At 37.2% G+C, this 72,089-nt stretch overlaps 4 protein-coding genes across 4 annotated transcripts; 3 read left to right on the top strand and 1 right to left on the bottom strand.

Annotated features, from left to right (window-relative positions):
- Positions 1-36,737: 36,737 nt before the first annotated feature.
- On the bottom strand, positions 36,738-37,607 carry LOC130466776 (uncharacterized). Its single transcript, XM_056835372.1, has 3 exons — positions 37,333-37,607; positions 37,123-37,221; positions 36,738-37,021 (listed from the first exon to the last, which is right to left on the bottom strand). Exons 1-3 carry the CDS (start codon positions 37,447-37,449, stop codon positions 36,923-36,925), a joined length of 315 nt encoding a protein of 104 aa, XP_056691350.1. The 5' UTR covers positions 37,450-37,607; the 3' UTR covers positions 36,738-36,922.
- Positions 37,608-41,764: 4,157 nt separating this feature from the next.
- On the top strand, positions 41,765-42,659 carry LOC110798513 (auxin-binding protein ABP19a-like). Its single transcript, XM_022003692.2, has one exon. It carries the CDS (start codon positions 41,860-41,862, stop codon positions 42,484-42,486), a length of 627 nt encoding a protein of 208 aa, XP_021859384.2. The 5' UTR covers positions 41,765-41,859; the 3' UTR covers positions 42,487-42,659.
- A 12,918-nt stretch (positions 42,660-55,577) lies between these two features.
- On the top strand, positions 55,578-56,475 carry LOC110798519 (auxin-binding protein ABP19a-like). Its single transcript, XM_022003698.2, has one exon. It carries the CDS (start codon positions 55,632-55,634, stop codon positions 56,256-56,258), a length of 627 nt encoding a protein of 208 aa, XP_021859390.1. The 5' UTR covers positions 55,578-55,631; the 3' UTR covers positions 56,259-56,475.
- Positions 56,476-70,117: 13,642 nt separating this feature from the next.
- Positions 70,118-71,040, top strand: LOC110798502 (auxin-binding protein ABP19a). Its single transcript, XM_022003681.2, has one exon. It carries the CDS (start codon positions 70,200-70,202, stop codon positions 70,824-70,826), a length of 627 nt encoding a protein of 208 aa, XP_021859373.1. The 5' UTR covers positions 70,118-70,199; the 3' UTR covers positions 70,827-71,040.
- The last annotated feature ends 1,049 nt before the right edge of the window (positions 71,041-72,089 follow it).

Raw genomic sequence — 72,089 nt, 5'->3', positions numbered from 1 at the left:
ATTTGATTTTCATAATTAATTGTAATTTAATTAGAAACCTATGATTAAAAACCACCATAAAAATTGTAAATTTACGATAAATTTTAAATTTTTATGACCTAGACTTGAATCCATAACAATCGGAAATCAATTGGATAATAAATTTTCGATTTTTCGCCCTAAAATTATGAAATTAATATTATTTATTAATTTGTCATTAATTTTGAATATAAATTTTAAATTTTTATGCGATTCGTTCATAAAACTTGCACGCACGAAGCAATGGACGCTTCGTGTTACCCTTAAGGGGTGTTGTATAATGCGGGCATGCGACGACGAGCAAGGGAGCTCGTCGCCCGTGCGGCACGAATGCAATGAGCAAGGGCGTAGTGCACGAGCACAAGGCAGCAGCCCTGCCTTGTGTCGTGTGCCACGACCAATGGACGAATGGGCATGGGCGTAGGGCGAGCCAAGGCAGTCGCGTGTGGGCAGCAAGCGAGCTGCGCCACAACGCGCGCTACCTCGCACAAGAGCGCGCAGCCTCGCGCGCAGCGAGCGCAAGCTCGCGTGCCACGAGCGCTGCGCCCAGCATTACTCGCGCGCACAGCGCGCGATGTCGCCCACCCAGCGAGCGATGTCGCGCCCCAGCGAGCGATGGCTCGCGCGCACAGCGAGCGATGTCGCGCGCCCAGCGAGCGATGTCGCGCGCCCAGCGAGCGATGGCTCGCGCGCCCAGCGAGCGATGTCGCGCGCCCAGCGAGCGATGTCGCGCGCGCGCACTGCGAGCGATAGCTCGCGTGCCCAGCGAGCGATGTCGCGCGCCCAGCGAGCGATGTCGCGCGCGCGCACTGCGAGCGATAGCTCGCGTGCGATGAGCGCTGGCGCGCGCAGCGAGCACCAATGCGTGCGGAGGCTTGCGATAGGGAAGCAGCAGCTATGCGACGAGCGCATGGGCTGCGCGCACATGGCCAGCAATGGCTGTGTGCGTACGGCCCATGGGCGTGCTACGCGTAGGGTGTTTGCGTTACGATTAGATCGTTTTTAATGTTTAATTTGAAAATTTCAGTTCACGTAATTTTAATTAATTTTAAAATTAATAATTTAAATTATTTTCTTGGATTTTAATTTTGAATATTATAATTATAATAAATGTTATTTATTCTAATTATTTTACTAAAATTAAGATCATGAATTAATTTAAATACGACTGAAATTAAATTAAATTTTTGGATTCAATTATAAATTGATATGAGCTTTAAATTTTAATTAAATTTGTATGTTTCCGGTTAGACTAGAAATACAATTTTATGTTTAAAATTAGTAAAGCATATGAATTTATTGGTTTAAGTGGGAGCGCTTTTTAGTCATAAACTCTTGATTAGGTCTACAAATCCTTAAGGTTAAAACAACTTGATTAGAATTAATAAGGACTGAATAATTGGTAGATTATTGGTGCCCTTGATTAATTGCTGCAAATGTTTACGTGATGCATAATGTGTTTTACTAACCAGCTATGTGGGCCATTCATGATAATGAATGGGTGAATGGTATATATTGTATATGTACTGTTTTGCAGGTTATGAAGTGACTAGTATGGCCCAAATAGGATAGAAAATATGGTCTGCGTACCATTAATTTGAATGTAATTGGTCTAAAGTACCAAAGTTATTTTTCAATTCAAATATGGTCTGCGAACCATCAAATAGTTGTAATTAGTTATAGCTTATCCTATTTGAAGAAAATGGTGCCTCCCACGGAGATTTTCAAGACGGACTTTGAAGTCAAAGCTTCAAGATGAAGTCGGGCCATACTAGATCACAAATATCTTATGCATGTTTTAAGTTATTTATTGTTTTAAATATGTCTTAAAATGCATGAGATCAAAAGCTTGATTATGTTGCATGATTAAGGATTTTAGTTCACTTAAAATCTAACCAACATAGTAAAAGCCTTAAGTTCCAAACTTAAAAATTGAGTTAAAAGGTGCCATGCCAAAATATACACTTGCTTGGATATCCTTTACATCAATCTAGTAATAGTTTTCGCTCAGCGAGGTGTTACTTATTGGTCCTAAAGGGGCAAGGTACACAAATAATTGTGAGTACATGTTAGTTTTGGTGAAACTCAACGATATAAGTAAGGAGTCCTTTTATGTCGTGGCAAAATCGATAGGTTTACCTAATAAGTTCTTAGACGTACCTATCAACCAAGAATAGTTTCTAGACTATTAGCAAAAGGCTTTTGCTTACCTAAGATGTTTTAGGATTAAGTCGACAAACTGTGCTTAGTTCTTCAATGATTTTAGGATCTTGGAATCATTTTATGCACACCTGCCGGAACAATAAAATCGAATAAAATGCTAATAACTTGTTTGAATTGCATGGTTGCTTTATTTTCAAGTTATTATTCATGATAAATGTTTAGACTTTGCATGCTTCAATGTATGTTTTAATTATTGTTTATAATTAAATATCTTGCACTGCAATAAATCCTTTTAGAAAGGTAACAGTAAATTTCCTCGATTGGTAGTGAATCCAAGAACGATTCACGGAAATGAGAGAAAGTGAGCAATTTAAAATGTACGTTTCTTATATCGACTTTTATGGTTGTTTTCGAGTATCAAAGTCGAATGGCAAACCGATTGGTGCTTGTGAATTCAAAATACAATGTGGTTTTGAGATCATAAAGCATTGAGTTTAAACGCTCAGCTTTACCAATGGTTAACAACCTAAAATCCTTTTTCCATTTAATTCTCGAATGAGTCTAGTTCCTAGACATTCGAATAGATCGATGCTTAGAGAACTTTAGAAGCTTCTGGTAAGATCATCTAGTTGAAACAAAATATTCAACATAAATTAAAATGGTAAAGAACCTTGTTGGTGACATTGGACATGTCTAACAAAGTATAAAAGTCAACACTAAAGAATTCAATTCTTAAGACTATAAGAAAGGGTACAAGAAATAGGAAAACAAGGAACAAATGAAAGGAATTTACGATTCCGTTTCTACCTATAAATTTATGTTTAAAGAGAAGTGACCTAGCAATCAAACTTCCTTGGTATCATATACCGCTTGAGGTTCTTACTTCGGTAATAACTCAAACAATGGAAGCTAGGATACACTAATGACCTACAAGTGGGAAATGAAGCATGGCATTGCTACATTAATTGTAGGGTCATCTAAGTTTGTTTTAAGTCCTTTCAAAGGCTGGAACTTAATGGCTATTTTGTTCCATAATCAGCATACCTAAATTTCTGCTTCAAACACAGAAAGACTCACATTCAAGAAAAACAAAGACAATGTTTGTTTGTTTATTTGAATGAAATGGTCAATTACAGGTTGAGTCAATATGCTTGATTAAAAACAAACAACTCTTTAAAGAACTTTACTAGGTTCAAATCAACCCCTTGATTTGAGTTCCACTAATCTTTGGCATTGTTGCTTAGACCATATCAACAAGTTAACATTCATAAGCTCTATTTTGATGGACTTTTGAAAGTTGATTGATTTCTAGATCATTTTAAGACAACTAGTCTTACTTGTTGAAAGTAACAAAAGATATGAACTATTGTTAGAATGCCTAGACAATAGAGTTCAAAGCTAAAGAAAGATTTTATGACTTTATTATTTCACATGGATTTGAGTGAATATAGGTTTATTTACTCAAATGTGATATAAGTTGAATCTGTTTGGCTAGTTCAAAGATTCAGAAGTATAAAATCCACTTGGCAAGAAATCATAAAGATCTAGGTTAGATCATGTTGATGATTACTTGAGACCAAATATGATCATCAATGATTGTGTGTTGTAATTTCACAATCTAGCTCCATAAGATATGGCATATCTACGTTGGAATGATCGAAGTCAATTAGTACTTGATTCGATCAATGATGAATCATAAAGACTTTTCCTATAATTTCTAAAACAAAATGCTCAACTACCACCAAACTAAACCAAATTCGTCAAAGCTATTGAAAAGTAATTTCAGGATATCTTTTCAATTATATATATCTAAAGAGTTGCTAAACTCAGTGGGAGCTTAGTGTTTGTTATTCAACAAACTAAGGCCCAAGTCTAGATATATGTTTCATTGTGATTTATTCAAATGAGACACAAGGGTATTGTTTCTACCACGAATTTTTGAGAACATAATGTTTGTTTGCTCGAAATAATGTCCTTTCGGAGATTCGTTTCCAAAATGACAAGTGGGAGAAAATAGACCTCGAAAGTCTTCGAGGCGAACAACAAACATAAACGGACATTCCGGAGGCTTTTCGAAGTGCTTCAGAAAATCCGAACTTATTCTTTAAGGACTTTAGAAGTGGCTTTAAAGAATAGACATCTCTTAGAAGACTTTACAAGTGCTTCAAGGAGAACAGAATATTCAAAGGACTTTCATGTGGCTATTGATATTCTATTGATGTTCTATACCCAAGTAGGCATAGAATTCAAGTCACTGAAACTATGAGATTCTTCTATTAGATAGTGAAGAAACATAGAGATCAGGTCAATGAAACTATGAGATTCTTCTATTAAATAGTGAAGAAACCTACAACTTGCAGTGAAACTATTATCATGTAGATTAATGAGTTTGTGACTTGTAAGAAAGCTATGACGAAACCCAGATTCCCTAAAATGGTTAGAGGCCATATATAGACTCAAATGTTTTAAATGGTTAGAGGCCATAAAACATACTCAATGTTTTGATGACAAAATTGAAATTTTGTTGATTTGCAAGAATAGTTTCACACCTATTGGTTGCAAGTTTGTTTTAAGGATAAAAACCATCAAACATGGAATTGTGTTCACACACAAAGCTAGATTAGTTGCTAAAGGTTACAAGCAAATTCATGGCATGGATTGTGTTGAAACCTCATGCAAAATCGTAATGCTTAAGTCTATAATTCAAGCAATGATTGCATATTGGTACATATGGCAATTGGATGACAAAACGTATTCCTCAATCAAATGTTGGAATAAACTATGTACATGGTATGTCATAGGATTTGTGGATCCAAATAAATTCTTGAAAAGGAAAGCTAGCTTATGAAATCTAAGTCCAGATTTAAGCAAGCAATTAGGAATTAGAACTGTATTTTAGTGAAGCTAATAAGTATTTTAGTTTCATAAAATATACATGATTCTTATAGATATATAAGAAGTTTAGTGGGAGTACTTAAAACTTAATTGGTCCTATGTGTATTACACACATATCTCTCTATTGTGAAATAACATTCAAATGCTAATGACTTAGATTTGAAATTATTCATCAATGATGGACCATGGCGAAACTTAGTACATACTGGGTATTAAGATCTATTTACAAAAATCTTATGATATTGTTTTGGATTAAGTAATGGCATTTACTAAATCAAACACGAAAGTCTCCATTGGAGATATTCGACCCATGTGAATAAATCTAAGTAAAGGATGTTTGAACTATGTATAAGCATTTACTAAGTTAAACATCAAAGAGTCTAAATGAGATTCTTAACCTATATTATATGTCAAAGAATTTAGCTGGATTCAGTATCTGCTGAAATTGAATAAGCTAAAGTTACATGAATAGAATTCAATTGGGAATTATTCTACAAAAGAATTTATCATGTATGATATAATATGAGGATCGCCAAAAACGTATCGTATGACTTTAGCCATGACGAACATATACCAATCTCTATTGATCTAAGTGAAGATCAACTAGATTGAGATCAAGAATACTTATGGTACTTGAAAAGGTACATAGGAATAGTTCTTGATTCAAGGAAATAAAGATATGCTAAATATTGATGCTACACGCAGAAACACTGGCAAAGGATCAAGCAAGACCCCTTTGGAGTTAACCATTGACAAGGACGAGCTATAGAGCATCGTGTTTTGAAATGGCAACATGGGTTGGAGACCATGAGTTGTTGCGTGGGAAATTAAAATAATGATTTCTATGTTCTAAGATATAGTTGAGAGTATTCCACATATCTGTAAACTGCTTGGATAAGTAATTCCAAACAAAGCATCACTAGCAACCTATAAAGTTGAAGTAAAAGTAATTATTGCCTAAGAAGCAATAAAACAGGGTTGTTTAAAGTTCTTCACTGAACTTGGGTAGATCACCTATCTGCTGGCTTGATGATTCTTCATTGAAAAATGCGTAGAACCACTCTTGAAGCAAGAAAAACGTCTGCTAACTTGATGGTTCTTCATTGCAAAATGAGTAAAACCACCATCGAAGTAAGAAAGACTAGATCACATAATAAACAAACTCGAAAAGATCTTATCATCATATCTCGAAGAACATTCGATGAAAAGGATATTAAGATTGGAAAAGCATGATAACTAAACCTATGCAACAAGTGAGAAGCAACACTCACATTGTAGCACTGGAAATCAAGCATAGCTTTGAATTCCATGAACTGTTTTAGAAGATGGGTTTGAGGCCCATGCTTGTAAAACATTGGGGTTGAACATTTATCATATATGAAATGTATTTTCATATTCCATTTAATCTTGGTTTAGTATTAAATGATGAGTCCCTTCAATTTGACGATATATTCAAGATAGACTGTCAGGACCAGTCCTGTGACTAAGAAATGTCTATCAAGTGAACTTGAATGTCAAAGGTTGAAAATGGTCCCTAGTCGGAGTTTTCTATAAAATTGGACGCATAGAAAACGTTAGACGATTAGAATGCAAGATGACTAGTAGTTCTGTTTCTTGAACTATGTGGACATGGCAATGTCATAATCATTTGCATAGATACTTACTTTGGGAAGACTAGTATCGGACGAGACCTATGAAACTTTACTGTAAGAGATGAAAGTCTGTCATAAGTAAATTTCATTAAATTATTAGACACTAAATCCTCAATCCGTAAAAGGAGGCTATAAAGGCAACGCTCAGGTAATCACCTATCAAACGAAGTCTAATCTCAAGATCGCAAGATTGGGATTGTCCTCCCATAAATCGGGATGAGATGCTTAAAAGTTGTACAAGGCCACTCGGAGAGCTAGAAACTGTGAAATGCATGGCCGTGCTCGGATGAATCATAGGCTATGATTATCTGTTTATTTGATCAGTTGAACTCTGAAACCGAGGAACACCTCTGGACATAATAAGGATGACAACTCTTACCTTATGTTCAAGAGCAAGCATCGAGCGACAAAGGAATTAGGAAATGCACACTTGTCCCTAAGGACAAGTGGGAGACTGAAGGAAATAATGCCCTTGGTCCAAGTATGCATTCTATGTTAAGTCTAATAAATGCGGTTCAGTATTAATTAACAAGTTAATAATTCAGTGAGATCAAGTGAGCTGAATGCCTAGCTAGAGGCCGCTTCAGTTCAAGTGGAATTAATGATATTAATCCACAGCTTACTCTTGACTGAACCCGTAGGGTCACACAAATAGTACGTAAACGGATCAAGTATCTAAATGGCATTAGATACTCTATCTATGAATATTCGGAACCGACGGATCTTGGTTTCAGTGGGAGCTAAGATCGTCACAGGCAAGAAATGAATACTCCGGAAACGATGATATTGCCGGAAACGGAAATATGGATCGTATCGGAAAAATAAATATTATCCAAAGTCGTAGATGTTGCCGGAAACGGAAACATGGTACGTATCGGAAAATATTATCGGAAATGGAAATATTGCCAGAATCGGAAATATTGCCGGAAACGGAAATATTGTCAGAATCGGAAATATTACCGGAATCGGAAAATAATTCCGGAAACGGAAATATTAAATATTTGTTCGAAACGGAAATTAATTCCGGAATCGGAAATGTTAAATATTGTTCGTATCGGAAATGAATTCCGGAATCGGAAATTTAATCGGAAGCGTATCGTACGAATAAGCATCGGACGAGGCCTGCCGGACGAGGCCCAGCACGAAGCCAGGCCATCGCCCAGCAAGCCAAGCGCGCCGCACAAACAGCCACGCCAGGCCCAGCGCAAGGCCAGGCCCAGCAGGCTGCGCAGCGCGCACAGCGCGCACAGCACGCGCAGCGCGCGCGGGCGCTGAGTAGGCTGCTGCTCGCACGCACGCATGAGGCCCATCGTGGCTGCCGTGCGTGTGTGTGCAAGTGTTTGTGTTCGTGCACGTTTCCTAAAACATGCAGAGTTCGGTTAATGATTAAATTCCTAATTCTATTTGATAAATTAATTAAATTAGAGTTCTTGTAGGATTCTAGGTTTGATTAATTTGTATCTGAATAGGATTACGATTCCCTTTCCATACCGCTATAAATATGAGGCTAGGGCTCACAATTTATAACACAGTTTCAAAGTATTCAAAAGTGAGTTTTTTGAGAGAAAATTAAAACACACATCTTGCTCCAAAAGTGCCGAAATTTTCTAGTACCTTAAGGGCGATTCTAGTTGGTCAATCTTAAGGCGGATCCGGACGTGCTGTGGACTATCTACGGAGGGACGACACTTGGAGTCCTAAAGACTTGTTCTTGTTCGGTTCGGGCGCAGCTAGGGAAGGCACGCAACAAAGAGTATGCATCTAATCTATGCTAAATGATTATGTGTAAATAATATGTTTTCCTGGGTATATGGTTTTTTCCGCATGATTTATGAATTGTCATATGTATCATAACCTAACATGGTTAACAACCTAAAATCTTTTTCCATTTAATTCTCGAATGAGTCTAGACCCTAGACATTCGAATAGATCGATGCTTAGAGAACTTTAGAAGCTTGTGGTAAGATCATCTAGTTGAAACAAAATATTCAACATAAATTAAATGATAAGAACCTTGTTGGAGTGACATTGGACATGTCTAACAAAGTATAAAAGTCAACACTAGAGAAGTCAATTCTTAAGACTATAAGAAAGGGTACAAGAAATAGGAAAACAAGGAACAAGTGAAAGAAATTTACAAATCCGTTTCTACCTAAAAGTTAATATTTAAAGAGAAGTGACCTAGCAATCAAACTTCCTAGGTATCATATACCGCTTGAGGTTCTTACTTCGGTAATAACACAAACAATGGAAGTTAGGCCACACTAATGACCTACAAGTGGGAAATGAAGCATGGCAATGCTACATTAGTTGTAGGGTCATCTAGTTTGTTTTAAGTCCTTTCAAATGATGGAACTTAATGGCTATTTTGTTCCATAATCAGCATACCTAAATTTCTGCTTCAAACACAGAAAGACTCACATTCAGAAGAACGAAAACAATGCTTGTTTGTTTGTTTGTTTATTTGAATGAAATGGTCATTTACGGGTTGAGTCAATATGCTTGATTAAAACAAACAACTCTTTAACAATAAAAACTTGACTAGGTTCAAATCAACCCCTTGATTTGAGTTCCACTAATCTTTGGCATTGTTGCTTAGACCATATCAACAAGTTAACATTCAAAAGCTCTATTTTAATGGACTTTTGAAAGTTGATTGATTTCTAGATCAATTTAAGACAACTAGTCTTACTTGTTTAAAGTAACAAAAGATATGAACTATTGTTAGAACGCCTAGACAATAGAATTCAAAGCTAAAGAAAGATTTTATAACTTTATTATTTCACATGGATTTGAGTGAATATAGGTTTATTTACTCAAATGTGATATAAGTTGAGTCCGTTTGGCTAGTTCAAAGATTCAGAAGTATAAAATCCACTTGGCAAGAAATCATAAAGATCTAGGTTAGATCATGTTGATGATTACTTGAGACCAAATATGATCATCAATGATTGTGTGTTGTAATTTCACAATCTAGGTCCATAAGATATGGCATATCTTAGTTGGAATAATCGAAGTCAATTAGTACTTGATTCGATTAATGATGAATCATAAAGACTTTTCCTATAATTTCTAAAACAAAATGCTCAACTACCACCAAACTAAACCAAGTTCGTCAAAGCTATTGAAAAGTAATTTCAGAATAACTTTTCATAAAATATATATAGAGAGTTGCAAAACTCAGTGGGAGCTTAGTGTTTGTCATTCGACAAACTAAGGCCCAAGTATAGATATATGTTTCATTGTGATTTATTCAAATGAGACACAAGGGTATTGTTTCTACCATGAATTTTTGAGAACATAATGTTTGTTTGCTCGAAATAATGTCCTTTTGGAGATTCGTTTCCAAAATGACAAGTGGGAGAAAATAGACCTCGAAAGTCTTCGAGGCGAACAACAAACATAAACAGAAAATTTTGAGGCTTTTCGAAGTTCTTTAGAAAATCCGAACACGTATTCTTTAAGGACTTTAGAAGTGGCTTTTAAAGAATAGACATCTCTTAGAAGACTTTACAAGTGCTTCAAGGAGAAGAGAATATTCAAATGACTTTTAAGTGACTATTGATATTCTATTGTTTGATGTTCTATACCCAAGTAGGCATAGAGTTCAAGTCACTGAAACTATGCGATTCTTCTATTAGATAGTGAAGAAACCTACAACTTGCAGTCAAACTATTATCACAAAGATTAATGAGTTTGTGACTTGTAAGAAAGCTATGACGAAATATAGATTCCCTAAAATGGTTAGAGGCCATATATAGACTATAAGTTTAATTGATTAAAGGCCATAAAACATAACCAATGTTTTGATGACAAAATTGAAATTTTGTTAATTTGCAAGAATAGGTTAACACCTGTTGGTTGAAAATTGGTTTTAAGGATAAAAACCATCAAACATGGAATTGTGTTCACACACAAAGCTAGATTAGTTTCTAAAGGTTACAAGAAAATTCATGGCATGGATTGTGTTGAAACCTCATGCATAATCGTAATGCTCAAATCTATAAATCAAGCAATGATTGCATATTGGTACATATGGCAATTGGATGACAAAACGTATTCCTCAATCAAATGTTCAAAAAAAAAACTATGTACATGGCATGTCATAGGTTTTGTGGATCCAAATAATTCTTGAAATGAATGCTAGCTTATGAAATCTAAGTATAGATTTAAGCAAGAAAATTGGGAATTAAAACTGTATTTTAGTGAAGCTAATAAGTATTTTAGTTTCATAAAATATACATGATTCTTATAGATATATAAGAAGTTTAGTGGGAGTACATAAAACTTAATTGGTCCTATGTGTGTCATTCTCTATTGTGAAATAACATTCAAATGCTAATGACTTAGATTTGAAAATTATTCATCAATGACGGACCAAGGCGAAACTTAGTGCATACTGGGTATTAAGATCCATTCACAAAGATCTTATAATATTGTTCTGGATTAAGTAATGGCATTTACTAAATCAAACACGAAAGACTCCATTGGAGATATTCGACCCATATGAATAAATCTAAGTAAAAGATGTTTGAACTATGTATAAGCATTTACTAAGTTAAACATCAAAGGATCTAAGTAAGATTCTTAACCTGTATTATATGTCAAAGAATTTAGCTGGATTTAGTATCAACCGAACCTAGAATGAGCTAAAGTTACATGAATAGAATTCAATTGGGAATTATTCTGCAAAAGAATTTATCATGTATGATATAATATGAGGATCGCCAAAACGTATCGTATGACTTTAGGCATGACGAACATATACCAATCTCTATTGATCTAAGTGAAGATCAACTAGATTGAGATCAAGAATACTTATGGTACTTGAAAAGGTACATAGGAATAGTCCTTGATTCAAGGAAATAAAGATATGCTAAATATTGATGTTACACGCATAAACACTGGCAAAGGATCAAGCAAGATTCCTTTGGAGTTAACCATTGACAAGGACGAGCTAAAAAGCATCGTGGTTTTGAAATGGCAACATGGATTGAAGACCATGAGTTGTTGCGTGAGAAATTAAAAAATAATAATTTGTATGTTCCAGATATAGTTGGAAAGTCTTCCGCATATCTGTGAACTGCTTGGATAAGTAAATCCAAACAGAGCATCACTAGCAACCTAAACAGTTGAAGTAAAAGTAATTATTGCCTAAAAGGCAATAAAACAGGGTTGTTTATGTTAAAGAGTTCTTCACTGAACTTGAGTAGATCACATGTCTTCTGGCTTGATGGTTCTTCATTGCAAAATGCGTAGAACCACTCTTGAAGCAAGAAAGATGTCTGCTGACTTGATGGTTCTTCATTGAAAAATGTGTAGAACCACTGATGTAGCAAGAAAGACTAGATCAACAAAATAAACATACTCAAAAGATCTTATCATCTATCTCGAAGAACATTCGATGAAAAGGATATTAAGATTGGCAAAGCATGATAACTAATCCTATGCAACAAGTGAGAAGCAACACTCACATTGTAGCACTGGAAATCAAGCATAGCTTTGAATTCCATGAACTGTTTTAAAGATGGGTTTAAGGCCCATGGTTATAAAACATTGGGGTTGAACATTTATCATATATGAAATGTATTTTCATATTCCATTTAATCTTGGTTTAGTATTAAATGATGAGTCCCTTCAAATTTGACGAAATATTCGAGATAGACTGTCAGGACCAGTCCTGTGACTAAGAAATTTCTATCAAGTGAACTTGAATGTCAAAAGTTGAAAATGGTCCTTGGTCGGAGTTTTCTATAAAATTGGACGCATAGAAAACGTTAGACGACTGGAATGCAAGATGACTAGTAGTTCTGTTTCTTGAACTATGTGGACATGGCAATGTCGTAATCATTTGCATAGATACTTACTTTGGGAAGACTAGTATCGGACAGACCTATGAAACTTTACTGTTAGAGATGAAAATCTGTCATAAGTAAATTTCATTAAAATTATTAGACACTAAATCCTCAATACCTGAGTGATTTGAGATTACTTGTTTGAGAACTGGTTACTTTGACGTTGACCAACCGTCGCACCGTAAAAGGAGGCTATAAAGGCAACGCTCAGGTAATCACCTATCAAACGAAGTCTAAACTCAAGATCGCAAGATTGCGAATGTCCTCCCATAAATCGGGATGAGATGCTTAAAAGTTGTACAAGGCCACTCGGAGAGCTAGAAACTGTAAAATGCATGGCCGTGCTCGGATGAATCATAGGCTATGATTCTCTGTTTATTTGATCAGTTGAACTCTGAAACCGAGAAACACCTCTGGACATAATAAGGATGAAAACTCTTACCTTATGTTCAAGAGCAAGCATCGAGCGACAAAGGAATTAGGTAATGCACACTTGTCCCTAAGGACAAGTGGGAGACTGAAGGAAATAATGCCCTTGGTCCAAGTATGCATTTAATGTTAAGTCTGAAAAATGCGGTTCAGTATTAATTAACAAGTTAATTAATAATTCAGTGAGATCAAGTGAGCCGAATGCCTAGCTAGAGGCCGCTTCAGTTCAAGTGGAATTAATGATATTAATCCACAGCTTACTCTTGACTGAACCCGTAGGGTCACACAAATAGTACGTAAACGGATCAAGTATTTAATGGCATTAAATACTCCATCTATGGATATTCGGTATCGACAGATCTTGGTTTCAGTGGGAGCTGAGATCATCACAAGCAAGAAATGAATACTCCGGAAACGATGATATTTCCGGAAACGGAAATATGGATCGTATCGGAAATATAAATATTATCCAAGTCGTAGATGTTGCCGGAAACGGAAACATGGTACGTATCGAAAAATATTATTGGAAATGGAAATATTATCGGAATCGAAAATATTTCCGGAAACGGAAATATTGTCAGAATCGGAAATATTATCGGAATCGGAAAATAATTCCGGAAACGGAAATATTAAATATTTGTTCGAAACGGAAATTAATTCCGGAATCGAAAATATTAAATATTTTTCGTATCGGAAATGAATTCCGGAACCGGGAATTTAATCGGAAGCGCATCGTACGAATTAGCATCGGACGAGGCTTGCTAGACGAAGGCCCAGGACGAAGCCAGGCCCGCGCCCAGCAAGCCAAGCGCCCAAACACGGAGCTACCACAGCCTCTCCAGGCCCAGCGCAAGGCCAGGCCCAGCAAGGCCTTGGCGCGCGCGCGCTGAGCGTGCTCATGGGCTGCGAGCAGCGACTGCTCGTGTGGGCCGCAAGGCCTGCGCGGGTGGTGCGATGCTCGTGGCCATACGACGCTCGTGTTCGTAACGAATCCTAATCCTATCGGAATTCGTGCATTGATTAAATCCTAATCCTAAAAGATTAAATTTATTATTTAGAGTTCTAATAGGATTCTAATTAATAAATCCATATCCTAGTAGGATTATAATTCCTTTCCATAAACTCTATAAATAGGTGCCTAGGGTCACATATTTACATCGAGATTTGAAGTATTCTAAAGGTAAGATTTTGAGCAAAAATATCAGCCAAACACTTCCAACCTATTAGCCGAAAATCCTAGTAACCTTAAGGGCGATTCTAGTTGGTCAAGCTTAAAGCGGATCCGGACGTGCTGTGGACTATCTACGGAGGGACGACACTTGGAGTCCTAAAGACTTGTTCTTGTTCGGTTCGGGCGCAACTAGGGAGGGCACGCTACAAAGTGTATGCATCTGAATTATGCTAAATGATTATGTGTAAATAATATGTTTCCTGGCTTTATGGTTTTTCCGCTTGATTTATGTTTTGTCATATGTATTATAACCTAACACATGGAAGACAACATCAACAAGGAATGGGCCGCTCGCGATTCCGGTGGGGCAGCCCTCCTAACCATTGATGATGACACACCACCACCTTCCCAACCTCATCGTGGCTCCCACAATCACAATGGTGGCAGAAACAATCATTATCGAGGAAAGAAAAATTTCAGGGGCAAAGGTAATAACAACCACCAGCACCGCGGCGGACATAACGGTGGTGGCAGTGGCGGGAACAACTCAGGCATCATCCACAACAATGGGGGAAATGCAGGTCGTGGCCGTGGTCAGTACAACAACAATAGTGGCAATTCATCTTCTGGCCCATATTGGCAATTCCCACAACTGTAATACCTCGTATTTTTCGTAATTTATAAATATATTTTATTGTATTTATAAAGATTTGGATTTTTTAGTATTTACTACCTTGAAAATACACCACTTTTGTATTTACTACCTTATGAAAATTTTATTTTAAATTACTACCTTAAAGTTCCAATTTATTTTTATTTACTACCACTTTACAATTTTCTCATTTTAAAATTGAGATATCTCTTTCGTTTCTTAATCATTTTAAGTGATTCAAAGCCCATTCTTCTCATTTATGTGTAAGGATTCCATAGAGATCTTGCTTTTAAAATTTTGCAAAAGGTTAAACGATTTAAATATTATATGTAAAAGTTTAAAATATATATGAATTATCGAACGAATTATTTTGAAATGTCGTTCTCAATGAAATCCCTATAGAGAAAGGAGAATAACGAACTTTGAATCACATTAAACGATTAAGAAATGAAAGAGATATCTTAATTTTAAAATGAGAAATCTGTAAAGTGGTTGTAAATAAAAAAAATGGAAGTTAAAGGTAGTAATTTAAAATAAAAATTACATAAGGTAGTAAATACAAAAGTGGTGTATTTTTAAGGTAGTAAATACCAAAATTTCCTAAAGATTTTTACAAATTTAATTGCATTTAATGAGAATTAAATGTATTTTATTTTAAGTAATTTAATTATTAATTATTTACGAAAACCGGATTTTTATTAAATAAATTAAACGAATTTATTTATTCGGGAATTTTTGGGTCGTATTTTGAAAACGAACTTAATTCTAATCTAAGCACGATCCAATTTCATTGACAAACCCAACAAGGCTTGAAAGAAACTAATTTTAATTAAGCTCGTATGCAAGCCCAACTCAAAACCCTAAAACCTACCCCACGAGGGAAGGAAAAGCTATAAATACAACCCTTTCCCTCATTAAATCCCTACATTAATTTCAGAATTTTCATTGTCTCTCTCCTCTTGCTCTCTTTCTTTGGCCGCAAGCAAGCAAGCCACAAGGGCCTTGCTCGCTGCCCAGCCCATGCATCCCGCGCCCATCCTCGTGCAGTGCCGCGCAACGCCCTGCGCACACCTGTGCCTCGCTGCCTGCCTGGCTTGCCCCGTGCCTCACGCACTCCCTCACACACTCCGCACACTGCTGTGCGTTGTTGCTGCGTCGTGCCGAGCAGCCCGCTCCCCACTCGCCCCTGCTCGCCCTCCTTGCAGCGCACCGCGCACCCCTGCTCGCCCCTGCTGAGTGCTCGTGCTGCTGTTGTTGCTCCGTGCCGCTGCCCCACACACAACACAACCGTGTTGTGTGTGTGTGTGTCGTTGTTGATCGATTTCCGTATACTTTTTAACTTTTCCAAATTCCGTTTTAAATTATTATTTTATTATTTTGGATTATTTAAATTGCTGGGAACGGTTATGAACACCGTATTTTAATATTGTCGTATTTAAAATTGATGAGATTGATTTTAATTATAAAAACTATTATTTTCAGATTTAATGATTAAACAAAGTGTCAATTTTTAAGGTCAAAACATGGTTTTATTGATGACCTATTGATAGGATTTTAATTCCAATTGTTCAAGCAATTGATTCACATAATTTAATGACGATTTAAATTATGGGAATCAACTTAAATTTTCAGATTTATTATAAAGCTTTAAAGTGTTGATTTTAATGATTTTAAAGCCAAAAAGTCAATGTTTTTATGCTAGGACTTGAGTTGACTATTTGAGACAATTAAATTAAGGAATAACGATTACCTTCTAAATAAACCAAAGGTTTTAGAATCTTAAATAGTTTCTGGAAATTAGTAAACATGGATAATAATTAAGTTTCTCCTTTGTGTTTATAGGAGTTGATTTCTAGCTTGAGTTGTGATTCTCATAGTGGCCCCCGTACTTAGGTATTACAGGTACGTACATGACTAGGGTGACCACCTATCCCATGAGGACTTTATGATGTGTATGGATTGTGAATCATGTGGACTTAAAGTGTTGAGAATTCATGTTTGATGTGTGAACAAGCATGTTGGAAATTATTATTGAGTCTATGTATTCTACGTGAATGAGCATGTTATGGATGGATTAATTCTTTATAGATTCTATTGAACAATCATGTTATGGACTTTTATAATCGTTGAATTATGTCAAGCATGTTGTTCAAATTGATATGAATGTATGAGTGTTTCGCATGCATTCAAGTTATTATGATTATGCTGTTGTACGGGATGTCTAGCATACTTTGAGCCTATTGAATATTTCCTCAGTGCATCGTTTATTCTACCGCCGTGTAGGATACATTTAAGAAGTCTATGTGAATTGAACTAAGGACTATTCGTGCTAAGGGCACACCCCGCTTGTTAACAGGCAATGTCGGGTTATCTCAAACAGTGTTTTTGAGAAGGAACAATGGAGTAATTTCACTTGAGTCCTATGTTTGATCACAAGTCCTAAAGGATTAAAATAAAGTGTCATTGTTTAATTATTTAATTGTGTAATTGTTGAATTGCTTGCACATTATGTCTTTGGGTTGAGTCTTGAACATAACATACTAATTAACGTAAAGTGTAACCCGAATGAGCTTCAAAACTCTTGGAACGTATATACCTTGAGTATGAACAATGGGGGGAGTCGCGTCGGAGAAACTTGTACTCCTTGAATGCTACAAGACGTTGTTTCATTCTTTTGGTTAATCGCTTATAAAATGCGCAAGAATTCCGTCGGTATGGTCCGACTGTCGGTAGAAAGCCCGACCTTAATTATTTGGTGCTTGGTGGGCTCCTAACACCCTCAGTTTCCCTCAGTGGTTTTTTTTATAATATTTTACCCGTTCGAAGCTAATTCTTATTAATATGTGAGTTAAGAGTCGTGTCAAGTATCGAGTCTGTCTCCATGATTAATTGTTTAATTAAATGGCTTTTGCATGTGGATTATCATTATCGTTGAGTGAAGCATGTTAGACTAAGATTTCATTCTAGCTTGTTCGTACTCAGCTTTTGCTGACTTCGTGCTTCATGTCTTTCGGTCATGGCCTTCGCCTTAATGACCCTATGATGATCCATCATTGCACTTGCATTGTTGGGGAGTAGTTTTTAATAAGCAGGTTTGTAGAGATAACTTGCGGGAGAAGTTATCATGGGAATAGTGTTGAGAGACTATTTCATCTTCCATAATTATTAACTCTATTTTGATTTTTAGTCATGACTACTACTATTATTTCTTAAACTATAGTTAATGGATTTTAAACTATTTTATGCTTTGGGTTGGGCCGTAATGGTTCCAGTTTGTTAAGTGACCATTAACTATTTAATATGTTTTGAAAGTTAGTTATTTCCGCTGCGTAATTCTGGTAAATAGCCTTAGCCGCTATGACGGTGTTGGTAATATCTTGGTAATTCATTTATATTAGTCGAAAAAGGGTAATTATAAAAATAAGGAATTATCAGGGTGTTTCAACAACAGTAGGCCTGGGCTCCTCCTCAATGGGCCGTTCCCTCCTGCCCATACCCCACTATTCATTGGCAGCAGACCCAACGACCCAACAACAATGCAGGGGTACTTGGTGCACGGCCCCAACAGTCATACAATGTGCAAACTGCCCCTTCAACTGGATACACTCCAACGGATATAGAAGCTGCTATGCACCCCCACTCGCTCCATCAACCGGATGCAAATTGGTATATGGATACTGGTGCTACGTCTTATATGACTGCAAACTCAGGTAGCCTCACGTCTTATTTTAAATTGAGAAAAAAGTAATGGTATTTTTGTTGGTAATGGTAGCACTATTTCTATTCATGGTTATGGTCATAAATCTCTCACTCCGTCCCAACCCTCCTTAATCCTTTCCAATGTCTTGATTTCTCCTAAATTCATTAAAAATCTTATTTCCGTTAGAAAATTCACTAATGATAATATGGTTTCAGTTGAGTTTGATCCTTTTGGGTTTTCTGTGAAGGATTTCCTGAGGGGGAGCCGCCTAATGAGATGTGAGAGCTCGGGGGAACTTTATCCTTTCACCACCGACAATTCAGCCATAAAAAATCACTCAACTTTTCTAGCTGCCGCCTCCTCAAACATTTGGCACTCTCCCCTAGGCCATCCGGGAGATGTCATACTTAATTCTCTTCGTAGTAATGTATCAAATGTAATAAATCTCGCAATTTTTGCAATTCTTGTCCTTTGGGGAAACACATTAAGCTACCTTTTTATGACTCTTTGAATGTTACTACTATGCCTTTTGATATAATTGATAGTGATTTGTGGACATCACCTATCTTGAGTTCTAACCGTCATCGTTATTACGTGTTGTTTTTGGATAATTTTAGTAATTTCTTGTGGACTTTTCCCATCTCCAAAAAGTCTCAAGTTTACTCTATTTTCCAATCCTTTAAGGCATTGATTCAGACTCAATTTGAACGTGACATCAAAAACATTCAATGTGACAATGGGAGGGAATTCGCAATGGCCCGTTTCAAAATTTTTGCAACACTAATGGCTTACAATTCCGCTTTTCTTGTCCACACACTTCCCCTCAAAATGGTAAAGCGGAAAGGAAAATAAAGTCAATCAACAACATTGTGAGAACATTGCTTGTTCACTCTTCCATGCCACCTTCTTTTTGGCACCATGCTCTACAAATGGCAACATATCTTCTTAACATTCTTCCTACCAAACTCCTAGAATACAAGTCCCCTACGCAAGCCTTGTATCACCGTGATCCATCCTATTCCCATCTCCGGGTTTTTGGTTGTCTTTGTTAGCCATTATTCCCCTCTACTACAATCAATAAGCTCCAAGCCCGCTCTACACCTTGCGTATTTTTGGGATACCCAACCAATCATAGGGGTTACAAATGTCTTGATTTATCGAACAATAAAATTATTGTTTCGAGGCATGTTATATTTGATGAGACACAATTTCCTTTTTCAAAGTTACGTAATTCCACTTCTCAAACTTATGAATTTCTTGACAATGAAATATCACCTCAAATTCTATATAACTTGCCACAAAGCCAACATATTTCCCCTGATGTCTCAACTACAGGCTAGTCCAGTGGGACACAACAGCCCACGACCTAATTGGATCCCATAACTCCAGCTTCCCTCTTTGGCTCACATGGCAGAACTATCTCAAACACTCAACAGATTGGGGCACCTCCTAGCCTAATCTAGTTGAGCCCAACTCAGCCGCCCCAATCCACAAACCCATCACCCTCTCCTTCTCCACCTCCTAGGACCACGGTACAGTAGCCCCCACCTTCCCGTATGGCTACAAAAAGCCAACACGGATTTTTCAAGCCTAAACGACCATTCAACTTGAGCACTTCTACTACCTCCTCCATCTCCCCTATTCCTCGGAATGCTATAAGTGCTCTAAATGACCATAACTGGAAAGCTGCTATGACTGACGAATATGATGCTTTAGCTCAAAATAAGACATGGGACTTGGTTCCACGCCCCCCGAATGTGAATTTAATTCGTTCTATGTGGATTTTTCGACATAAAAATAAATCTGATGGTTCTTTTTAGAGGCATAAAGCCCGTCTTGTAGGTGATGGAAGTGGTCAATAGGTTGGGGTAGACTGTGAAGAAACTTTCAGCCCGGTGGTAAAACCGGCTTCTATTCGGATTTTGTTAAGCATTGCATTGTCCAAATCTTGGCCCATTCATCAATTGGACATCAAAAATGCTTTTCTTTATGGTAATCTTAATGAAACCGTGTATATGAAGGAAATAGTGCCCTTTGTCCAAGTATGCATATAATATTAAGTCTAATAAATGCGGTTCAGTATTAATTAACAAGTTAATAATTCAGTGAGATCAAGTGAGCTAGCTATAGTGTCTAGCTAGAGGCCGCTTCAGTTCAAGGGGAATTAATTATATTAATCCACAGCTTACTCTTGACGGAACCCGTAGGGTCACACAAATAGTACGTAAACGGATCAAGTATTTAATGGCATTAAATAATCCATCTATGGATATTCGGAATCGACGGATCTTGGTTTCAGTGGGAGCTGAGATCGTCACAAGCAAGAAATGGATACTCCGGAAATGATGATATTGCCGGAAACGGAAATATGTATCGTATCGGAAATATAAATATTATCCAAGTCGTAGATGTTGTCGGAAACGGAAACATGGTACGTATCGGAAAATATTAATGGAAATGGAAATATTGCCGGAATCGGAAATATTGCCGGAAACGGAAATATTGTCTGAATCAGAAATATTATCGGAATCGGAAAATAATTCCGGAAACGGAAATATTAAATATTTGTTCGAAACGGAAATTAATTCCGGAATCGGAAATGTTAAATATTGTTCGTATCGGAAATGAAATCCGGAATCGGGAAATTAATCGGAAGCGCGTCGTACGAATTAGCATCGGACGAGCTTGCTAGACGAAGGCCCAGCGCGAAGCCAGACCCACGTCCAGCAAGAGAAACGCGCGCCACAACGCACCAGCCAAGGATGCGCCAGGCCCACCGCAAGGCAAGCCCAGCGCGCGCCCAAGGCTGCGGCAGCGTGTGGGCTTCGTGGCAGTGGGCTGCGCGCGCGCGCATGGCGCCCCTTGTGGGGTGCTGTGCGTGCGTGTGTGTGTTTGTGTTCACATACGAAACCTAAAGCGTATAGGATTCATTTAATGATTAAATTCCCAATCCTAAAAGATAAATTAATTAAATAAGAGTTCTACTAGGATTCTAATTTAATTAATTCGTATCCTAGTAGGATTCCAATTATCTTTCCATACCCCTATAAATATGTGGCCTGGGTTCACAATTTATAACGAGTTTTTTGAAGTATTCAAAGTGATTTTTGAGAGCAAAAATTCAGTCACATTCTTGCCCATAATTGCCGAAAATTATAGTACCTTAAGGGCGATTCTAGTTGGTCAATCTTAAGGCGGATCCGGACGTGCTGTGGACTATCTACGGAGGGACGACACTTGGAGTCCTAAAGACTTGTTCTTGTTCGGTTCGGGCGCAGCTAGGGAGGGCACGCTACAAAGTGTATGCATCTAAATTATGCTATATGATTATGTGTAAATAATATGTTTCCTGGCCTTATGGTTTTTCCGCATGGTTTATGTTTATTCATATGTATCATAACCTAACAGTGGTATCACGAGCCTCTTATTATTTTCATAATCTAAATTGCATGAACATGGTTAAATTTTAAAAATTTGCAAAGAATTAAAGGGGTGATTAATTTTCGTAATTAATTGCAAATTGCGTTTATTTAATTATATATACGCAGTTTTTCGGCAGTTTCTTCGTTACTCATCCAAATCGAGTGATTTTTGTGTCAATTCCGCATGTAAAAGGGATTCTAAAATTTTGACAAAATTAGTATTTTTCGGCCGAACCCAGAATTCCCAAATTCGAAGCCTAACTATGACTTTTCGGGGGTTTTAGTTTTTCGAACGCAAAAGTTTGTAAATTTAAGATGTTAAATTAAGTATTTGCGATTCTTGTTGATAAATCTTGAGTTTTTGATTGACCTACTGTATATGTTTAACAATTATGAATGCCTAGACTTGTTAATTATACAACCTAATTTGTAATTATGATTAATTTGTTGAAATTCGAATAATTTAGAATTGATTTGATTTTCATGATTAATTAATAATTTAATTAGGTACCAATGATTAAAATCTACCATAAAAATTGTTAATTTATGTTAAATTTTTAATTTTTATGACCTAGATTTGAATCCATGTTAATCGGAAATTAATTGATTAATAAATTTTCGATTTTTCGCCCTAAAATTATGAAATTAATATGTTTTATTAATTTGTCATTAATTTTGAATTAAAAAATTTTAAATTTTTTATGAAAACGCTCATGAATGTTGCACGCACAAAGCAATGGAAGCTACGTGTTACCCTTAAGGGGTGTTGTATAGTGCGGGCACGCGACGACGAGCAAGGGAGCTTTAAATTTTAAGTGGATTAAATAAGTGGATTCAATTATAAATTTATATGAGCTTTAAATTTTAATTAGATTTGTATGTTTCCGGTTAGACTAGAAATACATTTTTATGTTTAAAATTAGTAAAGCATATGAATTTATTGGTTTAAGTGGGAGCAATTTTAGTCATAAACTCCTGATTAGGTCTACAAATCCTTTAAGGTTAAACAACTTGATTAGAATTAATAAGGACTGAATAATTGGTAGATTATTGGTGCCCTTGATTAATTGCTGCAAATATTTATGTGATGCATAACGTGTTTTACTAACCAATTATGTGGGCCATGCATGATAATGAATGGGTGAATGGTATATATTGTATATGTACTGTTTTGCAGGTTATGAAGTGACTAGTATGGCCCAAATAGGATAGAAAATATGGTCTGCATACCATTAATTTGAATGTAATTGGTCTAAAGTACCAAATTTGTTTTTCAATTCAAATATGGTCTGCGTACCATCAAATATAATTAGTTTAGTTATAGCTTATCCTATTTGATAAAAATGACGCCTCCCACGGAGATTTTCAAGACGGACTTTGAAGTTGAAGCTTCAAGATGAAGTCAGGCCATACTAGATCACATTTATCTTATGCATGCTTTAATTTATTTATTGCTTTTAAATATGTCTTAAATATGCATGAGATCGAAGCTTGATTATGTTGCATGATTAAGGATTTTAGTTCACTTAAAATCTAACCAACATAGTAAGAGCCTTAAGGTCCAAACTTAAAAATTGAGTTAAAAGGTGCCATGCCAAAATAACACTTACTTGGATATCCTTTTTTCATCGATCTTAGTAATAGTTTTCCGCCATAGCGAGGTGTTACTTATCGATACTAAAGGGGTAAGGTACACAAATAATTGTGAGTACATATTAGTTTTGGTGAAACTCAACGATATAAGTAAGGAGTCCTTTTATGTCGTGGCAAAATCGATAGGTTTACCTAATAAGTTCTTAGACGTACCTATCAACCAAGAGTAGTTTCTAGACTATTAGCAAAAGGCTTTTGCTTACCTAAAAGATTTTAGAATTGAGTCTAAATACATAATGTGCTTAATTCTTCAATGGATTTTAGGATCTTGGAATCATTTTATTCACACCTGCCGGAACACATGACTTGAATAAAATGCTTAATGAACATTGAATTATGCATGTATGCTAGAATTTAAGTTTATTAAGAGAAACTGTGAATGATTATTTATTTGTTTATTCTTTTAATTGTAGTTTTACTATGGCAAACAACAATCAAAACATCATCATGGGTTCTGAGCTTATGGTCAAGCTGAACCTAACAAATTTTCTTGAATGGGAAGCTAAGCTAGTTGAAATAGTCAGACTCAATGGACTTGAGTATGTGCTGTTACATCCCATGCCAAGCTACTATGCCAGAGACATGACCCCTGAAAGATTTTCCGCCTGGGATGCGGATCTCAAAAAGGTTATGAGTCTCATGCTGAACAATATCCCTGATGAATGGGCTAGAAGGTTTGTAGCTTATGAACCTTTTACGCTCATCAAGAATCTGAGGGATATCTGACATGGAAGCACGGAGGACAGGGACCTGAACGTCCATGAGTTGATTGAATCAATGTCTGGTCTAAAGGTTAGTTCTCCCAACAGGTGTTATAGGATAGAGGTCCAAGAAACACATGTTCAGCTCCTTCGCACTAAACAAAGGGTAGGCGTCCCACTAAGGTTCCATGTGGATCTTATGCTTTCATATTTTGATCGTCTAAGTCTACTAGGAACACCAATAAGCGAAAGGATGGCAGTCTCTATCTTGCTCAATTCACTGCACAGTGGGTTTGGTCGCTTCAAGCAACTATACCTCAGTGAACCAAGAGAAGAAACAGTTGCAGAATTTGTTCACCTTGTCAGAAAGGCTGAGATAATACTGGACTGTGAATCCAACGATTTACTCAAGGCTAAAGGGAGACCGTTCAAGAAAGGTGGAAAGTCCAAGGGCAATGCTAAATCAAAGAAGGACAAGTCCACATCAAGCTGTCTTTATTGTGATGGAATAGGCCATTACAAAAGAGAATGTCCAAAGCTAAAGGAAGATCAGAAGAACGGAACAGTCGTTCCATCTTCAAGTATTTTCGTTATAGACTGTACACTTGTTAATTCAACTTCTTGGGTATTAGATACAGGTTGTGGCTCACACTTATGTTCCAATTCTCAGGGACTAAGAAGAAGTAGAAAGTTAAGCAAGAGTGAAGTCGACCTACGAGTGGGAAATGGAGCACGGATTGCTGCATTAGCTGTAGGAACTTTTTTTTTGTCGTTGCCCTCTGGGCTGGTTTTGGAACTGGAAGAATGTTTCCATGTTCCAAGTCTTACTAAAAACATCATTTCTGTTTCTTGCTTAGATGCTAAGGGATTTTCCTTTTTAATAAAAGACAATAGTTGTTCGTTTTATTTTAAAGAGATGTTTTATGGATCTGCTAGATTAGTCAATGGACTTTATTTATTAGATCACGACAAACAAGTTTATAACATAAATACCAAAAGGCCAAAAAGGATGATTCAGATCTCACCTATCCGTGGCATTGTCGATTAGGCCATATTAACTTGAAACGCATGGAAAGACTTCAAAAGGAAGGAATTCTAGAACCATTTGACTTAGAGGATTATGGTAAGTGCGAATCATGTTTACTTGGCAAAATGACAAAGCAACCTTTCTCTAAAGTTGGAGAAAGAGCAACTGAACTATTGGGTTTAATCCATGCAGATGTATGTGGACCAATGAGTACATCTGCTAGGGGTGGTTTCAGCTACTTTATCACTTTCACTCATGACTTCAGTAGATATGGTTATGTCTACCTAATGAAGCATAAGTCTGAATCCTTTGACAAATTCAAGGAATTTCAGAGTGAAGTAGAGAATCAATTAGGCAAGAAGATTAAGGCACTGCGGTCTGACAGAGGCGGTGAATATCTGAGCTATGAATTTGATGACCATCTGAAGGAATGTGAAATTCTATCAGAATTGACTCCTCCTGGAACACCACAATGGAACGGTGTGTCGGAACGGAGGAACAGAACCTTGCTAGACATGGTTAGATCAATGATGGGTTAGGCCGAACTTCCAATAGAATTTTGGGGACATGCACTAAATACAGCTGCACTCAGTATAAATAGAGCTCCGTCTAAAGCTGTTGAAAAGACTCCATATGAGTTATAGTTTGGAAAGCCTCCAAAAGTGTCTTTTCTTAAGATTTGGGGATGTGAAGTATACGTCAAACGATTAATTTCAGACAAACTTCATCCAAAATCTGACAAATGTATCCTTGTGGGCTATCCAAAGGAAACAAGGGGTATTACTTCTACAATACATCTGAGAACAAAGTGTTTGTTGCTCGAGATGGTATCTTTTTGGAAAAGGATCACATTTCCAAAATGACAAGTGGGAGAAAAGTAGACCTCGAAGAAATTCGAGTCGAACAACAAACTCTAGAGAATGCTCAACATGACATTCAGGATGAAACTCAGAGATCTTTAGAAGTATCTGGTGAGAATCATGGTCAATCTAGAGATGTAACCCCGCGTAGATCGCAGAGATATAGATCTCAACCGGAAAGGTACTTAGGTATTTTGACGAACGAGAGCTATGATGTTCTATTACTTGAAAGTGATGAACCTGCGACTTACAAACAAGCTATGACGAGCCCTAGCTCCAAGCAATGGCATGAAGCCATGCAATCTGAATTAGACTCCATGTCTGAAAACCAAGTATGGGATTTGGTCGATTTGCCAGATGGCTACCAAGCCATTGGAAGTAAATGGGTTTTCAAACTGAAAAAGGACAAGGATGGGAAACTTGAAGTTTTCAAAGCTAGATTGGTTGCAAAAGGTTACAGGCAAGTCCACGGTGTGGATTACGATGAAACCTTTTCACCAGTTGCAATGCTAAATTCTATTCGGATAATGTTAGCAATCGCTGCATATTACGATTACGAAATATGGCAGATGGATGTCAAAACCGCTTTCTTAAACGGCGTTTTAACAGAAACTGTGTTTATGACACAGCCTGAAGGTTTTGAGGATCCAAAGAATGCTAAAACGGTATGCAAGCTAAAGAAATCAATCTACGGATTGAAGCAGGCATCCAGGAGCTGGAATATACGTTTTGATGAAGCAGTCAGTGACTTTGGTTTCATCAAGAACGCAGACGAATCTTGTGTATACAAGAAGGTCAGTGGGAGCAAAATTGCTTTTCTATTATTATATGTCGACGACATATTACTTATCGGAAATGACTTTCCTATGTTGAACTCTGTCAAGATTTGGCTTGGGAAATGTTTTTCGATGAAGGATCTAGGAGAAGCACAGTACATATTGGGCATCAAGATTTACAGAAATAGATCTAAAAAGATGATTGGACTTAGTCAAAGCACTTATATCAATAAAGTACTTGATAGGTTCAAGATGGCAGACTCCAAGCGAGGCTACCTACCCATGTCTCATGGAATGACTCTAAGCAAGACTCAGTGCCCAAAAACACTTGATGAGCGTAGACGAATGAATGGGATTCCGTATGCATCATTGATTGGTTCAATAATGTATGTTATGATATGTACACGCCCGGATGTTGCATACGCACTCAGTGCTACGAGCAGATACCAGTCAGACCCAGGAGAGGCACATTGGACTGCTGCAAAGAATATTCTGAAGTACCTGAAAAGGCACAAAGATGACTTCCTGGTCTATGGTGGAGATGATGAATTAATTGTTAAAGGCTATACGGACGCAAGTTTCCAAACCGACAAAGATGATTTCAGATCACAGTCTGGGTTTGTCTTCTGCCTCAACGGAGGTGCAGTAAGCTGGAAAAGTGCTAAGCAAAGCACCATTGCGGATTCTACAACTGAAGCGGAGTACATTGCTGCACATGAAGCAGCAAAGGAAGCTATATGGCTAAGGAAGTTCATAGGTCAACTTGGTGTAGTCCCCTCCATTAAAGGACCAATAGCCCTGTATTGTGATAATAACGGAGCTATTGCACAGGCAAAGGAGCCTATACACCACCAAAGAGTCAAGCATGTACTTCGTAGATTTCACCTTCTACGAGAGTTCGTTGAAAGAAAAGAAGTCGAGATAAGCAAGATTGGAACTGATGACAACATATCAGGTCCATTGACTAAACCTCTGCCGCAGGCGAAGCACAACTCGCACACTACAGCTATGGGAATCAAGCATATTGGAGAATGGCTTTGATGTCCTTGTTTGATGTTTTAAAGTTTTAGAGTTTAATAATTTGTAAAACATTATTGGTTAATCATTCACAATAAATGAATAGAATTCATTTTTTTTCATTTAATTTGTGGTTTATTAAAAGATGAGTCCCTTCAAATTTGACGAAATATTCAAGATAGACTGTCAGGACCAGTCCTGTGACTAAGAAATTTCTATCAAGTGAACTTGAATGTCAAAAGTTGAAAATGGTCCTTGGTCGGAGTTTTCTATAAAATTGGACGCATAGAAAACGTTAGACGACTGGAATGCAAGATGACTAGTAGTTCTGTTTCTTGAACTATGTGGACATGGCAATGTCGTAATCATTTGCATAGATACTTACTTTGGGAAGACTAGTATCGGACAGACCTATGAAACTTTACTGTTAGAGATGAAAATCTGTCATAAGTAAATTTCATTAAAATTATTAGACACTAAATCCTCAATACCTGAGTGATTTGAGATTACTTGTTTGAGAACTGGTTACTTTGACGTTGACCAACCGTCGGACCGTAAAAGGAGGCTATAAAGGCAACGCTCAGGTAATCACCTATCAAACGAAGTCTAAACTCAAGATCGCAAGATTGGGATTGTCCTCCCATAAATCGGGATGAGATGCTTAAAAGTTGTACAAGGCCACTCGGAGAGCTAGAAACTGTGAAATGCATGGCCGTGCTCGGATGAATCATAGGCTATCATTATCTTTATATTTGATCAGTTGAACTCTGAAACCGAGAAACACCTCTGGACATAATAACGATGACAACTCTTACCTTATGTTCAAGAGCAAGCATCGAGCGACAAAGGAATTAGGTTATGCACACTTGTCCCTAAGGACAAGTGGGAGGCTGAAGGAAATAGTGCCCTTGGTCCAAGTATGCATATAATATTAAGTCTAATAAATGCGGTTCAGTATTAATTAACAAGTTAATAATTCAGTGAGATCAAGTGAGCTGAATGTCTAGCTAGAGGCCGCTTCAGTTCAAGTGGAATTAATTATATTAATCCACAACTTACTCTTGACTGAACCCGTAGGGTCACACAAATAGTACGTAAACGGATCAAGTATTTAATGGCATTAAATACTCCATCTATGGATATTCGGAATCGACGGATCTTGGTTTCAGTGGGAGCTGAGATCGCCACAAGCAAGAAATGGATACTCGGGAAACGATGATATTGCCGGAAACGGAAATATGGATCGTATCGGAAATATAAATATTATCCAAGTCGTAGATGTTGCCGGAAACGGAAACATGGTACGTATCGGAAAAAATTAATGGAAATGGAAATATTGCCGGAATCGGAAAAATTGCCGGAAACGGAAATATTGTCTGAATCGGAAATATTATAGGAATCAGAAAATAATTCCGGAAACGGAAATATTAAATATTTGTTCGAAACGGAAATTGATTCCGGAATCGGAAATGTTAAATATTGTTCGTATCGGAAATGAAATCCGGAATCGGAAAATTAATCGGAAGCGCGTCGTACGAAATAGCATCGGACGAGCTTGCTAGACGAAGGCCCAGCGCGAGAAACGCGCGCCACAACGCACCAGCCAAGGCTGCGCCAGGCCCACCGCAAGGCAGGCCCAGCGCGCGCCCAAGGCTGTGGCAACGTGTGGGCTTCGTGGCAGTGGTCTGCGAGTGCTCGAGGGCTGCGCGCGCGCGCATGGCGCTCCTCGTGGGCTGCTGTGCGTGCGTGTGTGTGTTTGTGTTCACATACGAAACCTAAAGCGTATAGGATTGATTTAATGATTAAATTCCTAATCCTAAAAGATAAATTAATTAAATAAGAGTTCTACTAGGATTCTAATTTAATTAATTCGTATCCTAATAGGATTCCAATTCTCTTTCCATACCCCTATAAATATGTGGTCTGGGTTCACAATTTATAACGAGTTTTTTGAAGTATTCAATGTGATTTTTGAGAGCAAAAATTCAGTCACATTCTTGCCCATAATTGCCGAAAATTATAGTACCTTAAGGGCGATTCTAGTTGGTCAATCTTAAGGCGGATCCGGACGTGCTGTGGACTATCTACGGAGGGACGAAACTTGGAGTCCTAAAGACTTGTTTTTGTTCGGTTCGGGCGCAGCTAGGGAGGGCACGCTACAAAGTGTATGCATCTAAATTATGCTATATGATTATGTGTAAATAATATGTTTCCTGGCTTTATGGTTTTTCCGCATGATTTATGTTTATTCATATGTATCATAACCTAACAGTATATGCATTAACCTTTGGGATTTAGGGATCCAGCACATCTTGATTATGTCTATCTGCTGCGGAAATCATTTTATGGGTTAAAGCAAGCTCCACAGGCATGGTATCAACGGTTTGCTGATTATATTTTCAAAATTGGATTTACCCACAGCAAATCCGATCGTTCATTATTTGTTTATTGTTGCGGCACTGACGTTGCTTACATTCTTCTGTATGTTGATGATATTATTCTCACAGCTTCTTTAGATACTCTCGCAAGTCTATCATATCTCTTCTCAGCACCGAATTCTCCATGAAAGACTTGGGTCCCTTGAGTTATTTTTTGGGAATTGCAGTTTCCCGCTATACAAATGGTATGTTTCTTTCTCAACGAAAATATGCAGAGGAAATAATTGACCGTGCAGGCATGACCCATTGTAAGCCGTGTCATACTCCGGTAGACACGAAAGCCAAGCTCGATGCAAAGCTTGGAACGTCCTACGAGGATCCCACATCATACCGCAAGCTTGCGGGTGCACTACAATACCTCACTTTTACTCGACCAAACATCTCTTACGCCATGCAACAGGTTTGTCTATACATGCATGATCCCAAAGTTGAGCATATGAACGCACTCAAGCGTATTATACGTTACATACAAGGTACTATCACTTTTGGCCTGCATTTGTACAAGTCTTCTATTGGTTCCCTCACATCCTATACATATGCACATTGGGGTGGATGCCCGGATACTCGTCGATCCACCTCCGGATATTGTGTTTTTCTTGGCAATAACTTGATTTCTTGGTCTGCAAAACGACAACCCACAGTATCTAAATCAAGTACAAAAGCCGAGTATCGCGAAGTAGCTAATTTTGTCTCATAATCTTGTTGGCTACGTAATCTCCTTCTAGAGCTACATTGCCCAATCCAGAAAGCCACATTAGTCTACTGCGATAATGTTAGTGCTATATATCTCACAGGTAATCCCGTTCAACATCAACCCACTAAACATATTGAGATGGAAATTCACTTCGTACGTGAGAAGGTTGCACGTGGCGAAGTTCGCGTCCTACATGTTCCGTCCCGTTACCAGATTGCCGACATTTTTATGAAAGGGCTTCCGCGCGTATTAGTTGATGATTTTCGGGACAGTCTCAGCGTACGCCAACCTATCTCTTCGATTGCGGGGGTGTAATATAATATTGTAATTATCTATTTAGTAAATATTAATATTATGTATAATTAGTTTCCTAATTTTACAAATCCGTTGTTAGGTTATGAATAATATAAACAATATAATTCATGCGGAAAAACCATAAAGTCAGGAATCCAAATTAATTGCCACATAGTCAATTAACATAATTTAGGTGACACACAATGTGATGTGTGCCTTCCCTAGCTGCTCCTGAACCGAACAAGAACAAGTACATGACTCAAAATGTCGCCCCTCCGTAGATAGTCCACAGCACGTTCGGATCCGCCTTAGATTCAAACAACTAGAATATGAACTCGGGAAACTCACAATGGTGATAGGCAAGTATTAAATTCTCCCTTGAATTTAATGTGTTGGAATGGGTTTAAATTAGTTCATAAATTGTGATCATGAATCACATATTTATAGGGTGGAAATAAGGAATTACAATCCTACTAGGAATCAATTAACTAAATCTATTAGGACTCTAGTTAATTAATAATATTTGAATTCTAGGGACAATCAAATACTAAGTATTTCAGATCTACCCTTAATGTCTAATTTTAGTAGAATTAGGAAAACTATAACTTGTGGCCCAAACTACTTGCCGCGCAAGTAGCTTGGCGCACAAGCTTGCTTAGCGTGCAAGCAACCGGCCGGCCAAAGGCCTTGCAGCGTGTGGCCTAAGCCCACGTTGTTGCGTAATGCTTGGCGTTAAGCCACAGCACGCGGCCCAAGAGCTGGGCGCTGCTGCACTTGCTCAGCCCAAGTGTGCTTGCTCTACGCGGGCTTGCTTGGCGTTGGGCCTGGCGCTTGCACTGGGCCTTGCGTCTTGCAATCTCGTTCGTCGAGCACTCGCACGTCGCGCTTCCCATTCGTTTTCCGATTCCGTAATTTATTTCCGATTCGGACAATATTTACGTTTCCATTAATATTTTCGATTCCGACAATATTGTCCGATTCTGATAATATTTCCAATTCCGGTAATATTTCCGTTTCCGGCAATATTTCCGATTCCGATAATATTTCCGATTCCGGTAATATTTTCGTTTCCGGCAATGTTTCTAATTCCGGGAATATTTCCATTTCCGATAATATTTTCCGATACGAGACATGTTTCCGTCTCCGGCAACATCTACGACTTGGATAATATTCATATTTCCGTCATGAACCATATTTCCGTTTCCGGCAATATCATCATTTTCGGAGTATTCTTTATTCTGCCTTTTGACGATTACAGCTCCCACTGGAACCGAGATCCGTCGTTTCTGAATGTTCATAAATGGAGCACTTTAATGAATAATATATTCACTTAAATACTTGATCCGTTCACGTACTATTTGTGTGACCCTGCGGGTTCAGTCAAGAGTAAGTTGTGGATTAATATTATTAATTCCACTTGAACGGAAGCGGCCTCTAGCTAGCTAGGCATTCATCTCACTTGATCTCACTGAATTTATTAACTTGTTAATTAATACTGAATCGCATTTATTAGACTTAGCATTGAATGCATACTTGGACCAAGGGCATTATTTCCTTCATCGGTAGCCTTAGATTGCGCTACATTATAACTGCTAGTTGTATATAATATACTCTTCGCAATCAATACAATTCAGGGAATTACTTCTCACAGTATTTGCTGTTACTTTTCTTATTTTATTGCAATTTCATGTTAGAGGTTCCTTGTATAGACTGATGTTACTTGACTTTCTATGTTAGTGTTACTTATACATTGTATTCGCTGTTACTTTTCTTGTTTTATTGCAGTTTCTTCAATTTCATGTTAGAGGTTCCTTGTTTAGATCGGTGTTACTTGACTTTCTACGATGGTGTTACTTATACATTATATTCGTTGTTACTTTTCTTGTTTTATTGCATGTTCTTTAATTTCATGTTAGAGGTTCTGGTATAGACCGGTGTTTCTTGGTTTTCTATGATAGTGTTACTTTTAGTTATTGCAGTTCTTCAATTTCTTTTTAGAGGTTCCTTGTATAAACTGGTGTTACTTGACTTTCTATGCTGGTGTTACTTATACATGTTATTTGTTGTTACTTTTCTTGTTTTATTGCAGTTTCTTCAATTGCATGTTAGTTTTTTCTTGTATATACTGATGTTACTTATTTTCTATGTTGGTGTTACTTTTAGGTTCTTAACCAACGTCGTAGGCTTATTTATAAGTGTGAACATGTCACACCATTAAGTTAATGGTGTGACTGTTCACATATAAGACTTGAGGCTATCTAAAATATGCATTAAAAATGTGTAGTTAGAAGAGTAATTGAACCCCAATCTCATGTTTGAACAATAAATCATTAAATTCTAAACCATTCAGCTATGTTAACTTACATTTTATATTTCCTCCATTCCGGAAATATCGCACCATTTGTTTTTTACACTATTCACACTACGACTTTTGGCATTTATTGTGATTCGTACGTAAGAAAAATTTATTCATATTAGGTCATGTTAGATTCGTATCGATAAATATTTTTCTAAATATTTTTTTTTATATTTTTTACTTGCACACAATTTGAGATATTAAGAGTCAAAATAATGGTTAGAAGAGTAAAAGTCAACCATGGTGCGATATTTATGGATCCCAAATTTCACGTACAAAGACATAGCCATCTATACTGCTATATTAAAAAGTCTTTCTAATAACGTATACGCGTCACATAAAACTCCTCTATTCACTAGAGCGTACATACATGTAATATTGATCTCCTTATCATAGGATATATTTCCTCCGTTCCACAATAGATGCATCGTTTCTCTTTTGGACGCTATTCGATCATTAACTAACTTTGACAATTATTCTTTCACATTATGTAAAAACAAACATATATAGTCAAAGTGGGAACTTTTTAAATTCGTATCAATGTGAGGATTCCAAATATCAATTATTTATAATCTATATAATATACTAAAAGAGAGGAAATCAATGTGGTGATGACAAATGTCACTCATTGATTCGCCTCTCTTTAAAATAATAAAAATATTATTTTTCTCTAACTATCTCTAAATAAAAAACTATTATGGACTACATAATATTATATTTTCTAAATGCAAGGAAACTATATAAGCATATACGATTAACTAAATATACTATTGATTTTATTTATGTATAACATGGATATCTTTACATTTTACAAAGTATATGACTACTTTTCCATTATATTTTATTCTATATATACATTATTGGATCTTCAATATATATATCTGATATCTATAAACTATAGTAAATGAATGGAAATCAATGTGGTTAACTAACTTATTCGGCAATTTGACTTAAGCATCCTAACTTTAATGAAAGTGGCCGTGCATTATTATGGTCTACAAAGTATTTATTGATTATGGTCTACAAAGTTTATGTATTGATTATGGTCTATCAAGTGTTTATACTCTATTTTTAAGGTATTAAACAACTTTTAGGGATAGTAGTTTTTAAATTCATGAGTACAAATACTAACATTGTCATAACCAAAGTGATGCTCAGTACTATACATGGTCTCTTATATAGCAAATATAATACCACTCTGTTATAAACTTTGTACCGTACATTGTCATAATTAACCAAAGTGTTTAGTTCGAATAGTATGTGTAGCAATAAGGTAATGACAATGTACGGTACAAAGTTTGTACTATTTGAATTAAACACTTGGTAGAGTTTGTATTAACTGCTGAAGTTCTTCCATTAGCTATAATGCATATACAATTAACTAAACATACTACTCCGTATTGATTTTATTTATATATAACATGGATATCTTTACATTTTACAAAGTATATGACTACTTTTCCATTGTATTTTATGCTATATATACATTATTGGATCTTCAATATATATTTGATATCTATAAAAATTATAGTAAAAAAGAGGAAACAAATGTGGTGATGACAAATGTCACTCTATAATTCGCCTCTTTTATAATATAAATAACTACAAAAATTTTTTGATTTATATTTGTTAAATATATTTTTTGTGCACCATATAAAAATAAAATCTTTGTGATATCAAAAATAATATAATCATATTAATTATAATATACTCCGTAAACATTAAAGGATTATATTTATGTTTGAAAATATTTAATACCTTAATTTACTACTTCGCATAAGACATTGTGTGTAGTATATATAATAAAACCATAAGTTTACTAAAGTACAATACTACGTATACAACATCATCGATTAATTTATAATATTCTATTGTAGATGGTTTATAAAATTATTGTCAAATCAACTACTTTTATAAAGTATATGTGTTGAATTTTGCTTACAAACTTTACCGGCCACTTTGTAGCAACGAACGGTTTGTTAGTTCATTTTGTTTATTTCAGTTTTGTTATATATCTTTTGTTGATTCTCATAACAAAATAAAAAGAATATTATTAGTAATTAATTATGAAAAACATCACAATAAGATAAGTGGTGGGCTGATACACATAAAACGGGTATTAAATGGGTATGGATACTTAAGTGATTGATGAGAATGATTATATATTTTCTAATATTTTTTTTAAAAAAAAAGTGTAATAAAAATCAAAAGCTTATAATATGAAAAAGACATAACAAGGGTTAGAGATGAGCGTATGCATACATATAGTTTATAAAAAATTGAAATTTGCATTTTAAAATTTATATTAAGTTCGATAATGTTGATAAATAAGATAAATTTTTTGAATGAGTCAAGTGAGTTAAGGGGGCACGTGCATGAAACTTTTAAATGAATCTTTGGTCGAATGTGCACTAGTGGAAAAAGGGTCATTTGCATCGCACTTTTAAGCATATTTGCGTCGCACATCGTGCGTGGCAAAAGCTCTCGACGCAAATGACTAAAAGTCATTTGCGTCGCACATTTGTGTGACGCAAATAACCTTATTTGCGTCGCACAATTAGCAAACGTGCGACGCAAATAACTTTTCAACATGATGCCTGAAAAGTCATTTGCAACGCACATTAGCTAAATGTGCGACGCAAATAAGGTTCATTTGCGTCGCACATTTAGCTAATGTGCGTTGCAAATGACTTTTCAGGCACCATGTTGAAAAGTTATTTGCAACGCACATTAGATAAATGTGCGACGCAAATGACTTTTAGGCGCAAAAAAAAAAAGTCATTTGCCACGCACAATAGCTTAATGTGCGACGCAAATGACAATTTTAGCGCCAAAAAATTAAGTCATTTGCCTCGCACATTGAGCTAACGTGCGTTGCAAATGACTTATTTTTTTAAAAAAAAATATTCGTTTTTTAATATTTTAGTTGGAAATTCCGACATGATCGTCTTTGAAATTAGACGGTTCATTCCCAATACCGGGAATACATTTATAATTAATACCTGTCACAAAAGTTTACAACGTAATTAACGTTCCCAATAAAAGGCAATTAAATTCGTCATAGATCGATCAACCAACATGTTACAACAAACATAAAATTATTACAACAAAGGTACGTAGCTAGCTAGAGATCAAGTTCATATTACAAATTAAGCTAAAAATTCGACATTGTTCATGAAGTAATCTGCCCAAAAATCTTTCACCTCATTAATCTCCTCCGCTGAATAAGGCAATGTTCTTGAAAAATCCTAAAAAAGTGTAAATAATTCAATTTATCAACGATTGATCAATATAATAGTTTTGTGTACTTCAATTTATTATATAAAGTACGTAGTTTATGAGAACATACCTTAGTAAGATCTTGACTATTACCATGATTCATTATTATGTCGTACATAAAACGCATGACGTAGTAGCCACAATCTAGTGATCCCGGTTGTTGAGCACACTAAATGCATTAAAATAAATAACACAAGTAAAATTTCTATCACATTGTATGTTATAATTTTGAAAAACTTATTTCTTAGGTAAATAATAAACTAATTATATATATATATACCTGTGCTGGAATCCATGTTAATTTAGTTCCCTTAGATTGTCCACCTAGTCTCTTGTAACTCCGAAAAGCACTACACATTCGATAAAATATGCAATTATATATACTTTGTTTACACATGTAAATGCAAAGAATATTTTACATGTAAGTGCAATTATATACTTTGTTTACACATGTAAATGCAATTATATACGTAGTAGTCACATTTAAGGCTAATTGGGTCGTACGTTCTAGGTCATTTTTAGGCAAAAATGATGTTTTCGAACCCAACTTTGAACCAAAGAACCTAAGGAATGTTTTCAAACTTATTACACGTCTCATATGCTGACTCGAGCTCGGCATACTAGAACTTGCCCCATGATCTATGCTCTCACCATGCCATGTCCACGTCGTGTAGTTACCCTTAAAACCGCGACGAACTATGTGATCAACAATATCATCAATATCCCGATACCCCCTTGAATTATTGCAATCACAACAAGGACACAGAATTAAACTTGATTCATGTTCTGATTGATGTTTCAAGGCAACCTTAATGAACTCTTGAATCCCTTGTAAGAACCTTGTAGAAAATCGTTTACTACCATACATCCAACTCCGATCCATTTTCAACCACTAGACCAAATTTTGTCAAAGGTTAGAATATAAACTAGGCTATTCATATCATTATAAATCCAAAATTTTGTAGCAAACCCAAAACATGATTTCATATATCACCTAAATTCATTTCATACCCAAAACTTCATTTCATAACTTTTAATTCAACAAAACCTAACAACTAAAATTCAACAAAACCTAAATCCTAAAATGTACCCAATTAAAATTCAACTAAAATTCAACAAAACCTACAACTAAAATTCAACAAAACCTAAATCCTAAAATGTACCCAATTAAAATTCAACAAATAATATCAACCATTAAAATTCAATTATAATGCATAATTAAAATTCAATTATAATGTCCACAATTAAAATTAAAATGCACAATTAAAATTCAATAAATATCAAAACTAAAATTCAATACCTAAGAGAGGAGAGACGACAATGAACAAGGGCGGCTGAGTGGGCGGCGGCGTGGGCGGCTGCCGTGCCGTGGATGACTTCCTTGGCCGTGGGCGGCGACTCTAAAAAGGAAGAAGGGCAGGAATCAGTGAAGTAGTGAAGTGGCGAAGCAGTGAAGCAGTGAAGCAGCAAAGGAACGGCGCGGCAACGACGGAAGGCGGCGAAGGCAACGACGACAGTGAACAGGGTGAAGCCGCCGGTGAGAACAAAGCAGCTAGTGTTGGTGTTGGTTTCGTTTGGGAGGGAAGCAGCTAGTGTTTGTCGAGCAATATTAACCTAATTCAGAATGTTCCTAAGCAATTAAGCTGAGCGCGAATTCGAAAAAAAAAAAAATCAAAACACATTTGCGTCGCAGCTTTGTTAAACTGCGACGCAAATGACTCTAGGATGCCCCCCAGAGTCATTTGCGTCGCAGATTAGTAAATCTGCGACGCACTTGATTGAGTTAATTGCGTCGCAGTTTTACTAATCTGCGACGCAAATGACTCTGGGGGGCATCCTAGAGTCATTTGCGTCGCAGTTTAACAAAGCTGCGACGCAAATGACTAAATTTTATGCTAAAATTTGTCATTTGCGTCACATGTTCAGAATGGCGTGGCAAATGCGGGGATGCAAATAAGCCTTTTTCCACTAGTGGTGGATGGACATTATAATACATCATATTTGGGTTGGTCGAGCGGAGATGATTTTGGAATTTCTAACTCCATAAGCCGACTTTATAACGGTTATATCTTATAGAGGTTTATATTGCACGAGGTAGTATCTTATATTATAACAACAATATTATTTATATGTTTACAACAATAAAAATATTTTTTATATGTTAATGTAAAGGATTGCAATATCAATTATATATACAAAATTTTGTGCAAAATTAATATTTTATATGTAACCGTGCATCACACTTGATGATGGGGCGAGTTTCGATTTTAGATTGGGATGACGACGAAGATAAACATAGATTATTGACTAATATTGACTAATAAATAGAGATTGAGTGTTGGTGAACGAATATAAGGATAACATGTACCCACCTCAGTGATTGGATAAATTCGAATTTATTGGATTTGAATATTTGATAAAATCCTAATTATGCATGTCGTTTTCTTTTGAAAAGTTATCAATATCGTAGCTAATACAATCAATTTTATAGTAAACTAATATCTCGATCCATACATTAAAATATTAGCTGAAAGGCAAAGTAAATTATTTACCGAATATTAGATTGTTAGTTGGGCGGGGTTTTGGGAGTCACCCCGCACATCCGCCCCAAGAGGGCGAGATGGAGGAATATTTGGAGGGTGATGGGATTAAAAAATATATTTGTCGCAGGTGACGGAGCGATTATATATAGATTTTAGATTGGATCCACCCACTTTAGATCACTTACCTTTCATCTAATTTTTGTTTTGAGGGGAAAAAAATAGATGAAGGATAAACGAGCTAAAGCGGGTGGGTCCAATCTAATTGAGTATGAATATATCAACATATTTTTTTACTACTGACCTATATATTATAGTTTTTTGTTTATTTACTCAATCACTCTTAGACAACCGAATTGTCGAAAACTCTAGAATAAAGTTTTAAAATTTAAAACTCTGTGAGTAAAAAAATGTTGCGTCTAATGATATGTTTGATTATTTGAGGTGTGTGTGGATACATGTGTGAGTGTTGGAGCAGACCTGGATGGTTTTTTGTACCCCTCAAAACGAGGACTGGGGAGGGTGGTTACCGTTCCTATCGTGGTTGACGGGGATGGGGATGCAAATTTTAGTCGAGTATGGTTTGTGGAGGCTCAACCCTACCTCAAAGTCAAAATAAATAGGTGGGATAATGAAGTAGATAGGACGAGTATTAAGTGGGTATCTATCAAAGTGAAGGATGGAGAATATATTTATGCTTGATCCATGTGATGAATGACCTAGGATGAAAATAATTTTGTCTATATAACCTAATTCATCTTGATTTTTTAAATAAATAAGATACCCAATATGACAATAACCGATTTTTCTACCATTAATTTAATTAGGAGAATATGTATAAGCTCTATTTTAATAATAATTATCTACTATGTAGTACTATAGTGTAGATTTTATATAACTTTATAGTTGGATTATAAATCGTGCATCGCACGGGTATTATACTAGTTTTTACTAATACGCAATTAGAGATATTAATGTTCAAAGAAGCATGTTGGGATGCGTGAAAAAGAAATGATGCATCTATTACGAAACAGAAGAAAAAGAAATGATGCATCTATTACGAAACAGAAGAAGTATATATATATATATATATATATATATATATATATATATATATATATATATATATATATATATATATATATATATATATATATATATATATACATACATACATACAACAAAAAGTCACAACAAGAATTTGTATCTTTAATGACAACCTAATAACGACGGGTCAAAAATCCGGTAGCAAAAGTCTTTTGAGACGTGGATAACAACCAAACAAAGACGGGAACAACCGTCGCAAATGTCGTTTACGACGGGTTGACGACATAATTTTCCATTAATGACGGCCCCCTTTTATGACGGATTCACGACAGGAAATCCCGTTGTTAATTAACGATTATTTGGCCTTTAGCGACGGGATTTCCCATCGTTTATGGTACAATTTCTTATAGTGAGTTCTTATAATAAAATTCGAACATGAGACATGTCACATGCAAAGTACGTGGATGTCTTTTCATCTTAGCCAACCATGAGATATTCTTTTTTTTTGCACATAAATATATGCAACTTGAAACATCAAATTATATAGTCTATACTAAATTTTTACGTATTACACACCAAAGTAAGATATCCAAAGTAGTAAGCCGCGCTCGAAATCACCCGGTCCAAACACTAATAATCCATGTAAAATCCGCTACATGGTCTGAACCATGCCAATTAAAACTACTCCATACAAAGAGAAAAAGTCGTGCATGGTTGATATAGGTAATTAACCAGAAGAGCAATTCAGGTGAAGTTTCCATAAGTGTGCAAGTGTCGGCTCAAAAACTAAGTAGTTATACTTTGAAGTTTTAATTGATGCATATTTTTTGAGTCTTCACTCGTATATATTTATTTGACCATATTTATTAAATTAAATCCATACATAATTTGAAAAGACTTCAAATCAATAGAATTGACGATGATAAAATTCTTGGATTAGTTTCAACGATTTTCGTTTTCCAGATGTAAAGATGTCTAAGAGCCACGCCATTTTGTTCCTTTTTGGCATGCAACGTTGACTTTCATACCAAGTCAACTTATTTGGTAAACAAATACGAATTATCATCCTACATTCCCATAGGAATATACGTTCGATCTCTATATAAAGGGCACCAAATATTGCTAAGAAAATGCAAGAAACCCATCCACAATAGTACAATACTAAACCAACCCTTTAACATTAGATCGACGATTTCGCAACACATATATTAGCTAACAGAATGAATAATCTTGCATATTTCTTTGTCTTTTGCCTCCTAGCCTCTCTTTCTCATGCCATAGAACTCGACTTTTGTGTTGGGGATCCTAGTCTCCCTAGGGGCCCTAAAGGATATGCCTGTAAACATCCTGCTAGTGTCACAACTGATGATTTCGTTTACACTGGTTTTCGTGGTGAAAGAACCATTACAAATGTCTTTGGGAACAACGTGACTTTAGCATTTTCAGATGCATTCCCCGCCTTAAATGGTTTAGGCATCTCGATGGCAAGGTTAGACTTTGGCGTTGGTGGAGTAATCCCACTACACTCGCATCGTACATCAGAAGTTCTTATTTTGGCCAAAGGCTCCATCATTGCAGGATTTATTGATGCAAACAACACTGCATTCTATAAAAGATTACAAGTTGGTGATGTCATGGTCTTTCCACAAGCAATGCTTCACTTCCAAATCAATGTTGGTAGATCCCTGGCTACTGCATTTGTGAGTTTGAATGGTGCGAACCCAGCATTGCAACTCACTACTCCCTCATTGTTTGCTGGTAATTTACCTGCTAATATAGCTGAGCAAATCACACTTTTGAGTCACGAGGAAGTAATGCGGATGAAAAGAATGTTCGGTACAGCATAATAAGACTCTTACATAAATTATTTCAATGGTCAATAAATAATTTTTTCAATTAATGATTTAATAAAGAGTGTAGAATTTCCCATTTCTGATACTTTTTTCTATTGATAGTTGATTTTCATGATGTATACTCAAATTCTATTTGATGATTAATAAAATACTTCCGTTTTATTTTATACCCTTCCTCCAAATTAATGGTTACTGTAAGTTTTCATGATCTAGTCATGAAGAACTTCAGAGAAAACTATAAGCTAAAGCTTTTAGAGAGAGAGAGAGAGATTGGAGAGAATCAATCAACTATATTGAATTATGACTGAATGAATAAGTTCTTACAACCTTAGCTAGCTTAAATACTACATCAGCTATGAGGTGTTACAGCCAATCAGAAGTAAGCATAAATATGAGAGTCAATCAGAATGATTCTGCTCGTACACCTAGGATGCAACTAGCCTATTACATATAACTGAAGTCATAACAAACTTCCCGAAATCAAGGAGAGGTTGTTATTAGTTCAAGCTTCTAGAAACTAACTGCTGACTTGGTGCTGACTGTATTGCAATGCTTGCTGCAGTGAGGTGTTGTAGTAGAGTTGCACTGCGTGCTGCAGTGAGATGTTGATGCAGCATTAGTATGGTGTAAACCAACACCCCCCCCCCCCCCCCCCCCTCAAACTAGGTGTGGGATAAACATGAACCATGCCAAGTTTGGAGGATAATGACTTGTGTTGAGGACTAGGGAGGATTTTTGTGAATATGTCAGCTAGTTGATGTTGAGTAGGTAGATAGCTAAGTTGAAGCAAGCCTTCAACGACCTTATCCCTGGTGAAGTGGCTTAACATATCTAAGTGTATGAGTGAGGGCTACCGCATGCTGAATAGTAGGTAAATGCATGAACTGGCTTAAGGATTGAACAGCAAATGCAATATCAAGTCGAGTGTGAGTAAGGAAATTCAGTTTTCCCACATAACACCTATACAACTCAGGATTATCATAGGTTTCCTCATCAGGAATGAGGTTTAGATTGAGGGGAAAAGGAGTGACAGCAGGTTTAGAAACATCAAGTTCACATTCAGATAAGAGTTCCTTGGTATACTTCCTCTGTGTGAAAACATAACCATCCTCAGTCTGACTGACTTCATTCCCAAGGAAAAAATTGAGAACACCCAAATCCTTAATGCTGAAAGTTTTATGTAAATGTTCTTTAAGGGCAGTGATCTTATCTTCAATGGATCCAGTGATGATAATATCATCAACATAAACTTCTGCAATAGTAAGATCCTGGGAATCTTTGTTAATGAACAAAGAGTAATCATTCTTAGATTGAATGAATCCCTGTGATTTAAGTTCATCAAGGAGCCTTGCAAACCATTGTCTGGATGCTTGTTTAAGGCCATAGAGGGACTTGGTAAGTTTGCAGACATGGCCAGGAGGTGCTTGGACTCCTTCTGGAACTTTCATATAGACTTCTCCATCAAGAGAGCCATGAAGGAAGACATTATTGATGTCTAACTGGAACAATTTCTTGTGTTTGCTAGCAGCAAGAGAGATGAGGCACCTCACTGTAGACATTTTGACAACAGGTGAGAATGTCTCATGATAGTCAATCCCATATTTTTGAGTCAAGCTCTTTTTAACTAATCTGGCTTTGTACCTTTCAAAGGTTCCATCAGCACTTTTCTTGATTCGAAATACCCACTTACAACCTATGGCTTTCTTGCCTTTAGGCAAGAGAATAAAATCTCATGTTTTGTTTGTTTGGAGAGCTTGGATTTCCTTGTCCATTGCAGTGATCCATTGTTCATCATAAATGGCTTCTTTGTATGAGGTGGGTTCAATACACTCCATGTGTGCAGCAATGAGAAGTTTGTGCTTCTCAGGTAAACTGTCAAAAGCTACCAGGTTACACATGTGCTTGGTTGTTTGAGGAAAAATATAATTTTTTAAATGAGAAGGTGGTTTGGTGGATCTGGTAAATTTTCTAGTGGGAAAATAAGTAAATGAAGAGGGGGTAGAAAGGGAATCAGGAACAATAGTAGGAGAGGAATCAGGAATAGGGTTAGAAATAGAATCAGTAATTGTGTGAGTATGAGTGTGTGAATCAAATGGAAGATTTGAAAAAGAATGATCTTCTGTAGAAAATGGTGTAATGATAGGTAAGAAGAACTGAGTAGGATAATCAGTAGACGGAGTATAAGAAAAATGAAAGGGAAAGTGTTTTTCATAGAAAATCACATCCCTTAAGATTACTGTTTTATTTGTGCCTAGGTTCAGAACCTTGTAAGCCTTTTGATGGGGAGGGTAGCCAAGGAGAACACATGGATCAGCTCTAGGATCAAATTTTGATCTATGGACTTTGGATCTAGTAATGTAACATAGGCAACCAAACACCTTTAAATGAGAAAGATCAACATGAGCTTTGAACAATTTTTCATATGGTGTAGAAAATTGAATGCTCTTGAGAGGCATTGTTGATCAAGTATGTTGCAGTTAGAACACAGTCACTCCCAAACTTGTCTGGTAGTTTAGATTGAAAGAACAATGCCCTAGAAGTTTCCATAAGGTGCTTGTGTTTTCTTTTCACAACACCATTTTGTTGAGGTGTATGGCTGCAACTCTTTTGTTGTAAAATACCCTTGTTGATAAGAAATTGTTTCATATCACCCTCAGTCAGATCAGGGGCATTATGATCTAATGTGTTTGACAGATGTACCAAATTAATTCTCAACATACAATAGGAATTGAGTCATAATTTGAACTGAATCAATTTTACTTTTCATTAGGTGAGTCCATGTCATTCTTGTGTAATCATCCACTATGGTGAGAAACTGATTACATCTTGAAGAATCAAATACAGAGTAAGGACCCCACACATCAATGTGTAACAATTGAAATGGTGCAGTAGTTTTGATACTACTACTAGTTGTAAATGGAAATCTAGTTTGCTTAGCCATAGGGAAAATATGACAGAAACACTATGCTAAACAACCTTTAACATCAATTCCCTTTATGTTCTTTATTTTTCCAAAAGATATATGACCTAATCTAAGATGCCAAAAAAACTTTCTTCGAGATCAAGCCAGATTTCCCTTGTAGTTCTTAGGTATAAAACACTTCTTGAAATTGAAGGTTTAAGAGAAGCTAACATCCAAGAGATTACCGGATCATTACATTTGCACTAGATTTTGTAATTGGAAGAATTTGTGGCTGGTTGATTTAAGCTTCCATCAACAAAGCATAACTTGTTCCTTGCTGATAATGCAATCATCATAGAACGTTTACTGTGGTTGAAACATTTGCCATCAAAAACAATAGTAACTAATTTGGAGGCATTCAGATCATTGTTACTTTAGTAATAAGCAGAACTTGGATTGAGGGAAGGATCTACTTGATCAGTAGGCATTTTTCTGGATTTCTTGATGATCGAAATTCTTTAAACAAGCAACAGATTAAAGAGAAATTCTACTGAATTTAAAGTGAGAATGAAGAAAAACTTGCGGAACTTATGCAGGATCTAAAGATTCTGCTCTGATACCATGTAAGTTTTCATGATCTATGAAGAACATCAGAGAAAACTATAAGCTAAAGATTTTAGAGAGAGAGAGAGATTGGAGAGAATCAATCAAATATATTGAATTATGACTGAATGAATCAGTTCTTACAACCTTAGCTAGCTTAAATACTACATCAGCTATGAGGTGTTACAACCAATCAGAAGTAAGCATAAACATGAGAGCCAATCAGAATGATTCTGCTCGTACACCTAGGATGCAACTAGCCTATTACACATAACTGAAGTCATAACAAACTTCCTGAAATCAAGGAGAGGTTTTTATTAGTTCAAGCTTCTAGAAACTAGGCTGTTGACTGCTGACTTGGTGATGACTGTGTTGCAATGCTTGCTGCAGTGAGGTGTTGTAGTAGAGTTGCACTGCATGCTGCACTGAGATGTTGATGCAGCATTAGTATGGTCAGAGCCGGTCCTGACATTTAATGGGCCCTAGGGGGAAAAAAAATGGGCCCCGCATATAAATAAAAAATTTAAACTTCAAAATCTACGCAATATAAAAAATAATTTAATTAAAATAACAATAATAATATGTTTGTTTCTATTTTTAATGTACATTTATCTACGGAGTACTCCGTAAATATAAATATGTTGATGCAATAATTTTTTTCATCTTATCTCCATGATGTCGTTATAAAAAAAGATGAAGAATGTTCATTTCTTGTAAGTATATAAGGTTTCACAAAAAGAAGGAATATATACGTGAATAAAATTGATCTTAGATCGTGCAAGAAGTATTTGGCGAACTAATTTAATGTGACAATTAAATTCCTTAATACAAATAAATTTGTATATGCTAATATTTTGAAAAAATGTTGAATGATCTTCATTAGAAGCTACTCCCGTAATTCTTAGGAAGGAAAAGACTTAAATAAATTTTTAAAAAAACTTAAATTAAAATATGAAAAGAGGAAAAAGAAAAAGAAACGTTATCAAAACAAAAAAATAAATAAAGAAAAGACTAAAAAAGAGATTTGAAAGAAAGACAAAAAGAAAAAGGACAGAAGTACGGAGTAAAAAAACGAAGGAAGCGGAAAAAGAGGGAGTGAATCGATCCCGTGATTTACGAAAAATTAAACAAGTTTTAGTTACCACTGAGCCAGGAACGCTTCTACTGACATTATTGTGTTACTTTATACTAATACTAAACAACTGGACGCGAATTATGTTAGGGACCCCTTTCGACCCTGGGGCCTAGACCGTCGCACTCCTCGCCTATGCCCAGGGCCGGGCCTGAGTATGGTGTAAACCAACAGTTACCTTACCCAGCTCGTAGAACTTGCTTTTCAAAATTTAAATTTTCACGACCAATGTTTTGACTCTGTAACAATATTGTACCAAATATTATTTAGTAGTACTCCCAACGTTCCTAATTTATATTATTGTCCCTTTAACATTTGCACATTAGTTTAGAAGAAGAAAATTAGATGTTGTTTTGTCTTATACAAAGTATTATTGAAATCATTATTTAAAAACATTGGTTTTAATGCACTGTGTTTTTTGGTGTTAGCACCCAGTTCACCCCTAAAGTTAATTCGGATTCAGAACGAATTCTGGGTGGATTGGTTTCAGTCCCCTCCCAATTGTTGTTGCGGGAGATCGAACACAGGGTCCTCTTTACCAAGTTCAGCCCCAGTCACTACTGAACTAACAGTCAATTGGTTGGTTCCAATGCACTGTAATTGTAGGAGTTCTTATGAAAGTATTGTAAGTTACTCATATATAGGGTCATAATGAGCCGAGCCGAGACCTAGCCCATAAAGACTCGGCTCGAGCTCGAAGCTCATCAAGCCTGGGAAATTGGGCTCGAGTTCGAGCTCAAAACATTAAAATCGAACTCGGTTCGACTCGAAGCTCGATAGGCTCGTTGAGGCTCGATAGACTCGCTCGAGGTTGATCATCAAATGTTTAATTAAGAAACATGTTTATCAACTTTTACATGTTTTATATGTTAAAAATAAATATCTATTAAAATTAATTTATGCAAAAATTAATTTATAAAAAATACATATATTAAAAAGAACTCGATCTTGCTCACGAGCTTTTGAACCGAGCCATTGATAGCTCAGGCTTAGCTCGTTAAGTTTTCGAGCTGAACCCGAGCTCGACTCGATTTTTTACCGAGCTTTGTCGAGCCGAGCATCGAGTAGTTGCGATCCGGCTCGGCTCGTTAACACCCCTACTCATGTACTCTAATTTCTCTTTTTCATATGCACATTCTCATCGTTCTAACACACTTTCATAATAATCACTAGTATTTTCGTGATATTAATTAAATTATCAATGTGAAATTTATATTGATGTTACTCTGTATAAATAGACATGGAGTGGAGGAAGTAAATTCAACGGAGAATCATTTAAAAACAGGGGAAGTAAAATCTACTCCCCTCTTTCTTTTTTAAACCTTCTTACGTATACTCCTAACTTATACACAAGTTTGCTGTACGACGGGATGAATTGGGCTTTCATTAAGTTATTTTACCCTTAAATTATCTTAAAGTACCGTGACATTAATACAAGAAAACCCTGTTTTAAGTATATACTCCGTAGTGGATTATACAATATTATTCATTATACGAGAAGTATAATTTTTAGTATAAAATTAGTGTATCGCTATTCGACGCCCGCATACGCTAATATCGCCCGCGTTTTTTATATGAAAAGTCGATTTTACCTTTATAAAATTATATCCCATAATAATAATAATAATAATAATATTAATAATAATAATCGCTTCTTCTCTCAAATTATGGCGATTATGGAGATTAGGGCAGCTCCCATATTCCGGTGAATTATACGGCCGTTGAAGGTGATTCCGAGCGGCATTTCGAGGCGGTTTCAGGTGGCGGTTTCAGGCGGTTTCGGCGGATTCAAGCGGTAGTTTAGGTGCAATTTTCTGGCGATTTTGGCGTCGTATTCAGGAAGTTCTCAGGCGGTTTTGAAGCAGTTTTCAGGCGGTTTGCGGGGGCTTTTCAGGCGTCGGGATTTCGGGGCAGTCTTCAGGCAGTTACGGCGCGGTTTCCGGCAGTGTTGCGTGGTCTTTTCCGGTTCCTGGCAGTTCGGGAGTTCGTTTCAGGTTCTTGCGTTCAGTTTGGTGTTCGTAATTTGGTGTTCAGTTTGGTGTTCAGTTTGCGTTCAGTTTGGCAGTTCAGGTTCTGATCAGGTTGGTTCAGTTCGTAATTTCAGTTCCTGTTCGGGGTTCAGTTCAGTGATTTCAAGTTCGTACGTCCAGTTTGGTGATTGGTGTTTGTCTTGGAGATTGGTGTTTGTCTTGGAGTTTGGTGATTTGGTCAGAATATTGCATTGTTGTTGTGCGTTTGGTGATTGGTGATTTGGTCAGATTATTGCATTGTTGTTGTGCGTTTGTTTTGGAGATTGGTGTTTGTCTTGGAGTTTGGTGTTTGTCTTGGAGTTTGGAGTTTGGGCAGCTTGAGTTGTTGCTCTTTGGTGTTGTTATTGTTTGCGTGTGTGTTGAGGTTATCAAGTGTGCGTTTGGTGTTGGTGGTGCTGTTGAAGTGCTTTGATATGGAGGCTTCCGTGGAGAAGTTTCATTGCCCTTTTGTGGGTCTTAGCGGGTGCCAGGATGGCGGTGGGCGTGGTTTGGTAAGGAGTTCTCTGATCACTCACTTACGGGATCGTCATTGTTGCTCTGATGTGCGGGATGTAACCCGTTAGTCACTAACTACCAATTTGCAGGTTTTTACTTCGGCTGAGGTTACCTTTCGTCGTATGGGAATTTGGTTATGTGGAGATTGTTTCAAGACGCATACTCATCGTATTAGGTGTCGGCATGGCAGTGGTTCTAGTACGGTTTTTGTGGACCCACCTAATTCTGGGGATGGTACTATTCGTTTTACTCTCTACGGTATTCAAAAACCTCAAGCTCCTGCTTCCGAGCTGTCTACTTCTGATGCGCCTCGAGAACAATATTTTTCTTTTGATGTTGCTCTTCTGGACACTTTATGGTCTAAGCGGTTGCGTTCTGTGAAATCCATCCCTCCCAAATGTCGTTTGGGTTTTTCGCGAGTTCTGAAAGGGGCGCTTGATAAGGTGATTTGCAGACCAGATGACATCGCTTGTTGGGTTCAGTTGCTCGTGTTACCTCTTTGTGTCCTCAAGACTTTTTCTCCACGAAGTAATCGTGAGTGTTCCTCCGGTGTTAGGCGGCGGCAACAGGAGGAGTGTATCACCTCTGCTATTCGTTCTTGGGGTGTGCCTGGCGGTTCTGAGCAACTTGTCATAGACACATTGGCTAGCGTGTCTCCCTCTCTATTGGATGTTGACGATGACCATGATTTGGCGGAGCGTAATATTAAGCAATGCAAGAGAAAGATTTCTGACGGTCACTACACTGCTGCCGTTAGGGTTCTTTCTTCCTCAGGTCTTGCCCCTTACGATGATGCTACTCTTGCAGATTTACAAGCAAAGCACCCTTCCGTTCCGGTCCCTACCTTACCGGATAACCCTGTTGATCATCACCTTTCTGCTTCCTCCGTTGTTGTTGTGGAGCAGATTATGGGCTTTCCGCGTGGTACTTCGTGCGGTAGAGATGGCTTGCGTGCTCAGCACCTTTTGGATTGCTTGGGTGGTGCTGCTGTAGCTGTTTCTGATGAGTTGGTGGATGCTATCACTCAGGTAGTTAATCTCTTTCTTGCTGGGAAGTGTCCCGCTGAGCTTGGAGGATACATTGCTAGTGCTCCTCTTACGCCATTGGTTAAGCCTGGTGGGGGTGTTCGGCCTATTGCGGTGGGTACTATTTGGAGGCGCCTTGTTTCTAAGGTCGGGGCTGCTTTGATTGGTCCGCGTTTAGGAAACTACTTTGGAGGTCTGCAGTTTGGTGTTGGGGTTCCAGCAGGTGGTGAGGCCATTCTCCATGCTGTCAATCGGTTGGTTGAGGCTCGTGGGGCCGATGTTGGCCTATCTATGTTATTGGTGGATTTTCAGAATGCTTTCAATTTAGTTGATCGATCGGCTTTGTTGCGTGAGGTTCGGCTCCATTGTCCTGCTCTTTCGCGTTGGGTTGAATTCTGCTACTCTTCTCCAGCGCGGCTGTATTATGGGGAGCATACCTTGTGGTCTTGTCAGGGTGTGCAGCAAGGGGATCCTCTCGGCCCTTTGCTTTTTTCTCTGGTTCTACATCCATTGGTGTGTCGAATTCGAGACTCATTTGATCTATCTCTTCAGGCATGGTACTTGGACGATGGCACTATTGTTGGTGACACTTTGGTGGTTGGGCAGGTCTTGGAGTTGATTTTGGAGGAGGGGCCTCGTTTAGGTCTCCATGTTAATGTTGGGAAGACGGAGGTTTTCTGGCCTTCGGAGGATCCACGCTGTCGTCTAGAGGGTGTCTTTCCTACGGATATTGCTCGTCCTGAGCTTGGTGTTAAGTTGCTTGGTGGCCCAGTCAGTACGGATTCTTCTTTTTGTAAGGAGGTTGTTTCGCAGCGTGTGTCGAAGACTGTTGTGTTGATGGATGCTGTAGCCAAGCTTAATGATCCCCAGTGTGAGTTGTTGCTTCTTCGTGCGTGTACTGGAGTTTCTAAACTCTACTTTGCTATGCGCACTTGTCCGCCTCATCTTTTCGAAGCGGCCCAATTATCTTTTGATGTGGCTCTGCGGGCTTCTTTAGAGCGCATCGTGGTTGCTTCGGGACCTGGGTTCGGTGACTGGCAATGGCGCCTTGCCACCTTGCCTTATTCTTATGGAGGATTGGGTGTTTATTCAGCTGGTGATGTTCGGCATTATGCTTTTCTTGCATCCCGTTTGCAGTCTTCTGGTTTGCAGGATTCGCTTCTTCGGCTTTCAGGTGTTGAAGGTCCGGGACCGGCCTTTGATGATGCTCTTGGTCTTTTCAACAGGACCGTGGAGACCGACCTTATGCGTAGCCCTAGTGAGATCGCTGCCCCCAGACTCATGAAGAAATTGGCAGACATATATTTCACGAAGGTTATTGCTGATGCGGAATCCGCCTACTCCTTATCTTCACGTCTTGTTGCCCTATGGAAATCTCAGCAGGGGGATCACTCCTCAGCTTGGTTGCGGGCAGTCCCCATCTCGGGGTTAGGCCAGACTATGAACGGTAAGACTTATCGTTCGGTTCTTTGCTATCGGTTGGGTATTCCGTTGTTCTCTGATTCGACGCCGTGCTCTGCTTGCTCTCGGGTTTTCGACGGGGACATTTATGGGGATCATGCCGTGTCTCGTGCTGGGATTGTGGGTATCAAACATCGTCATAATGTTGTTCGTGATACCCTTTTGGATATTTGCTATCGGTCGGGGATTTCTGCTCGCAAGGAGGTTGATGTTGGGCTGACTAGTGAGAGCGATGGAGCTCTTCGTCCTGCAGATATATTGCTTTACTCATGGGATGGCGGTCTAGATGTGTGTGTTGACTTGACTGGGTCTTCCCCTATGACGCAATCTGGGTTGTCAGGCTTCATTCCGGGTCGGGTTGTGGCGGTTGCAGCTCAGCGGAAGCAGGATAAGTATGCGGCACGTTGTAGGGCTTTGGGTTACGGTTTCTTTCCTTTTTCCTTCTCTTCTTTTGGGGAATTAGAGAAAGGGGCTGTTTCTTTGCTGAAGCGGGTTCAGGCGTAATCCAGGGCTCAGGATATTGGGGCACGGGCAGCTGCCCACATTTTCAGCAGGATCGGGTTCGCCATAGCTAGAGGAGTGGGGGCCCAGATTGTATCTCGGCTCCCCTCCAACTTCTTGTAGTTCACTTGATCTTTATAGCTTGTTAAGCTTGTAACGTTATAATAATAATAATAATAATAATAATAATAATAATAATAATTGAAATTTTAAAAATAAACAATAAATTATTTATTTTACAATATGATAATACTCCATAATCTGTGTCAAACTGTTATTAGTATTATTATTATTATACTATACAATATTATACTATATAATCTGTGTATACTATACAATATTATTATTATTATTAGTATTATTGTTATTTAAAAAAAAAAAATTATAAGGATTTTTTTTATTGTTATTATTAATTTTTATTTTATTATTGTTGGAGGAGGAGAATATTAGAATGGCAAAATTATATTTTTCTACACTAAATACATGCGTTTTTAAAAAAACGCCAGCGTCATTTTAAAAACCCCTAAACTTACCCTATGATGTGGTGCGTGAAATAAAACTTATGTATGCGTTCACATTGTTTAAATTAATACAAGTATTAAACTTGTCGGTGGTTTGACTTTTTCATAAACACCCAAGGTATAGTATACACTACCCCATTCATTTTTTCTATCTTTGAAGGACCCCCATTCAAATTATGAGGGCTCATTTAATAACAATCAATACAATTATTCACAATAGACATTATAGATTTATATATAGTACTTCCAAACTCGGTGAAGCGCAATTTAGAAGGTGAACCATGGTGCACATAAAGCATGGTACACCTTAAGAACATTAGTATATAATTGAAAGAACATCTGGTTACGAGAAAAGAACATCTAGTATATAATAAATAGTAAAATAATATATTATTTTTATAACAAAAAAGTGAAATATTATATCGCATTTCTTTCGCCGTAGTGTCATGTTCTTTTGCGTATGCACATATGTTCTTTTGGTACATCATACTCTATGTGCACCACGGTCCATAATCCACGGATTGCTCGGTGAAGGCTTTGGTCATCGATTAGAAAAAAAATGATGGCCTTGGATATGGAATAAACAAAAATTACGTAAACGGTAGATTGAAAAAATAATTTAAAAAATATTTCATCCGCCCTTTTTTTATACAACTTTCGTTTTAAAAAGATATTTACACTTACTATTTGCACGGACTCTGATGCAATGTTTGACCGTTAATATATTCAATTTTGCAAGGCAAACAATTATAAAAAATTGATATTCATAAAATACATTTCGAGACGAATCTAACAAGATATCTCATGATAATTTTTTATTGATATAATAGTGAGAATTTATGGTCAAAGTTTTTATTGTTGGACACATTTTTCAAAGCGTAAAGAACTTAATCAAACGGAGGTAGAATTATGTACATATTTGGTTTTATATGTCCCATTTTGATTTTTACGTTTAGAATATTTCTTTTACATTATTGTAACATAAATGTTCTTAATATTATGTCCAAAACCGTGCAAAAGATTATAACTTTAGTCAATCAAATTCATTGGAGAACTAAATCGTCTAATACTTTCCCATTTATTACATTATACTTAAACATACACCATAAAAGATACATGTCACTTTCTGGTGCAACATTTTCCCGCCAAAAATTATTGTTCTAAAAAAACATATCTACTTTTTTTAATTCTCTCTCTCCTTTTATATAAACTGTTTATGTATGTATGAAGTATAAGTGTGAAAAAAGAAAATACAGGATTATAAAATATGACAGTATTAGACGATTTTGGTGATATTTTAGTCAAATCGTCATATCAATAATAGAAATATTTTTACTCAATATTTTTGTCAAACTAACATATTAATTAGTCATATAGAATATTTTGGTCAAATTATCATATTAAAACATGCTACGTATGAAATATATAATACGTAGTAAGTAGGAAATTGCATATTAGATGATTAAATTAGAGCATTCAAAAATTTATTAATTACGCATTAGGTTTAAAGGATAAATATTTCTGTTAAATATTTTATACTCCGTTAAAAGATGTCAAATAATAATTTTTGAATATTCTTGCGGGCAAGGGACTTAATCTTGTTGATATATTAAATCACCGACACTTTTTCATTGTCCTATTTGTATAAAAAATGAAAATATTATCAATAAATGTAATCTACATTGTTTAAATAAAAAAGGAATAATCTTTATCAACATTAATTATTAGTTTTTAAATCTCTGATACCAAATGTAAATAATAAAAAAGGACGGGGGAGTAGAAATATTTCAAGAATTTTGACGTTTTCTAACATTTTAGTTGGGAAATGACCTGAATTTAATAAATGGGTTTATGACAAATACGGCTCAAATCTCGGCCTTCTCATTAATCTCCAACATATATATAGCACATTACAATTAACCTAGTAAGGCTAAACAAGTAACTTAACACATTTATCGCTTTACAATATTAACAATAATAATACTCCGTATATTCCGTAACAGTTTAAAAATAAATAAATGTCAGTAAATTACAAAACCAGATAGATTCTCAAAGCACACATTAATGAATTAGCTGATAGTTAACCAATTAGATGAGATATTCAGGTAATACTTTGAAGTTTTAATTTGATGTATATTTATGGAGTACGTCTACTGATCTAGTATGAAAACTTTGACCACATTTTATTCACAATAAAATCCATAATTAATTTAAAAGACTTCAATCAATAGAATAATGATGATAAAATGATTGGTTTAGTTTCAAGATTTTCGACTTCTAGAAGTGAAATAGTCAACAGCCACGTTATTCGGTCCTTTTTTGCATACGAATACGAAGTATCATCCTACATTCCTATTTTAGTACTATAAGTTCTCTATATAAGGGGCATCAAATGTTGCTAGGAAAAGGCAAGAAACCAATTCACAATACTACAACTACCCTTTCAAACTTATATCTATAACTTACAAAATGAACAATCTTAAACTTTTCGTCGTCTTTTGCTTCCTAGCCTCTCTTTCTCATGCCATAGAACTCGACTTTTGTGTCGGAGATCCTAGTCTCCCTAGGGGCCCTGAAGGATATGCTTGTAAAGATCCTGCTAGTGTCACAACTGATGATTTCTTTTACACTGGCTTCCGTGGTGAAAGAACCATCACAAACGTCTTCGGAAACAATGTGACTCTAGCATTTTCAGATGCATTTCCAGCCTTAAATGGTTTAGGCATCTCAATGGCCAGGTTAGACTTTGGCGTTGGTGGAGTAATCCCACTACACTCCCATCGTACATCAGAAGTTCTTATTTTGGCCAAAGGATCAATCATTGCCGGATTTATTGATGCAAACAACACTGCATACTATAAAAGATTACAAGTTGGTGATGTCATGGTCTTTCCACAAGCAATGCTTCACTTCCAAATCAATGTTGGTAGAACTGCAGCTACTGCGTTTGTTAGTTTGAACGGTGCAAACCCAGCATTACAACTCACTACTCCCTCTTTGTTTGCTGGAAATTTACCTGTTGATATAGTTGAGCAAATCACACTTCTAAGTCATGAGGAAGTAATGCGGATGAAGAGAATGTTCGGTACAGCATAATAAGACCCCTCTACTATTTGGTTTCAATGTGCAACAAATATGATTTTTAATTAATATATTGTACTAAAGAGTGTATAAATATTGATGTCGCTAGTATTACACGTATCGTCGTTTCCCTTAAGTTTGATATTATTCTCTATTGATAGTTGAATTTCATGATGTATATATACCCAAATTCTAATTGATGATTAATAAAATATTTTCATTTTTCCTTTCACTTAATGATTATATACTTAATTAGAATATCATGCATGTATTTTAATCACATAATAACCACTCTCAACTTCGCCAACTTGTGAAGAACACTACCTACAATGAAACACATATGTCAAATAAGTATGGTTTTCAAAGAGATAATAGGAGGAAAAAAAATCCCCTAAGCTTCATATCTTAATTTGTAAGAACCATATGTTTTAGACTTAGCGCGCACTTTGTTTATCATCTTCGAGATTGGTCCAATAAATTCTATAAGCCCCACGCCTGAACCAAGTGTGGACCTCCTGCACCAAGCAGCCCCGCTTGATTCAAGCGGGCATCGCTTCCGCATGCGTGGCCCACCTGCCTTGACGACGGGTCACATTTCTTCCCTAAGTCTACTATTTTGCTATAAATACAGTGCATTTCAACCTAATTAACTCAACACGTCGTTTTATTCATTCTTGACATAATTCATTTCGTTATTATTATCGTCTACATTTAATTCGTATATTGTTATGCTTGAAATCATTTGATTTCTGTTAATAGTGTAGCGACTAAAAAGACGTGTTTAATATTAGTAACATCATTTTTCGATCTTGTGGTTTTTGAAGGCTTAATTACTAAATGATTGGTGTATTAATTATAATTACTTTGTGTAGACACCTACTTTTGTCCCCATTCCCGTAAGGGAAGGTTCGATGATGAGAACATAAATCTCCACTTGGCAACGCATCTCCTATAAAATAACGAATCTCGATCACCCCTTTTCATTTCACCCGAACCTGCTATTTACAAAAACCTGATAAAAATAGTAACTGCCATAATAGGTAGTTGTTAAAAGTGGCAAGTCATAAAAGATAGAAACCTGTCAGAATTAGGTGTTGCACTCCAACATAAATCCTAAAAGAGATAAAATGTGTAAGAGGAATCCTATTCCTAGTATAATTCGAAAATAAGAGTTACGTATTGATTAAAATCCTAACGAACCTAGAGTTTGTAACGAGCCCAGACGCATTCCGTCATAAAGTTAATACGCACTAAAAGACTCGGATAAGTCTCAAACACTCCGGATTCTAAGAGTCCAAATCTGAAAAAGAACTCGGCCCAAACATCATTTTCAACGCCCATCCCTGGGCGCTGAAAATACCTGGGTACGTGTTCTCTCCTAATTCTTCTTGGATTAGTGCTCTAAAATTCTATCTTTCCACGAACTCTTTTCTATAAATACAGCCTCAAATTCGACGTGAAAAGAACACAACACACAATTCATATTCTGAGTATTGACTCCAACCCCTAAGCCTAAGCCTCACGCTGCGAAATTGATCCCGCGTTCTGTCGCAATCGATCCAAAAATCGAACAGAACGTATCCTGTCCCTTGTAGCTGAAGAATTAAGCCCGGAAACTTGAGATTCGTTAAAAAAAAGGAGAAATAGCAAAGCCAAAGTGGTTAGTTTTCTGAGAACCATGACGCACCTCTCAAGGGTGCGTCGTAATGTGTCCCTTCGCATGATTTAATCGCTTTCATCACCCTTTTATAAAACTGTTAAACTATTAAATCTGAGTGTTCTATCACGCCTAATAAAGATAATATCCTGGGCAATTGAACTATCATGCTAGGTCCCTTAAATCAATCTAAACCAGATAATCACGATCGATCTAGTATAATGTGTTGCATATTGCTAAAATCAATTCAGATTAGTTTAATAGTTAACGCATGTCCCTTCAATTATTTATGCTGAGCTAGTAAGGATATTCTGCCTCTGGAGTTATCGAAGAGCGAGTACTCCTCTCGGTAGTTACAATCCCCCGAACCCTCAACCTCTGCCTTGCGGGTGTACGTTGAGCGATCCCCACACCAGGGATCACAAGGGAACCTATGGCCGTCGTGGTCAAACATAATTGCACTCCCTTTATGTCACGATAACCGGGTTTTGTCAGTTTTTCTCATTGTCGTTAAAAACTGAATGGCGACTCCTATATTACTAGTCAATTGGGTGTAAACTCACAGGAAATCCAAATACACTTGATTTGACAAAAAGAAACGTCACGCCCACGAGGGACGAGGTCACGCATTAGCCTCGTGCTTTTTCGACCCCCTCACAGTGGCGACTCCACTGGGGATAGTGAAGGAAATACTCGTGCTCGTTGGTAATCAAAATAGCCGAAGGGTGAAACGATCCTACCCCGCGTTTATTTCCCCATCAAGTTGGGACGACCTGAAAATCAGCATATTAATGTGAACGGACAGAACCGCATAACAAATCTTGGCTCATTTGAGATGTTTCATCTCGGGAGTTGGGACTAAGGATACCCATCGCCAACCGGGGGGTGCATACGCTTCGAATGTTATCCACTCGGCACTTTTCGCTAGTAGTACACCCGTCCCAAACCCAATCACTCGCCCACTAGGTCCCTCTCATTGGTGCATGCCCCCTTGGCTTACATCGTGATTGGCCTCTTGGGCGAAATTCGTCTGTTGAAGGCACTACCTCGACCGGGGCATGTGTTGGATCTGCGATAGAAGCGGTGCCAAGCCGGCGCAAATACTACCCATAGAAGCCTATCATAAACTACATGACATATTATTATTTTTCCTCATGGTGTAATGTTAGTTATGTGTAGCGAATTATGTGATTGTGTGTGACATATAATGCTAGAAAACCAACGACCTTAAAAATTGCCCAAACATTCATAAACCAATTGGCCAAAGAGTTATACCAAGATACGTGTTCCGCAACCCCGAACGATCACCACAAAAATAAGCGACGCTCAGGAGGCCCCGTAACGAATCCTACAACGCTGCATAACGCGTAAAGGACGTTATTAGGCAAGCACGCAAAATTAAGTCGCATATACAAAAAAATATACGCGAACAGAATACGAGTACCAGTCAGGGACGCATTTTCAGCGCCCCTGGCTGGGCGCCAAATATTCTCACGCCCACCGCTGGGCGTTGAAGTTGCTGCATGGCCTTTTGGTCAGGCACAGCAACCTCGGTTCCCGCGCATAAAAAAAATACGTAGCAGTAAAAGAAAATTCGCGAAAATTGCTGCAAGGGCGTATGAAAAGGCACTCAATTCTAAGAACGACTTATAAAATAAACAACTCTTTGTGTTGTCATTAGGCCTCCTATGACGACAATGTTCGGCACCAAAACCGAGCATGCTAATTAAATGACCTTGAATGTCACATGGGCAAGGTATTCAAAAAATAATGTTCAAATCGAGTCTTCAAGGAAAAATAATGTTCGAATAAAAAATAAAAAATCCGAGTCTAGACTAGGCTATGCTAAAGTACAATCTAAATCCTAAGTCTTAGTTGTCTTATCCGTAGAATCGGTCCTAATGCTTGGTGTCGTTCTGCAAGTTAAAAGATTAAACCATATTGAGTCTCCCTTCCTAACATTTAAATCAATAAGCACCCATATGTAATTGTCATCCCTTGCTAAGAATCTACGGCCTCAATACTCTCTCTCACCAATAAAAAGAATATATTATGTAATTCAAGTATTTGCAAAATGGAAACAGTCACATTCTGAAAATCATTCCCCCATAGTGGCACAACCCCCAAAGTGAACCTAAGGTGTCAATACCATTAGCAAAAATTAATGGCCTCAAGGCTTATGATCACATTGGGTCACGACTATCATAGTCCTCTCGAGCCATTCGCTCCTTTAAATACTCCTAAGTACGGACTAAAAGATTTTCCATGAATGCAACATGACGAACCATGAAAATACCCAAATCGGCATGCCATAAGGCTACCATCGGGGTAAAGCAATACACACTAAGAGGGAAGCCGCAATAATGATTCTAGTCTTGCAAAAATGAAAATTCGATCTCCCCGACTAACTACCTTGCCAATATTAAGCAAAATGGCGCATGACAAATGAACACCCAAGGGTTAAAATCTAAAGTGTCAACCAACGAAAATTATGGTCCAATTAGCCTAAGTCTGAAAGTTGCTTGGTCAAGTATTATAGGCTTACGCCACGTCATTATTTTGAGTCTAGGCCACCTCCTTGTATTCATACACGGGTTATAATCAGAAAGATTAATGAAAGTTCGAGTCTAAATCACAACTTCCAATTAAATCCCAGAAACTGGAGTCTGAAAAGAAACAAAAATTATTTTCGATGTAATTCTTTCGTTAAATTTCAATAAAGTAAAAACAACATTTTGAATCTACGCTATTTGCACGAACGACTAAATACACTTGCAAAGTAAGACAATTTAAAGGTCCACCCTAGGCCTACTAAAGCTAAAGGTCCACCCTAGGCCTACTAAAGTGAAAGGTCCACTATAGGCCTACTAAACGAGGCTCACTCAGTCTCGCCTCGTGACTCAAAGACCACAACCATCTACCTTTTAGCCCAAATAAATTTTTTTGAAGGATTTATGTTGGGGAGAAACCCCAAGCAAAAAGAGAAAATAGAAAGAGAAAAGGGAGAGCGAAGAGAGCGAACCATGAAATACTTAGCCCGTACCTCCCAAAGTGCAATAAAAAAAAAAAAATAGAAAGAGAAAAGGGAGAGCGAAAAGAGCGATCCATGAAATACTTAGCCCGTACCTCCCAAAGTGCGAAATTTACCCAAGTAAACGAAGGAAAAGAATTGAGTCAACCAATCCAAATCATGCCACAAAAACTACATAAAGTTCTGCGATGTCTACCCTTTCCAATCCTTATGTTCTTAGACACCTTCGCTTTGGGGCCCCTGTTCAGCTCATTTAACCAATCCATGTTCTCATTGCCATAACCCAAGAAACCATTACCTCGACTCTTGTTCTTGAACTTGTTATCAACTGCAAACCACGTACGGCCATTGACACGTGCGTCATACCCATTATTTCCAAAGCCCAAACCTGCTCTTACACCACCATTAGCATAAATGACCATATAACTTGTTTGGATACATCCTGTCGATATACCCTTGAGCCGTCCCCATGCTACTCATTGGCCTTGGTTGATGTAAACTCATGACAATAGCTTGAGGCTGCAAATTGTGAGTCCTAGCAGATGTAATCCTCATGCTTGACCAATACCTACACAAATTATCCCATCTCATTCAACCCATCTTTCAAGCCGTCTTGATTCACGAATAAAAAAAAGGAAAAATGAAAAGTACATTATACGCTTAACGTAAAAAATTAATAATAACAAAAAAAAACTTTGCAAAGCACCTTTAAAGTTCGTCTAAAAAAGAAGCATTTAGCGCACCAAAAAAAGATCCGCCCAGAAATCATTTTCAGCGCCCAGGGCTGGGCGCCGAAATCTTTAACGCCCCAGCCTGGGCGCTGAATCTCTCTGCTTGCCAAATTTTGTCCAGAAGTGCTCGTCATTTTATCCGCACATGCACGGAAAAATAACGAACACTTGGAGGGGTACAACACGTATTCAGATATACGTACCAAAAAAAACACATGAAAAGATATACGTACCAAAAAACACATGAAAAGATTTTTGTGCAAATACATGTACTTAAAAAATAAAACAAAATTTTGGCTTACGGCAAAGAGGCAGATTCAAATAATAATAAACTTCACTTACTTCACCCTATTTCAAACATTACGATTCCACTCGAACGTACTTGTTTAAAATCGGCATTCTAAGAAACCATTTTCTGGCTAAGAACTACGCAAGACCTGATTCCAAATTAAATCTATTTAAGGCGGATACGTAGGCAATCCATGATTCGGTCCAACCAATTTGCAAAAATGTTAAAACCTATAGAATGACAAGAATAAAAAATAGAGTCCCTTATTGAAATTTAATTACTTGCAATCCAAGTCGAAAGAAAAATTTAAGTCAAAAGAAGAATCCAAGTCATCAAGATGCCAAAATGAGCACACATCAAAAAATAATAAGGGCACGTACCCTTGCCAGAAGGAGCACTCACACTCCTAGGCACTTAGCCAAGACTCAAAAGATCGCTTTGCCTCAATTGAATGGGGGCTAGCGCAAGCGTCCATGACCTCTAAAGTACGCGACTTGACCCTCCCTAAAGCGAACTAACTCACTTAAAGACCTTCTTTCACCATCAGACATAGTCGTTTGCTTAAAGACCTTCTTTCACCACTAGACACAGTCATAATCTCCAACAAGTAGTAAAGGCAGTAAGCTTGCAATAAAGAGGATTGTTCTACGGCATCGCCCCATCGTTCCTTCGAACTCAGGGCACCCGTTCATGGTAATTCGAATGCTTGCGAATTCCCTTTGAAAAAATCAGACATTGTCAATAGGACCTGGCACTTAACCAAGGCTCAACCTACTCAGACATATGACACGGGCATCTAAAATCGAAATCTGAAAGCATCATTAATGAGAAGACATAATAGCAATTGGGGGCTAAAAATTGAAATGAAAGAGCTAAGGAAGGAACTAAGTATACCTTGACCTTTTGTGCAGACATACACCAAGTAAATCTAAGTCAATTTGAAAACGGTTTATATTCCCGCAATTCTGGAAAGATGGCCCTAAAAGCCCAAAGCATGTGCCACACGGGCACAAGTAATATCTTGACGCCTGCACCCTGGCTCCCAGCAAATCCTTAGACGGCATTCCAAAAATCGTAACAGTATTTTGATTCACTCATGTAATCTTGTACGAACCCTTCTATAAGTCAACTTACTTAGGACACCTCGGATTGTACACAGTAGGACTCGGATTTCAAATAATTTTCAAAGACTTCTTCGAACATAATAAAGTGTCGTTGGTTTAATCTAAGTATGCGTTTATCTCGATGTTGCAAGTGAGTCAAAGATATTTCTAAATATGATTATGGGTAAAGAAAGGCACCTAATCTTTGGTCAAGGCACACTTCAACATGTGACTACCTTGACCATGGCAATGTCGCACAATACGACATTCACAAGAGAAGTAGCAAATCACTACCCGAACGTACCTCGCATTAAACGAGTCTGGTTCAAACTATTTATGATTCATGTCACCATGAACGCATAAAAACGTATGCCAAGCATTATAGCACCAAGCCAATCCCGTAGCTACAATTGGGGGCTTGAGAAAAAACACTCTAAAAATGCTCGAAATGACAATTTTATCGCAAATTCTCGACGCTAATGCTATACATACATCATAGGGGCACAATCCTAAGGTTTGATCGTGTAAAACGAACCTTAGAATGGCTACAACCCCTCCCAAATTCTAAGCACTACTTAGAATATATAAAGTCACCCCACTAACAAGGGTAACTGAAAATCGCGAGTCACCAAAACTCCGATCAAACTACTGCACATAACGCTCGCCCTACAAGCACCCGTTACACAGTCTACGTCGTTCCAAAGCAAAAGCAAAAGAAAAATCAAGGATAAAAAAACTGTCAAATTCTGCCCAAAAAACATTTTCAACGCCCAGAGCTGGGCGCCGATATCTTTAACGCCCCAGCCCGGGCGCTGATTCTCTCGGCTTGCCAAATTTTCCCACGTAAAAAAACAAGAAAGAAACATCTATGAATCCTCGCATCGAACGAAGTAATAAGCCGTGCACACCCACGCAGGAGGTGCTACACTTGTTCGAGCACCTGAACAAGGCATGATGAAGTACTCCAATGCAAAAAATAATAATGATATCCCAAAACCTGGAGGAATGTTCTAAGACACGCTGTTAGGCCACACAAGCCTACGTTGCACCATAAGTTCAACCATCCCACAGTACAAGTCTAAAAAAAAGAGAGAAAGGCATATGGCACTAATGCGGGCACGACCAAGAGTAAGAGGCAAAGACTACTTATCGCCCAAATGCAAGCCACACGACTTCTACATTAAGGATTAAAGGTAGCAAAATATTACCTACCACGGCAGGGATAACTCGCACCTACACGAGCGGAACCCCTAGGCATCTTTCTCGAAAGAACCTACAAAAATCGTACGCCAAAAAGAAGCATCCCAACATGCATACTTGGGGGCTCCAAGCTACGAAACGACCATAGCAAAATAAAATTCTCGAAGCAAATGTTTGAACGATTGAAAGGGCACGATGCTTGAGCCCACTTCATGAATGGGCCTGAACCCTATCAAGCTTCTAAGCAAACTATTTAAAATCAGTCATTGCTCAAAAAAAAAATGATTCAAGCGAACTGATTAATGGACCGCACACAACGGCCATTCTATGAACGCTCGTTCGCACATACATATCTTCATTCACGAACGCATTCAAAAAAAAATATATACAAGAGCGATCAAAGTCTTACGCCTCAAGGTATGTTCCTCGGGCCAAATAGACTCGCCCAACTATTGCAATAACTGTACACCTTAAAGAGCGACAGTTCCTTTAAATAATCGCCCCAAAGCGACAAACACCGTAGTCCACCAATCGGCTACGGCTTTTCGAGAAATCATCACGATCACTCAACTCATTGTAATCTCTAATAAAATTCTACGTTCCACAAAATAAAGAAAAAAACAAAACAGAAGAGAATACGTAGAATTTCCATGTGAAGTAAACGAACGAACGAACAAGAGGCCAACTGTGTCATCAAGAAACCTCGCCAGAAATCATTTTCAGCGCCCAGAGCTGGGCGCCGAAATCTTTAACGCCCAGGCACGGGCGCCGAAAATGATCCCAGACCCAAAAAAGGCCCCGGATTTTTATAGGGTCCTGCCGTATCCATTCGACCCGAAAATTGCCGATTTCTTTACTGAAAGTTGCACCTCACGGCTTTGTTAAGAGTAGCACACCACTGCAAAGATCACTCGCACTTACGAGCACGATCCCAAATACGATCGAGAACATTACGAAATGCGTATCCCCAAGGAATCTCTTTGACAAGAAATGACCATCAAGCACGAGTGCTTGGGGGCTCGAAAGAAAATATATACTCCAACGAAGAGTGTGCAAAGTTAAAATCATATTCGCGGACTACGCTATACACAGTCCCATGTTTGGATAACCTCAAAGAAAAAAACGGATTTCGACCTCAGAATAAAGGTCGCCGTTGATACTTGTACATGGTCCTCTGATCAAAGACCAAGTGGTGGAAAAATCGAGCCATAAAGACTAGCTCAAAACCACAAAAGAAGATGACCACAAGACAAGGGTCTATCTAAGCCCGTTGTCAACCCACATTCAGGTTGCAACTAAATCCGAGCATCACTTGAAAGAATTCGCTCCTGCGAGAATGAATAAGAAAAGAAATTCTCAAAAGAAATCACGATGAACAAAAGAAATAGGAACTTGCCCACCTCAATCGGGCAAGATCGCGCCACAAACCACGCGAGTTCCAAATCGAAAAAATGAATTCAGGGACGTCCACCCTCAGCGGACAGGGCTCGCCCACCTTCAGCGGGCGGGGTCTGCGTCACTAACCGCGCAGGTCCTCAGTTTTCGAAAAAAAAATCTTCAAAACAAAAAAACAGGCTCGCCATCTTCAGCCGGCGGGGTCTACGTCACAAACCGCGTAGGTCCTTATCTTCAAAAAAAACAAACAAACTTCAAAACAGATTCGTCCACTTCTATCGGACGGGGCGTCCACCCTTAGCGGACAGGCTCGCCATCTTTAGCCGGCGGGGTCTACGTCACAAACCGCGTAGGTCCTTATTTTCAAAAAATAAAAAAAAACAAATTTCAAAATAGATTCGTCCACTTCTAACGGACGGGGTATCCACCCTTAGCGGACAGGCTCGCCATCTTTAGCCGGCGGGGTCTGCGCCACTAACCGCGCAGGTCTTTAGTCGCTGCAGCGATAACTTTTTCGGTTTTCCCTTTTTCCAAAAATTAAAGGATCGGTTTTCCCTTTTTCCAAAAATTAAAGGATTGGTTTTCCGTTTTTCCAAAAAAGAACGATGTGCCGGATTTTCCTTCGTTTCACGTCCCATAAAAACAAGGGGGTTTTCTCGTTTAGCTAACCCTGAAAATGAGAATCTTTAAAAACATTTTACCTCGTGATTGGGCTTGGCCAGGCCCAGTTACACTTTATAGCTTTGATTTCGAAAACATCTGTAGCTACTTCCAATGACAAAGTGAGGGAGTTTCTACACATCTTTAGATACTTCCAATGACAAAGTGAGGGAGTTTCTATACTGTCCGTTGACAAATCCCAATGACACGTGAGGGATATGTCAACACTTCAAGTGATGACCCTTAAGTCAAATGTTATCACTCGGGGGCTCGTGAGACCCTCGCAAAACAAGTCACATACACTATGGCTTGTGTGACGCACTCCGTCCAGTACTTTGACCATCGTGTCATCCCGAGACTTAGTCAAAGTGGGGGCTAACTGTAGACACCTACTTTTGTCCCCATTCCCGAAAGGGAAGGTTCGATGATGAGAACATAAATCTCCACTTGGCAACGCATCTCCTATAAAATAACGAATCTCGATCACCCCTTTTCATTTCACCCGAACCTGTTATTTATAGAAACCTGCTAAAATAGTAACTGCCATAATAGGTAGTTGTTAAAAGTGGCAAGTCATAAAAGATAGAAACCTGTCAGAATTAGGTGTTGCACTCCAACATAAATCCTAAAACAGATAGAATGTGCAAGAGGAATCCTATTCCTAGTATAATTCGAAAATAAGAGTTACATATTGATTAAAATCCTAACGAACCTAGAGTTTGTAACGGGCCCAGACGCATTCCGTCATAAATTTAATACGCACTAAAAGACTCGGATAAGTCTCAAACACTCCGGATTCTAAGAGTCCAAATCTGACAAAGAACTCGGCCCAAACATCATTTTCAACGCCCATCCCTGGGCGCTGAAATTGCCTGGATCCCATTTTCAACGCCCAGAGCTGGGCGCCGAAATCTTTAACGCCCAGCCCTGGGCGCTGAAAATACCTGGGTACGTGTTCTCTCCTAATTCTTCTTGGATTAGTGATCTAAAATTCTATCTTTCCACGAACTCTTTTCTATAAATACAGCCCCAAATTCGACGTGAAAAGAACACAACACAAAATTCATATTCTGAGTATTGACTCCACCCCTAAGCCTAAGCCTCACGATGCGAAATTGATCCCGCGTTCTGTCGAAATCGATCCAAAAATCGAACAGAACGTATCATGTCCCTTGTAGCTGAAGAATTATTCCCGGAAACTTGAGATTCGTTAAATAAAAGGAGAAATAGCAAAGCTAAAGTGGTTATTTTTCTGAGAACCATGACGCACCTCTCAAGGGTGCGTCGTAATGTGTCCCTTCGCATGATTTAATCGCTTTCATCACCCTTTTATAAAACTGTTAAACTATTAAATCTGATTGTTCAATCACGCCTAATAAAGATAATATCCTGGGCAATTGAACTATCATGCTAGGTCCCTTAAATCAATCTAAACCAGATAATCACGATCGATCTAGTATTATGTGTTGCATATTGCTAAAATCAACTCAGATTAGTTTAATAGTTAACGCATGTCCCTTCAATTCTTTATGCTGAGCTAGTAAGGATATCCTACCTCTGGAGTTATCGAAGAGCGAGTACTCCTCTCGGTAGTTACAATCCCCCGAACCCTCAACCTCTGCCTTGCGGGTGTACGTTGAGCGATCCCCACACCAGGGATCACAAGGGAACCTATGGCAGTCGTGGTCAAACATAATTGCACTCCCTTTATGTCACGATAACCGGGTTTTGTCAGTTTTTCTCATTGTCGTTAAAAACTGAATGGCGACTCCTATATTACTAGACAATTGGGTGTAAACTCATAGGAAATCCAAATACACTTGATTTGACAAAAAGAAACGTCACGCCCACGAGGGACGAGGTCACGCATTAGCCTCGTGCTTTTTCGACCCCCTCACACTTTGTAATGAAACTTTCTTTGTTTTGTAAGTTAATTAACACACAAATCTTGCATTTAATTACACGTTTAATTGTCTTTTGGCTCAACTAACAATTTTCTGTGGAGACTATTAATTTTTGAAGCAAGCGATGCTCGCCAAAAGCATGTGTTGCACCCTTGAAACAATATATATCGATTCTTAATATCTCAAATCGTGTTCAAGTAAAAATTATAAAATTTAATATTTAGAAAATATATATCGATACGAATCTAACATGACCCCACATGACTAAAATTTTCTTACGTACGAATCACAAAAAATGGCCAAAGTCGTACTGTGAATAATGTAAAAAATAAATGGTGCGATATTTCCGGAACGGAGGAAGTATATTTCTTTAGGAAAAAAGTTTTTCTGGCGAAATTTTTTTGTATCAGAAAGTGACACGTATCATTCCTGATGTCTGTTTTAATATAAAGTTATAGAATATAGATACTATAAAAAATTAAAATAGAAAGTTGTAGTTAATTAAAAAAAATATACTATTAATTCCCAAAGTACGTGTAAATCCAAAAAGTTGTGCAAAAAGATACTTCCTCCGTCTCTTTTTGTTTTTTACGTTTGGTGTTTTGCACTCGTTTTAACGATTAATTAATGTGCATTGAGATTTCACTATCTTTTTTACTTAAACAAGTCAAATTACGTTTATTTATAATATTTTCACTTTTATCAAAATTCTGATATTGGGAAAATGAGAAAAATTTAATGTCCCAATGAAAAAGTGTGATGGATTAAATGACCCATTGAATTTAATTGGTTAAAACAATCATTGGACACAAAATTTGATAGAATTTTAAAGCATTTATAAGATAATATAAAAGGAAATCTAAATAACATTTTGGAACACCCAAAAACAAAAACGTAAAGAACAAAAAGAGACAGAGGGAGTAAACGCATACGGAAAATAGCAAAAGGCAGTAAATAATTTGCAATAACGAGTGGTGCGTAGTTGATATAGTTGATCTTACACAAGATTTTAGAACAGGTTAGACTTAATCGGATGCGAGATTAAGGTGAGATTTATGTGCATGGTTAATATAGTTAATTAACTAGTTTGTCTGCACATTTAACTATATTAACCCAATTAAAAATAGTTTTATGTGCATGGTTAATATACTCCATCCGAACCTAAATGTTATTCCTGTTTTTCATTTTACGCGATTATTAAGTAAAATGAAACATAATAAAATTAACTATTATTAATGTAATTTTATGGGAAATTGTTGCTTTTTGATTCCATTTTCACAACAAAACAAAATAGTTGAACCAATAGAATTGAAAGAATAAAAATGTGAACTCATTAATCCATCCAAACTTAAACCAACCAATGAGACTACAAGGTTTTTTATTGATAAACCAATAGAATTACAAAGTTAAAATTCCAAGGAAGAGATTAAAAAGGAAATAAAAGAAATGGCCGGGAAAATTATTTTGGGACACTAAAAATGGAAACGGGAATAACATTTAGATTCGGATGGAGTAGTGAATTAACTAGTTTGTCTGCACATTTAACTATATTAACCCAATTAAAAATAGTTTTATATGCATGGTTAATTAGTTAATTAACTACACGAGCAATTCAAGTGAAATTTCCATTCAATGTGCAAGTGTCGGCTCAAAGACTAAATATTTATATTTATACTTTGAAATCTGAATTCGAATGCATATTTATCGTGTCTACTCTCGTATGAATGTTTTGACCTTGTTTTGAAAGGCTTCGAGATACAACATTTAGGTCCTTTTTGGCATACAACGTTGACTTTCATACCAAGTCAACTTATTATTTGGTAAACAGTACGAAATATCATCCTACATTCCTATAGGACTATAAGTTCTCTATATAAGAGGCACATAATATTGCTAAGAAAATGCAAGAAACCAATCCACAATACTAAACTCACCCTTTAATATTTACCTCCAGGATCTCACAACAACTATATATTAACTTGCAGAATGAACAATCTTGCATATTTCTTTGTATTTTGCCTCCTAGCCTCTATTTCTCATGCCATAGAACTCGACTTTTGTGTTGGGGATCCTAGTCTTCTTAGGGGCCCTAAAGGATATGCTTGCAAAGATCCTGCTAGTGTCACAACTGATGATTTTGTTTACACTGGTTTCCGTGGTGAAAGAACCATTTCGAATGTTTTCGGAAATAATGTTACTCTAGCATTTTCAGATGCGTTCCCCGCCTTAAATGGTTTAGGCATCTCGATGGCAAGGCTAGACTTTGGCGTTGGTGGAGTAATCCCACTACACTCCCATCGTACATCAGAAGTTCTTATTTTGGCCAAAGGCTCCATCATTGCTGGATTTATTGATGCAAACAATACTGCATTCTATAAAAGATTACAAGTTGGTGATGTGATGGTCTTTCCACAAGCAATGCTTCACTTCCAAATTAATGTTGGTAGAACTCCGGCTACTGCGTTTGTTAGTTTGAATGGTGCGAATCCAGCATTGCAACTCACTACTCCCTCGTTGTTTGCTGGTAATTTACCTGCTGATATAGCTGGGCAAATCACACTCCTGAGTCATGAGGAAGTTATGCGGATGAAAAGAATGTTTGGTACAGCATAATAAAAACCCAATAGGAATTATTTCAAGGTCAACAAATAAGTTTTTAAATTAATATTTTAATAAAGAGTGTAGAAATGTTTATGTCTCTAGTACTACACATTTATACGTAAAAATCTCCCATTAGTTTGGTCATCTTTTCTATTGTTAAGTTGAATTTCATGATGTATACTTAGATTCTGATCGATGATTAATAAAGTACTCTCGTTTTGTTTTATACCCTTTCTCTAAATTAATAAAGTACTCTCATTTTATTTGTATAACTTGTTTTTCAAAATTTAAATTTGAACAACGAATGTTTTGACTCACGAACAATATTGAACAATATTACACTACAAGAAATTGTACCACTAATAACGGGAAATTTCGTCGCGAAATGCCAATAATCGTTGATTAACGACGGGGTTTCCTGTCGCGAACCCGTCATAAAGGGGGGCCGTCGTTAATAGAAAATTCCGTCGTTAATCCGTCGTAAAAGACATTTGCGATGGTTGTTCCCGTCTTTGTTTAGTTGTTAGCCCCGTCGCAAAAGCGTTTTGCGACGAGATTTTTAACCCTCCGTAATTAGGTTGTCGTTAAAGATACAAATTCTTGTACTGTTATTTAGTATTCCCTATTCCTAATTTATATTATTGTCATTCTAAACATTAATTTAAGTGGAGGGAAAGTAGATGTTTTTTTGTCTTAAACGGAGTGAGTAATTAAAATCATTGTTTAAAGACATTAGTTCCATTGCATTATAATAGTTGGAGGTATCTTCGAAAAATTGTTCCTCATATATAAATTTCCCTATTTCATATGCATATCTTTATTTCTAACGCACTTTCAATATAATTTTAGTTCGGTAATCTCCTACAATTGTTTTGACGTCTATATAGGTAATAGATGTAATGCCTCTAAGTATAAAAAAACTAGCTTTGTTTGGATTCACATTGTAGGCACTACGTAGGATGTTAGAGGCGTGGCTTTTCCAACCCTTACATATAGAACATTTTTTTTTCAAACAGGAAAAATATAAAAAGAAAAAGACTACTATCCAGAGCACTTCCCTAGATTTAGTGTATAATTATTTAGTACTTTTTTTACTTTAAAGTTCTGCTTCTCCTTTGAATCCAAAAAAACAATCCATGTAGACACTACCCCTATTCAACTTACGAGGGCTCATTTTAATAACAACTGTTGGGGTGTTAAAATGGGCCCACCATTTTAACCTAAAAGCCAATAAAATCCACTCAAGCCCAATATCCCTTACAAGGCCTCAAAGGC

Source organism: Spinacia oleracea, chromosome 2 (assembly GCF_020520425.1).
Source record: "Spinacia oleracea cultivar Varoflay chromosome 2, BTI_SOV_V1, whole genome shotgun sequence".
Taxonomy (NCBI): domain Eukaryota; kingdom Viridiplantae; phylum Streptophyta; class Magnoliopsida; order Caryophyllales; family Amaranthaceae; genus Spinacia; species Spinacia oleracea.
This window is presented reverse-complemented; position numbering and strand designations above follow the sequence as displayed.

Excerpts from the sequence above, each read along its gene's own strand:
- LOC110798513 (XM_022003692.2), top strand. The coding sequence starts at position 41,860 with ATGAATAATCTTGCATATTTCTTTGTCTTTTGCCTCCTAGCCTCTCTT.
- LOC130466776 (XM_056835372.1), bottom strand. The coding sequence starts at position 37,449 with ATGTGTAAACAAAGTATATATAATTGCATATTTTATCGAATGTGTAGT. Across the intron at positions 37,222-37,332 it reads TAACATGGATTCCAGCACAG|TGTGCTCAACAACCGGGATC; the intron begins GTATATATATAT and ends TAATGCATTTAG. Across the intron at positions 37,022-37,122 it reads ATAGTCAAGATCTTACTAAG|GATTTTTCAAGAACATTGCC; the intron begins GTATGTTCTCAT and ends ACACTTTTTTAG.
- LOC110798519 (XM_022003698.2), top strand. The coding sequence starts at position 55,632 with ATGAACAATCTTAAACTTTTCGTCGTCTTTTGCTTCCTAGCCTCTCTT.
- LOC110798502 (XM_022003681.2), top strand. The coding sequence starts at position 70,200 with ATGAACAATCTTGCATATTTCTTTGTATTTTGCCTCCTAGCCTCTATT.